Raw genomic sequence first — 61,570 nt, forward strand, 5'->3', positions numbered from 1 at the left:
TATAGCATCTTTCCATGTTTCTTAGGTTGGTCTTGAAATGATGAACTCACATGACCCTTCTGGGATCAAACTGTATGCCCCCACACACGACTTTATGAATATATTTAGAAGGTTTTGCTAATAGATTAAATGTGAGGTATAAGACATAAAGGGATGAAATTCAAGCCCACATTCTACTGTTCAACATTGGACTGTGTATTCACATGCTCTTTGCCTAATTTCCATGCTTTCATATGTTCTTCACCACAAAGTCTGTTTCCACGAGTGTCTCAGTTCAATTGTATCCATTATGGTTATGATGTTTGTTACATCATTGCAAAATAATTTATGCAAGTTCTTTATCCTGTTAGCATGACCTGCAAGAAGAGTATGCCTTCCGTCTTGTTGGCCATATATTTTATTTGGGGGCTATTTTTTATACCTGTGTGTTGTGAAATAATCCTTTTGCTCACTGTGAATATATGTTGCTCTCCTTGTTTAATAAAGAGCTAGATGGCCAGTAGCTAGGCAGGAAGAGGTTAAGTGGAGCTTACAGACAGGGAGAGAATGTGGGGATGAAGAAGGGTAGAGTTACCAGGTGATGCAGGGTGAAGTTAGAACAACATTGTGTGTTGAAAAAAGGTACCAAGCCATATGGTAGAAAATAGATAAGAAATATGGATTAATTTCAGTTGTAAGAGCTAGTTAGTAACAAGTTTAAGCTATCAGTCAAGCAGTTATAATTAATAATAAGTCTCTGTGTAGTTATTTGGGAACTGGTTGGCAGTACAGAACATTATGTCTATACCTTTGTAGTTTTCTGTGTTTGGTTTTAAGGTCTTTTGTTTACCACTCTTGTTAAATTAATATCGCTATTTAAAAACATTTTATTACACTTATCTATTGTGTATGCCACAGTTGGTGTTAATGTAGAGGTCAGAGAACAATTTCCAGGTTTCTGTTTTCTACTGTATGAGTTCTAGGCATCAAACTCAGGTCATCAGGCTTGACAGCAAGCATCTTTACCTGTCTCACTCATCTGAGCTTCAGCAGAACTCCTCCTGGCTGGTGATCAGGATGGAAAGGCCTCCAGAAAAGACCAAGACAAAGATGGTTTCCCACTGTATGTGAGTAGCTAGCAGTTCCCTGAGGACTGCTTTTACTCACATCTAAGATTCTAGGACAAACAGCTTGGACTTAGACTTGGAGGCATGTCTGCCACTTGCATCTTAACTCAGAGGCTCTTGACCTGGCAGAATTGCATCGAAATAGGGGAAAAGTGAAACTCTCCTCACTTGCAATGACCCCCTTATCAATTATCAAGGCTACAGCTGCTCTTGCTGGTGTCCCCCACAAACCCACCAATATCTGACTGAAAAGAAAGAACATTTAAGAACAACTGTTGAAAGATGCCTGTATTCTTTAGCCCCCTAAGACCTTGGATACCCTAACATACCTGCACTTCTTAACACCACAAGACCTTGGATGCCCTAACATTCTGGTGTTGGTGACTCCAGCTCACTGTAGCCCTATAAAATGCACTGTTTGCAATTTTTTTTTTAAAATTCTGTTTGTAATTCTGTTTGACCAAATTGGAGGTTTGATTAGCTTTCCAACCAACCAGATTTCTGCATTAAATCTTAACTGTGTTTAAGTGTTACTCTGGCTTCAAAGATGATTCAGAAGTAGTGGGCTTTGAATGAGTTGACTTTTCCCTAAACTGTTTGGAGGGGCTGGCGAGATTGTTTCGTGGTTAAAAGTATTTGCTGCTCTTCCAGAGAAACTGAGTTCATTTCCCAGTATGCAGGAAGATAAGGCCGACCAGACGAAAAGGAGCCAACCCGGAGTCTGCCGGGCACTGTCAGAGGTCCTGACCATGCCTAGCCAATAAGGAGTGACCAACGGATATTTCCTGAGTGCTTAGCAACAGGCGCTGTCAGAGGTCCTGATGTTGCCTAACCAATGAGGGACGAGCATGAAATGTCAACTGTCAACGGATCAGAATGCTGGGGTCAGAACGCCTGGGTGCTGGAAAATTATAAAAGTCCCTCTACCCGCCCCCCAATGGCGAGTCTGCTATAAACCTTCTACCCTTTCATCCCCTCCCCCGAGGAAGATGTTTGGACCCAGCAAAACAAGTACCCATGCCAGGTGGCTCAAAACTGCTTATTACCCCAGTTCCAGGGGATCTGACACCTGGTGTGGGAGGTCCTTTTGTCCGTGTGTTGCTTTTATTGGTTAATGAACTGCTTTGAGCCTAAGGCAGAGCAGGGTGAGGCAGAGCAGAGCTAGGCGGGGAGGACTGGACTGAATGCTGGGAGAAAGAAGGGTGGGGTTAAGGAGAAGCCACGGAGCCCTGCCGGTGCCGGAAGGTTACCGGGTAAACCACTACAATGAGGCAATACACAATTAATGTTAAATTAATATGTAAGAGTTAGCCAATAAAAAGCTAACGCTAATGGACCAAACAGTGTTTTAATTAATATGGTTTCTGTGTAATTATTTGGGGTCTAAGTAGCCAGAAACAAACAAGTGCCCCCATGCAACAGACACCCTCTCTGCCTTCTTGAGAACCTGCACACATGTGTGCATGCAAACACATGTATAAAAATAAAATAATATCTCAAAAAAGTCAGTTTGGGTGCTTGTCTTTCTCAGTCAACCTGGAATACATGTGTGTGTGCATGCGTGCTGCATGAATATACATGTTTATATGTGTGTGAGTATACACACACGTGTGTGCCCATGTCTCCATGGGAGACCAGACTTTGATATTAGGATGTCTTCCTCTATTGCTTTCTATCTTATTGAGACAGGATCTATCACTGAGCATGGAGCTTGCTGATTTGGCAAGACTAGCTGATCATCAAGCCTCAGGGGTCTTCCTATCTTTGCTTCCCCAGCAGTTGGCTTGAAGAGCAGCATTCTGGGCTTTTTAATGTGGGTGCTGGGGGCTTAGAACACAGGTCTATAGGTGATTATGAACTACACATCCTAAATATGTGCTAGAAAATGAACTCTGAGTCTTTCATAAGCATCAAGTGCTCTTTATCTCTAGCCACCATTCCGGCACTTTCAAGTATATTTTATTTTACTTTTAAATATTAATTTATTTTTTAATGTATAAAGATATTTTGCCTGCCTATGTGCCTTCCTGTGTATCATGTGCATGCCTGGAAATCAAGGACATCAGACGAGGGCATTAGAGCCCCTAAAACTGAAGTTACAGACCATGTGAGCCGCTAAATGAGCTCTGGGAATTGAACCTGGGTCCTCTGGAAAGGTAGTCAGTGATCGTAACCACTGTGACATTTCTCCAGCCTTGAATATATTTTAGAACATCTCACTAGAAACTCCAGATTAACATTCAAAAAGAGAGTTTATTCAATTTACTGGAAGAAGGAAGTAATTAGTTCTTTGTTAATTGCTTGTTAATAAGCCACATCAAGGAGATAATGGTGTAGAGAGATGGTAAACGAAATACTTTTATGAATATAGTAAAAAAAAAATATCCTGCTGGAAACAGAAACATAATGTGTTTGTGGTGGGTAAATCTTAGATCAGTCTTCAAAATCAGCTTCAAGATCAGTTCCAAAAGAAATTACAGAAGTGTATAAGACCAGGATCCTTTGAAGTCACAGTGAACAATTCTACTAAAAATAAGGCTTGTATACAGTACTTATATCTAATGAACTTTGAATCATTGAAATCAACTTAGTAAGTGCCCAGTTATTTTCTTGTAGCTTCATTTGATGGCTTCTCTGTACCCTGAGTTCTAGATCTGCCTAGAGAATGACATCTTACTGGAAAGGAGATGAGGTAGCAGAGATAGATGCTGAGGGGCGTTTTTCTCAGGTTGGATCTCCCTGCTGAGCCTTAACTCAACTGCTTGTCCCTGCTAGAGGTCACAGTGCCTGATGTATGCTACTCTCCTGCAATCACAGCTGCTCCTTCCGGGTTCCAGTAGCAACCCCTGCAGGCAGAGTTTTCATTGGGACTGCTGGCAAATTCCCAAATAACCACACAGAGACTTATTATCAATTAAAAATGCTTGGCCAATAGCTTAGACTTGTTATTCACTAGCTCTTATAACTTAACTTAACCCATTTCTAATCCTTTACTTACTGCCACAGGGCTCATGGCTTGTTACCTCATTTTGTATACATCCTGCTTCCTTTCCATCTGGCTGGCGGCTCCCTGACTCCACCCTTCTTCCAAGTATTTTCTCTATCCTGAAAATCCTGACTAGATACTGGCCATTTAGGTTTTTGTTCTTAAAGCAATCACTGTGACATATGTTCATGCAGTGTAAAGGAATATCCCACAAATCCTTCTGTCCTTGTATTAGTTAGGGTTCCCTAGAGTCACAGAACTTTTGGGATGAATCTCTCTCTCTCTCTCTCCCTCTCTCTCTCTCTCTCTCTCTCTGTGTGTGTAAGTGTAATTTACTGTAATGACTTAATTCAACAATGGTTGGTTTTGAATGGAAAGTTCAAGAATTGAGGGTGTGGGGGTACACACCCCTAATCTCAGGCAGAAGTATATGGGTTTTTATGATTCTGAGGCTAGCCTGGTCTACAAAGAGAGTTCCAGGACAGCCAAGGCTGTTATACAGAGAAACCTTATTTCAAAAAAGCCACACAAAAAAGAAAGTCCAAGAATCTAGTAGTTATTCAGTTCCATGAGGCTGGGTGTATCAACTGGTCTCATGTTTATGCTAGAATCCCAAAGAAGTAGTGAAGGAATGAATGTTCTGGCAAGGTGAAGGCAAGCAGGCTTCTTCCATTGTCCTTAGATAGGCTTCCACCAAGTGTGTGGCCCAGATTTAAGGTGTGTCTTCTTGCCTCATGATCTGGGTTAAAGGCATGTGTCATCCCACCTCAAGATCTGGATCAATGCCAGGTGTGGTAGTACACATCTTTAGTCCCAGCACTTGAGAGATAAAGTCAGGCAGATTTCTGAGTTCAAGGTCAGTTTGGTCTACAGAGAGAGTTCCAAGACAGCCAGGACTACATAGAGAGAAACTGTCTTGAAAACCAAAAGGGGGAGAAGAAAAAAGATCTGAATCAAAAGCCTGTGTCTTCCAATCTCAAGATTTGGATCACAAGTGTACCCTCCATTTCTGGATTGTAATTCATTCAGAATTAGTGAAGTTGACAACGAAAAATAGCCATCATAGTCCTCTTGCCCCTTTAGGCTATGGTTGGTTTGCAAGCCTTGGATATATGTCTCATTCATTGTTCTGTGGCTCTTCATACCAGCCCTCACTCTGTAAATAGACCTTTTCTCCACTCTCCTCAGGCATCGAACTTCAGCACGCTAGGATCTGAACTAATAGAGGAGGGGCAGGAATGCAACTTCGTTGGTAAAGTGCTTGCCTTGAAGACAGTAAGACCTAAGTTTGATGCTAAGAGCATCAAGGAAAGGCATTTGCTGCCAGGCCTGAATACTCAAGTTTTATCCCTAGATCCACAGGGCAGAAGAATAGAACTACAAAAAGTTGTCCTCTGACCACCACAGGAGCACATTCATATTAATAAATAAATGAATGTAATTAAAAAAAAATAAAATGCCAGATGTGGTGACACAACTTGTAATATTCTGACTCCATTTCTGTGTGTTTGCCACAGTGTGAATGTGGGGGGCCAGAGGCCAATTTTTATGTGTAGTTTCTGGGGCTAGAACTCAGGTCCACAGGATTGGTGACTGTACCTTTATTCACTGAGCCATCTTGTCAGGCATATTTTAACATATGGTCTATTAAATATACTTTTTTATTGTTTTGTTTTTCAAGACAGGGTTTCTATGTGTAGTCCTGGCTGTCCTGGAACTCACTCTGTAGACCAGGCAGGCCTTGATCCACTCACCTCTGTTTCCCAAGTGCTAGAATTAAAGGCATGCACCACCAGGCCTCTTTTTAGGCTTTTAATTTTAATTAGTTATATATCATATAGTAGCATTTTGACAAATGACATACTATATATACAGTGGTAATCCCATATGCTTTTCTGTGACATGCAAGCTTCTGTAAGCACACTATGTTATTACAATGCTGAAATAATCTAGCAACCTTAGGTTATGTTCCTAGAGCATATCTCTTATTAAATGATATATAACTGTACAGAGATGCTAATGTAGTTTTCTTTTGATTACTTTCTGATAAAATTTACCATAATTGTTTTAAGCTTCTCATGCTGCAGTTTTCTTGGGCCAACACTTATTTTTTTATAATACTAAGTACCTTCCTGTGCTTATGAATAAAATTAACCCATTTATATTTATTGTAAAGATAAATGGACTTATTCTAGACATTTTATTTTGTACCATACTTTCTTCTTCTTTCTTTTGTTTTTCTTGTTCCTATTTCCGTCTTCTGTTGAAGTGGGCAGGTTTCTTCATTCCATTTTCCATCTCTTTATGGTCTGCATATTATAAATTCAACTCAACTTAATTCTTCAGCACTATTCAAGCTTTAACTTTCTAATGTCATATATTCAGACCAAATATATTTCAAAATGAACATGATACTAATTTGTGTTATATATTCATTCCTATTCAATGCAGTTTTAAACTTTGTCGGATGTCCCATTTTCACATTTGTAAAACAGGCAATTTTCATCCATTTTATGTTAAGGTTTAAATGTGATGCTGGGTCAAGCACCAGGATTCATAAAGAAGTCTTCAACTATTTATTCCCTTTCTTCATTCAACCAATAATTTTCTGGTACAAACCACATAATCTTTTCTCTCCTTTGTCCTTCAAAGTCACCTTCTCTTCCATTATCACTTTTATCATCAACTCCATCCACTTTTTCAGTTTCTTTGTTGTCTCAGAACAACTTTTATCCACTTTGCATTAAAAAAAATCCATCCCACATAGTATTTAATAGATTGTTTGCCTCCAGATTCAATGAGCATCATTTTCCAGGAACTCCATGCCTTTCTTCACTTAGTCTTCAAAATGGCGGCCCTAGGCATGCACGACCGGCACCACGTGCGCCTGCGCCTCCAGCGGCCATTTCACCCAGCAGCCCAAGCTCCAGAGCCCGCCCCTGCCGGCGCCTGCGCACGAGCCTCTGGAGCCTAGTGGCTCCTCCCCCTAGCTGCGTACGCCTGAAACCGCACGTCCCAGTACCATCCCTCCCCCCCCCCCCGCGGGCTGTGGACCGCCCCCGCCCCTTTCCCGTGAGATTCTTCCGCCTCTGCGAAGGTCCATCTTCGCTCGACAGCCTACGCTTCAAGTGCAGTCCAATCGGCGCTCCCTGTCCAGGGTCTCCCCGTTCAGTCTTATCTGTGAGCCTATGCGATTTCCTGCCTGGCTTCAAAGTCGATAACCGATTCGGCGGGACTTTTTTGCGTAGCGCGAGGCAACAAATGGAAGAATGGAGCAGCGGCGGAGGGATCTGCCGACTGCGTCCTGCGCCCTCTAATGGGGGTCGGCTTCGAGTCGGGGTGGGGGGGGAAGGGAGGAGGCAGCCAAGGAATTGTTTTTTTTTCCTCGCCCCGCCCTCTTCAGGATAGCCAATAGAAACAGACAATTTCTTCAGCTGCCCCGCCCAGCCCCCGAAGCTCAGCCAATGAACTGTGGCAGCGGCTCTGAGGGGGCGGGCCCGGCAGGCTGTGCGTGTCTTGTGAGAGAGAGCTCTTGAACCAAGTCAGAGCTGGAGTCGGCTGGGCGGCAGGGCTCTCTTGCCGCCGTCGCGGGTGACTCAGGGAGGCGGGAGGCGGGGTAAGCGCGCCGCGGGCCTCGGCTGCGGGAGACCGAGAGAGAAAGGTGAAGAGTCCGTGCGGGCGGTCGCCGCGTCTCCTCGGTTCACGGCGCAGGCCGGGCGGGGGTGCGCCCGAGTCGGCGGCCCGGAAGCGGGGGGCGGGGGCGCGGCAAGTGTCGAGTCGCGAGCTTAGTCCACGGCGGCTCCGCGGCCGCTCGGGGCGGGGACCGGCCGCTGGGACGGGCCCTCTGCACTCGGGGAGCCTTTTCTTTGCCGGGGCAAGGGGACGAACACTTAGGAAAAAGCACCGGCGCTGTGGCTCCGTCGTCCCTCCTCTCGCTCGGCGTCCTGCTTTGAAAGGTTTGGAAAAAGCGAAAGTTGGTCGGGCGAGAGGGTCACGCGGCACTCGGGCCGGTGCTTGCGGCCGGGGAGGGCTGGAAGGGGGTGGGGAGGCGCGGGTGGCAACTTGGAGTACGGGGTCCACCTGCGGGGGTGTCACTCCACCGGTCCCCGTCGGCGCTTCTTCTCTTTGGGCCGCCTCCGACCTCGGCCGCCCCCATCGAATTTTGTTTTTGTGCCTTTTGCAGGGAGGAGCCCTTCCTGCTGGCGTAGAAACCATGGTGCTCACGCTCGGAGAAAGTTGGCCAGTATTGGTGGGGAAGCGATTCCTTAGTTTGTCCGCAGCCGAAGGCAGCGAAGGCGGCCACGACAGCTGGGACTTGGAGCGAGTCGCAGAGTGGCCCTGGCAGTCGGGGACCATTCGAGCTGTTTCCCACACTGACGTTACGAAGAAAGATCTGAAGGTAAAAAACAAAAACAAAACAAAACACAAAACCCCCAAACAAACAAAAAACCCATCTCCTGGGGCTGGGCAGTCGGACGGTTTTCAGTTACCTTGGTAACGCGGCAGTCAAGCTCCCCTCCCTCCCTTTTTTGAAATGGGCCACTAGAAAGTTGGCATGTGATCTAAAGGTGCAGAAATCTAGACATTGAAAGTCTTTGAAATGGTTTGTAGCGTCAAGGTGTGTTTGGCCTAGAGCTCCAGCTGCCTGAGATTAATAATGGGCTTAGGATTGTTCAGACATGCTTCATTAATGCAGGCGCTGGGTCCCACTAGGACTCTCTGATTATGCCCCCAACGGGAGGAGTGTTGTTTATTAGCAGTAGGTTAGAGAAGTGGATGACATTTATTGAGGGCTAGCTTGGAAGTGCTTTCAAAATAGACGATTGGAGCTGGGAGTGTTGCTCTTTATTTCTTCACTCAACTTTTTGAACTTTACAACTTGGAAATGAAGTATGAATGTAGAGGGCGGAGCTTAGTTCCGTTCAGCTTGTTGAGGTGGGTATTTGCTGGTGTGTGGTTAATGAGGCCGGAGTGAGTTCCTGTTGTCAGAGAGGCTGGGTTGGTTTGGGTATGACCATATATGGATGCCTTGGGTGGAGCTGTCCCATACAGGGTGTTTGGGAAGAATGCCTTCAGAAATACTACATGTGGGTGTTTGGGAGGAAGGAGAGAAAGGGAACTGGTGTGGCCAGTGAACATATTTTTGATGTTAATGAAAACTGGAAGCCTTCAGTTCGTTCTTTTGCAAGGATAAATTCTGCTCTCTGATACAAGTATTGGAAAGATAGTCTGGAAACAAGCAGTAAGGAAGTCATTGTGTCATCAAAGACTCCCTTGTGCAAAAAACATCCGAGAAAAAATTCCTAACAAAGACTCCTAAGTGGTGATAACTTGGAGCTTGTCAGGACAGAAGACAGTTCTACCCTGAGTAATGTACATGCGTTGGGATCTTTGCTTCTGGAAAGCTACTCAAAGGATGCAAGTTGTAGCTGTTGTCAGTTGAATGTTGATTTCTGAAACACTTAATTTGAACACAGACTTGACAGTGCATGCCTATACTGTTGTGAGTCTTAAGAGGATTGTTGGAAAAGAATATTTGGTTATGTATTTACAGAGTTTTTACCATGTACCTTGTATTCATGTTGCAAGGGAAGAGTGACCACTGGACATTCAACCACACTCCAAGCATCATTGTGATCACTAACAGCTACACTTCTTTTTTTTTTTTTTTTTTTTTTTTAATTCCTGTACTTTGGGCTACAAAGGACTGTTGTTCCTATTTTACAGATAAAGATCTTATGCCTAAAGAAAACTAAGTTTATTAGCCTGTGGGCCTCTTAGTTAGGAATGAATATAGCCTGTATTCTAACTCGGGACCTTTTCCTGCAGAGGCTTCCGGCATAACCATCATACTGCCCATCAGAGACTGGAGCCACAGTGCTGCTGCTGCTTTTCTCTAATCCCCCTCATTCCACCAAGTCTGGTTTTAGAGATAGTAAATTGTGTGGGAATGACCAGTCTGTTTGCTCTAGGGTAGTAACCACTGCATAAAGTGGGCGGTGTACCAAACTTCAATCATGGTTGTTGTGGTTTATTCACCTGACAAGTTAAAAAAAAGCTAAAAAAACCTTTAATACCTGGTTGGTTGTTTTTTTTTTTTTTTTTTTTTTTTTTGATCTGATTTAAATGGGAGCAATATTTAAGCTTTGTAGTCCTTAGTTCTTGGGAAGGTGACAGGAGGCTAGGTATTTCCTTCTATGATTAATGACCTGTTGGATTACACATGCAATGTAAAATTTGTAAAATGTCCTTAACATGTTTTCATCTCCATATCCGCTCTTCCCCCAAGCCTTTGAGGAGGTGATAGTTTCACTTTCAGAGAACTCTTTGGTCCAGGCTGACCTAACTAGCCACTATATGATGGTGGGAACATTTGAATCCATGTTTCCCAGTGTGTATTTTTGGATTTCAGCTCAAGAAAATTTTGTTATGAAGGATTTTGCCTTACTGCAAATTTTTGTAACTCAGTTCTTGTGTAGGTGCAAATCTGCTTTATTTTCCAAACATTTATTACTCTGTTCCCTAGTTGAGTAGTAACAGTAATTAAGTTTAGGGGGGCATATTGTATTTATCAGAAATGTGTCTTAAAACTCTAGAATCAAGTTATGCTTTGTGAGACTAAAGCAAGAAATAAGACCATGTTTACATCTGGGCTTAGGGGCATTGAGGGTGGTGGAGTAACTAGGCTAAATTCAAGGGAATTTCAAGTTACATGCAGCTGCAACTGTCCATTTATTGTTAGTCCACACATGAGCCTTCCTGGACTTGCAGTTGGATGAATGACAACAAGATGAATGCTGCTTAACATTGTTTCACCTAGAAAAAGACTTTGTAACAGTGATTTAAAGATTAGAAAAGCGATATATATATATATAGCAGTGGATTCTGAAGAAGTTAAAGTGAATCATTTATTGTCAGATGGTTATTATGTGGCAAGTGCCATTTTGAACCCTTATAAATATTCTGTTTAGTAAGATACTTTTTTTTTTAATACAGGAAATTGAGATTTAAAGAAGTTAAATAACTTTGTCACTCTTCTGCAGACCTCAGGCAGTGGCTTTAATATTCAGATAGAATGGGGTTAGTGTTCTTTATTTATATGTGTCTTTGTGTCTTAACACCCGGAGCTTTGCTTAGCAGTTAGTGTGTTCAAATACTTGAATGAATAAACAAAGGATTACAAAACCATTTCCTTTACTATGGGGAAATATAGAAATCATTTACTGATGAGGCCGTGGCCATTTCCTAGTTTCAGGACTTGTTTTATCTTGCCCAACTGTTTCTACTAGAGGGTGAAGGGTACATGTGCGTGTTTGGAATGCCCTCTATCCCCACCTTGCCTGTGTAGGTCTTTAGCTTCCTTTCAGTCTGCTATTTCTTGAGTTTTCTACCCCCTCCTTGGGTTGTCTTTAGCAAATACATAGTTTTTATTTCCTGTGTAGGTCATTTCCTACAACTGTCAGCAGTTCGATTCTTTGATTGGTGCCTAGTCTCTGTCCTTCCCTATCACTTGAACTGGAAAATTGTGGATCCGCTGCCATTGAAGCTGTGTAAAATTAGAAACTCATACCACAGTGCGGTAAACACTGTTTACCTCTTAAAATTGGATGTTAGGTTGTAGGATCTTCAAGTAGCATTGCACACACATATGCACACACATTGAATTGTTTTTTAATTTGTGGGTTAGTGAAAGTACTAGTGCTCTGAATTGTAGAGCAGGCATGAATCGTTGTGTAACCAAACACTTCTGCTCTAGCCATGCCATCCTGCTGTGAACTTGGACACATTTTCCCTGGCATTTCCAATGGTTTTATGATTAGATACTCAGGTGAGATGAATTTAAAGCCAAAATTGTAGGTTTGGAGAATAGCTTGTATGATGTAGCATAAAGACTACTGCTGGGGGAAAAGTTACTTGAAATAATTTGAACTATCCAACATATGATCAAGATTTGATAGACTAATAGGTACCGCTTATAAATACTCTATTAAAAGAAAAGCAAACTTGGAAAGTATAGGTAGTAAACCATAGTTAATTAAGCATAAGTAGTATCTCTTTGTATGCCCACGGAAAAACAGTGGGAACCAGGCAGATTGATCAGCACATAGAGTTGTCTTTGGTACTCTGTCATGCAGTTGTTACTAGAGTTGTCTTTGAATATGAGTATCTTCTGACAGAAATATTGGCAGGTGATTATCTTGAGAGGAGTGCTCTTAATTTTGATAATTTGAGACAGATCCCATGTGTCTGAGGAAGACCTGACCTCGTGATCCCCCTGCTTTGCCTCACTCTGCCTTACCTAACTCAGGACCTCAGGTGTGCTAGACAAGTGTCCACACTGAGCAACAGCCCTGGCTTCTAAAAGACATGTGATTTTAATAGGAAACTGAAAGATGGTGGGGAGATTACAGTATGTATTATGTATGAGTCATCTGTTTTTAAGCCAAAGCTAATAAGAATTTTAGCCAAACACAATCTGATACTTGAAAGTCACGTAGATGTGTCCAACCTTTGGCATGTGCCCCAGGATAGCTATAAATGCAGCCCCCCAAAAAATTGTATACTTAAAATATTAGAGTTTTTTTGTTCTTTTTAAAAACATGATTGTACAGCTTTTGGAATTACACTTTGTAGATGGTAGTATCGTCTACAAAGTTGATGAAAGTTGGACAGTTTGCAATAGCTAAGCTTTTTTTTTCTCTCGAATTTGAGAGTTCTCGTCCAATTTTTAAATTAGTTATCTTAAGCTTCAAATAGTGAATGGATAATAATTGTGATTGTTACTTAAGTTTTGGGAATCTACTTAGTATCTTAAAGAAAATCCTTCACCTATTGTGAATATAGCCAGATACTACGTAATCATGTTGTCGACTCTGCCAGTCCTAATATGTGATCTAGCAGTGAGCGTTATCATGAAGTCTTAAGATGGGCAGAGTGGCACATAACTTAATCCCATCACTTGGGAGGCAGAGGCAGGCAGATCTCTTGAGTTATAGGCTATTCTGGTCTGTACAGTCAAATAATAGACAAGCTAGGGCGACATAAGACCCTATCTCGAGAAAATAAAAGGAATGCTTCATAATTATTTTTAAATCTAAATCCAGTGAAAGGTAGATGTTACTATTTTTATTTTGAAACTAGTAAAATAAGAGTCAAAGGATTAAATTTAGGGTTTAGACTTTTTAACCAGTGTATTTCTTTCTTTTGAGTGTGTGTGTTGTGTGCAGGTCTGTATGCATGTGTGGTAGAGACCAGAGGTTGATGCTGAGTGTCTCATTACTTTCCACCTTACTCTTCGAGATAGGGTCTCACTGAGCCTGGAACTTGCTGACTGTGCAAGACTGATCAGACCCCCAGCTCTCCATCTCCTGTTCACAGCACTGGAATGACAGGCAGATGCTGCCATGCTGAGCTTTTTGTGCATACGACGAATATGAAATGGGGTCCTCATGCTGTACATCAGACTTCTCTCTATTATCACATCATACAAAGTGATGGGTTCTTAGCTGGGGTTCAGGTTAGTTGCTTCCTTAGCTTTCTTAGGTTGATTTTGTTCGTGTAAAATCATTTTAATAAAGCTTTGGAGCTGGGGTTCAAGCCCATATCTCTAATTCTGTACTTTTGTTTATGGTTATTCCTTTTATTCCAAATTTCTAGTACATAGTAAAACTGTCCCTGAAAACTGGGCTAGGCTTAAGACTGATGATGCATACAGATTCTCTGCCTAGGAAACAGGAACATGGCGATCTTTGAACATGAAACTGGTGTTAAAAGTTGTGTGCCACTGTTTGGGTGCTGGGAACCAAACCCAAGTCCCCTGTAAGAACAAGAAGCCCTCTTAGCTGCTGAGCCATCAGTGGTTTTAAAGAAGTATTGTGTAGACCAGGAAGGTTTAGGATTGGCATTACCAAAATTGAGCTGGAAGCCTGTCACCTTTTAAGTAGATAACAGAAACAAGAGCCAGTTTAGAGAGAAATTGTTGATTTATTCATTTTTGATAATTTAGTTAATGATTAGAAATTGTGCGCCAAGGATATATGGTGCTACACAGAAGCAGACACAGACTTTGACCAGTTAGACTTCATGTGTCAGCCTTCCACAAATAGCACCTGTGCATGTGTTAGGAAGGAAAAGTAGATGTTTTCATTCCATCCGTAGGAGATGTTGACTCTGATAAGGGAAAATGTCTTCAAGGAAAGGATTCTCTAGTTTCTAGCAGATGAAGGAAGCAGATGAGCTAGTAATCTTCACTGCTGAGGAGGAGTAGGAGTCATGAGCAGACTCCATAGATAAAAGAGTGATTAATCCTTGAAACTCAAAATGAGGGGCTGGTTTGTAGGAGGAATTTTAAATAAAAATAATTGATTCTTTTGCATTGGATATTAAGTAATTTTTTTGGAAATCTGCTAAAGAAGATTAAATATGTAGAATAAATGACTTAAATATGGGTGTTTTTTGTTGTTTGGTTTTTTTGGTATGTTGTTGTTGTTTTTTGAGGCAGGGTTTCTCCGTATAGTTTTGGAGCCTGTCTTGGGGTTTCCTCTGTAGACCTTGAGCTCACAGAAACAGTCTCTGCCTTGTGAGTGCTGAGATTAAAGGTGTATGCCACCACCGCCTGGCGCCTGGCTCAATATGGGATTTTTTTTTTTTTTTTAGCAGATTTATATAATTTAAGATTTTGTGATCAATTCCTGACTCAGGGAATTATAGAGACCTGCTTTGGGATTGTGGTGGGTTTTTTATTTTTTTTGGTACATGTGTGTTTTTTTGTTGTTGCTTTTTGGTTTTTGTTTTTTTTTTTTTTGTTTTTTATTTGCTTGTAGGTTTTGTTTTGTCATAATTTTCATTTAAGTAACTGTATTGGCTGTGGCTGTAGCTTAGTAATGGAGCACTTGCCTGGGTTCTTCCTCAGCACTGGAAATCAGATAACAGCAGGCCTTTAGAGCTGCGTCTATGTTTCTTTATGGAGTAAAGAAATTAGTTTTAGACTTCTAACTCTGAGGTGGATTTTCCAGGTTAGTTGGAAGGGATATTGAAGAGAAGCCATATATATTAGGCTTTGTGCTAAGTTCTTGTGATACTGGGGAACTCTAAAGGTGGCTTGTGGTAGTGGAAGAGTCATTTTAAGACATGCTCTTAATACTAACAGGGCGTTACAGTGCAGCAGAATAAATACAGGGGTTTCAGATTCCTTCTAGCTCCCCAAAGGTCACACTCTGACTAGCATGTTTAAAGCCCTTCTAGTTCAGAGTTCTTTGAGTTGTGGGTTTTCCAGAGGTCATCTTGAGGGTATTGCCCCTAAGTGCTCTCTGTACTTGTGTATCCTGGGAGCTAGAGCTTGGTCCATGTGTGAGTGCCTACGATTATCTTTCATATTGTATAGTCTGTGAAGTGGGGATAGCATATGCCCAGTAGAAACATCATGCTTACAAGTAGGATAATGAGAGCATAAAACTTCAGCCTTTATAATTGAGTTTGCTTTATTGTGTTTAGGTGTGTGTGGAATTTGATGGAGAGTCTTGGAGGAAGAGAAGATGGGTAGACGTCTACAACCTTCTGAGGAGAGCATTTTTAGTAGAACATAACTTGGTTCTGGCGGAACGAAAATCACCTGAAATTCCTGAACGAGTTATTCAATGGCCTGCAATAGTGAGTGAAACTTGTGTTTTGTTGAGTTGACAAGTAGAGAACATTTAATCCATTTTGGGTGAAACAAGGGAAATAAAATGCCCCTTTGACCTTCAGGGAGACAAGTGTCGTGTGTGACAGGGTGGAAGAGTTAAAAGAGCACTCAGGGTTTTCTGCCTACCCTGACAGGAGCTTTGTGGCTCTAGGCATGTCCCATGACTTTTTAGGGCCTTACTTTCTTCACTTAGAAGTAGAGGTAGAGGTAATGTCAAGGTCACAAGTTAGAAAGTAACAGACATGCATTCACACAGATCCCCTGGTTTGGCCAGATGGTCAGCACTTGAAGAAATCTGGAGTTTGCTGCTGGCTTTAGAGAAGTATGGCAGGTGCGTTCTAACAGGCAGTGTTGACTGGACACTGTGGGCATTGATACAGAGGTCTGAGCTGGGAGGGGTGGGTAGAAGGACTCAGAATATGGTGAGACTCCTTAAGTATTCTGTAAAATCAGCTTTTGCTCTATCCACATCATAAGTATGGAGCAAAAGTGGTCTACCTGGTTGTGATGGTGCATGCCTTTAATCCCTGAACTTGGGAGGCAGAGGCAGGCGGATCTCTGAGTTTGAGGTCTGCCTGGTCTACACAATGAGTTCCAGGACAACCAGGAATATTAGACAGAGAACTCTCTCAAAAAAAAAAACAAAAAAAACAAAAAAAAAAAAAAAAAAAAACAACAAAAAAGTGATAGGTGGATATGGAGAGGACTGGCCAGATTGTGTGTGATGACAACAAGCTGGAGCTTGAAGCAGGAGTCAGATATGGAGAAGCCGGGAAGCAGATGGAGAACTGCCAGATTGTGCAGGCTGCTAGCAAAAGTTTATATTTTGTTTCTAATTGAAAAGCCACTGTAGATGGTTGAGCAATATGGGGTTGGGGTTGTATTCCGCCCTATGTATTTTTTTTTTCCAGCTGTTAAGAATTTTCTAAAAATATACCCAGTCTCACAGGAAAATCAAGCCAAAAACATGTACACATTTTTTTCCACATAAGTTTTTGGGAACTCATGGATCTGTAGACTTGATTGTGTGTTAATAACTCCCAAATGTATATCTGGTTTACATTAAATTACTGGGTTTAAATAAATGTTGTAATCTGGTGGCAACACAAACGTTAGGAAATCCTTGCAGTAAATAAAAACTTAATGGCTTTGTCACGTTCTTCATGTGTGGAAATTTGCCAGTTCCTATTTCCAGAATGGCATTGATAGCAGTTACAATGTCATAACAGTGTTTTGTTTTGCTTTTAGATGTACAAATCTCTAATAGACAAAGCTGGCTTGGGATCCATAACTTCCATTCGGTTCCTTGGAGATCAACAAAGTGTATTTGTTTCCAAAGACCTTTTGAAGCCTGTACAGGTAATCTTAGGAATGGTATTTAACATACAAATACAAGTTTTTTTAATGTGAGAAGTAAGACACTTATTCATTGCTCCTCATTCCGATGCCTAATAGGGAAAAACTGACCAAAGTTAGTTGTTGTTTGACATCTCTTAGTGTTAGCCTGTGGGTTTGTGCTGTCCTTTTAGAACTAAAAGGACAACAGTATCACATTGATGTGTAATGTGATATGGAAAGAGGTAGGTGTGATATTTTAAAGTTACTTTTTATATAAGGTATACACATACGCAATCTTCATTCCTGGCTTGTGAGTTTGCCTATTTGCTCAAATACATTTATAATCCCCAATTGCTGCTTGTGCTGCATGACTCTGGAGTCCTGCACAGAGCAACGTTTTCAGTTTTCCGGGACAAGCTCCAGCTGAAGTAGCACAGGGAGGTTGTCTTCTACCATTTTCAGCTTTGATAGTGGGAAGAAATTTCATTGTGCGTCTTAGTGATGATTTTTTTCCCCTGTTCCATTTTCTCCTGTTCCCTTCTTTGTTCTCTTTCTCTTTTTTCTTCCTTCCTTCTTTCCTTTCTTCCTTTCTTTTTAAAAAAAATTTATTATTTTAAGTGCCCATAAAAATGTTACAGTGCTGTCTAGTGCAAGAAAGTGGTAAAGAAGGAATTGTTGCATTAGATACCAAGTTTTTCTCAGCCATGAGGTTCAGGGTTAATGGAACAGTAACATATATTGAGACATTATCTTTGAACAGATGTGCACATAATATAAGATTGTTGCATATTGATCAGCTGATGAAAATGTGAACTAGAGGTGCACAAATGCCCGTGTTTCTCCTTGGAGCAGTTGTTCCATGTTCCCTAGTTCTGTGTTCTTAGAGACTGTAGTCAGTTCTCATTATCAACTGTATCACTGTGTGTGCAGTCAGGTTGCAGAACTCACACATCTTCTCTACAACAATTAAGTTCTTGGATCTTGCTCATAGGTGATTGTTAAGTTTGTTAGAAGGGAGGGATCACTACCTTAAGAATAGTGTTGGCTTCATAATAACATTCATCTTTTAGATAACATTTTATTAAGTTTTACCAACGCCCCTTTTCACTTCAGTTTGTGATTTGGAGTCTCTTTATTTCTGTATCATGCAGAGTTAACTAAACCTCTCCATTTGCTAACAGACATTTTGGAATCCATGTGGTCAACAGGATTGTTGAGCCTGTATTGGGAAGCCTGGAACACTGGCTTTCTCTCTACTCATATCTCACTTCCTTGTCCTGGAAAACAAGTCTGATAATGCATGTACTGTATAGTGTTTTAAGTGCTGACATGGGAACATGCTTACTCCTGAGTTAGTTTCAGATGCAACTTATATGTGTGTTAGGGAAGTTCAAGGAATTTTCCTACTTTAAATGGAAGAAGGACTTGTCTATAAAAAGGATCAGGGAATTATTAGTGAAATAGATGTTTTACTTTCTGAGAGTAGTTTTTACTTCTGGGCACTGGGTTTTCAGAGTTTACATTTTTCATGTGTCCTAGCTTTTCAGTGAAAGTAGAATTCTTAGTTCTGTTCCTTAAGACTGAAAATTCTAGATTGAATTTTTTCCTCAGGAAAAACGCATGGTGGGTTGTCAGTGTGAATTTACTTATATAATATTACTAGCAACATATAGTTAATTGAAGGGGATATAATATATGTATGCTATTTTTTTGCTAAAGAATAGTCAAAGTTTTATTCTTCAGGGCACCATCTTCGTAGATAAGCATTTCTCTGTAACATCCCGTGTTGGAGGCTGTTATTACCCTGTGGTATGCTTGCTCTAAAGTAATATAGACTGCACCTGAAAACCCCTTTGACATATGCAGAAATTGGAATTGAAACTGTCTTGACATTGAATATGATAATCTGTGAGTAAGCAAAGGGTATCCGAACTCACTGACAGATTTCTTGGGCCCTAAAACTCCTAGACGACTAGAGTTGGTCTGTTTCATTAGTGAACCCTGTGTAGCCATCTTTGTTAACACATTATTTCATTTTGTAGTAGGAATTGGCGAATCATCTTAAAATATTTTTTTCTGAAATTATAATAGCAATAAGTGCATGAAATAAAAACACCTGCATCTGAGTGTTTGGTTGTTGACTTAGAGTATTTATGGAGCTTCTAGGTTTATCTGATGTTCCCTGACTAAATGAATGCAGTTTTCTAGTGTGGCCTCTTACTCTGAGACTACTTGTTTCCAGCAGGAGACATGAGCGAGCCTCATCCAAGGCAGTACAGGATAAGCCTCAAGGTTGCTGCTGGAGGGCTTTTTGCCTAATACCTTTTTTCTTTGCTCTATTAGAAGTTGGGTTTGTCAAGTGATTCCTATTGACAGTTTCTGTATAAATTTATCATAACTGGTTATGCACACAAAACCAGGGAGCTGTGGAATAGTGCCAAGAATGGAGCTACTGCCAAGAACAGAGTGTCTCAGAACAAGCTTGTTCCTGAAGTCTTAGGCTGTTCATTCAGATTTTTCTGTTTGTCCCTTCTTCACCTTTTATAACAAGAAATGCATTTGGAATACTATTAGATTAAATGAGTTTATGTGAAATAAATTGTTTGATAAAAACAGTAATTTCAATGAATTGACATTATGCATCTGTCTTGTGTGTTTTCCCACTTTTCCTGATCCTTAATAGGGTTTGGGATATAGAATATTTTTATTTGGTCAGTTTGATTTGTGTTTTATTCCTATAACCAAAATTATGTCATGTTGACTCCTAGTTTGCCTTTTGAAAATAAATTATTTTTATGTGTCTGAGTGTATGCCATATGTATGGGTGCCCTTGAAGACCAGAAGAGAGCATTGGGTGACCTGGAGCTAGAGCTAACAGTCATCTGATGTGGGTGCTGGGAACCAAAATGGGTGCTCTGGAAGAGCAGACTAAGACTTCAGAACTCTTCCTGAGCCATCTCTCCAGTCCAGCCCATAGTTCATTTCATGCTCCTGACTTGGGTGGTTTAATTTCAGTCTGCTGAATACTTTGATTGGTGGTTTTTGACCTGTTTAATTCACTGGAGTTGTAGTAGTTTACAGTCAAATGAATCCTACTGAACCAATTGAAAGATCCAACTCTTAATATTCATAAATAACTCTTGTGGTCTTTAATTTTACAGGATGTAAATGGTCTTCGGCTTTCTCTTGCTGATAATCAGACAGTCAGTAAAGAATTTCAAGCTTTGATTGTAAAACATTTGGATGAAAGCCATCTTTTACAAGGTGTGTAAATAATCTGTTGTTGATGGGTCATGAATTAGCCAATGATGGACCGATAAGAAGCTAGTATTTAGATTTTTCACTTACTGTTTTTTTTTTTTTTTTTTTTTTTTTGGTTTATCCAGACAGGGTTTCTCTGTGGCTTTGGATCCTGTCCTGGAACTAGCTCCGTAGACCAGGCTGGTCTCGAACTCACAGAGATCCGCCTGCCTCTGCCTCCCAAGTGCTGGGATTAAAGGCGTGCACCACCATCGCCCGGCTTACTCTTTATTGGAATAAACTTTTTTTTTGATGTTAGAAATTGGAAATTTCTTTTTAATTTGAAAAATTAAAAAAAAAGCAAGTTTGTTGCTTTCAATATGTAGGAGATGACCAATGGATTTATTATGCCAAATAAATTTTGAGAGGTGACACAAAACCAGCTATATTTTGACATAGATTTGCTCTTTTTGGAATTTTTGTTATATGAAGTTGATAAGATATTATTTGATAATCTTTACCTTTCTGTTTACTGTTGTGGATTTCTCAGTCAGCTTCATAGCCATAAAATTTTGCTTTAGTTTTTTTTGTTTGTTTTTTGAGCCTTAACAGTTACAGGGAACAGCTCACTTGTGGTGACTAGTTTGGTACTTCTTCAGTCTCACAGAGTACGGCAGTATAAATATATTGATATTCTTAAGAGAGAGAATGCAGTTGTTTTTTCTTTTTTCTTCTTTTTAAGGTGATAAGAACCTTGTTGGTTCAGAAGTAAAAATTTATAGCTTGGATCCATCTACTCAGTGGTTTTCAGCAACTGTTGTAAATGGAAACCCAACATCAAAAACTCTTCAAGTCAACTGTGAGGAGGTAAAAGCAGTGATAATTGATGTCATCCTCTAGGGCAGGATACAGTACAGAGTGACTGTCATTTTGGTTCTAAGCCCCTTCTTCAATCAAATGTTAAAGTTAGAAATGAAAAGCATTGCAGTCATTGTGAAAAGAAGTTGTTTGTATGGTGTCCCTATTAGTTGCATTCATTTCCAAGTATTGTTCTCAACGTTTTAAAAATTTCCAGTGTATTTGTTTTATTTTTAAGATTCCAGCACTGAAAATTGTCGACCCTGCACTGATTCATGTTGAAGTTGTGCATGATAACTTTGTGACATGTGGTAAGACACATTGATTAAAACTGTTCTTCCTCCTTTCTTTATCCTCAAGTAAGAGAAAGCCCTGCTTACCCACTGTTCTGTGTTGTAGGTAATTCTTCAAGAGTTGGGGCTGTAAAACGCAAGTCTTCTGAGAAGAATGGAAGTTTGGTTTCTAAACAAGCAAAATCTTGCTCTGAGGTAACTGATTTGTTTTTGTCATTGTGAAACTGTTTAACTCTGATATTGCATGGCTAGTCTTTAATAGTGATGCAGCAGTTTGTTCTGCTCTTCTGTTCTGTCTTGTCTGCTGCTGCTTTAAGTTCCAGATCTTGGCCATAATTTCTGTACTCAAGCAGATGGAGATAATATAAATATCTGGTTCACTATTTTTGGGGGCCAAAAGTTTTATTTTTTTTAATATTTATTTGATGAACACTCTCATTGTGTGACAGTTTATCATTGGAGATGTTTCTGAAGGTAACTGAGTTGTATGGTTAAGTTGGAAGGAAACACGCCTGGCATGAGAGAACGGGAAGAACCTTGGGATTATCAGAAACTTGTCTATTGAAATAGGACCCTCAGCTTCATGATAATGATACCTCACATTGATCATTTGTGATTAAGTATATAGATATGTTACCTTTTTAGAATAAATAGTTGATTAATCTTGGCTCAGAAAAACAGGATTTTATGGATGCCATGAGAGTTTAGTTGCTTTGTTTAATTCTCTTCTGAAATACTGTTTAGGGCTATTTGTCCTTTTGTCTTTAGGACCTGTTACAGGACTAATAAATTTTACCATTTAGGGATCCAAATGAACATGTTAATAATTTCCCACATTATGATTCTCCAGGTTCAAGTTTAGAGTTCTAAAATTGACTAGAATGATACTGAGCTTACAGCATTAAGAGGGGCACTTGAATATTAAGGGAATAAGGCAAAGGAAAACAGAATGAATTGTGAATCAGTGAATGAATCTAGCTAGGGTTCTGGATCAAGTGCAGGAGGGTAGATAATAGGATCATGTAGAACCAAAGCAAGCACTGTGTGACAGAAACCCAGATTAGTTTGAGGTCTAATGGCCTTGCCTGCACCTTTGTCTATATTAATAAGAGCTTTGGTAGTTTGCCCAAGGGTTCCTGAATCAAGGTGATAAAAGCTTTTTGTCTTCTTGCAAATGTCTGGTCTTGAACATTTTTGGCATAGGCTCACATCGTTCAGGAAAGAATAAAGAGGTCATTGTAGAAATTAGTATTATTTCTTTTAATTTAATTTCAAATATACTAATCCAGGAAACTAAAAAGATGGTGTGTTTACTATGTGCTAGATGTCTAGTCTTGGAGACTAAATGTATTTGGACTTCCCTTCTCAAAGAGCCAACTCTTTAGAGAAAAAGACTCTCAGAGGTGCTTCCAAACTCGAAGGGCTTGTCCTGAGCAAGAGCTGTTCAGGCACCTCACAAGCAGCTCTCAGAGAAAGAACTTGTCATGTTTGCTTAAGGGGAAGTATTTCATTATGGCTGGAGGACAAGAGGCAGGAGAAGAGAAAAGAAGCACCTTTAGAGGCGAAAGGGATGCCTCAGTTTGATCTCGAATGTATATTGTGATTTGGGAGGAAGTGACAGTGGAAACATGGGCACTGGTAATGTTAGTAGCTACTGTAAGTACGCGTCAAATGAGGCGGTAACCTAAGAGAATAACGTTAATTTGACTTGGTGGAAGACTAGGTGTTAGGGCTGAGAATGTAGGAGAATACCTGGTACAATGTAATGAACAAACAAGTTGAAAACTCAAGTGATGTGGTCAGCTGATCACATATAGTACTGTGTAGTTTCTTAATATAGGAAGGGTCTGCACTGAATAGAGATCCTTACTCTAGAAGGAAGTGGGTAGTAAGGGTTTTAGGAAAAGTGTTAAAGGATTATAAAGAGAAAATGATTGCAGTGCATCTTAGGGTGTGAAGCTCAGAGAGGATCTTTCCAAGTCAGGGTTGTGAGAAGCTAAGTAAGAGTGGGAACAATTCTAACCTGCCAGCTTTTGGCTTGGGAGCATTGTTAACCATCTATGATGAAGTAAGGGAAGGCCAGTTGGCTGTTACCTGTCATGGAGAGTGCATCGGCTTGGATAGTCAGAAGTGTAAGAGTGTGAGTGGCGTGTGGGGAAGGGTAAAGGAATGAGGATGGTGTACCTAGTTTGGATATTGGAAAATCGTCCTGAGATGCTGACAGAATTGGGGTCTATAGAAACCTCTTGGGGTGTGTCAGTTCCTCTGAGTGTGGGAAGGGCAGTGAAGTCAGGTCAACTTTTGTTTAAGGAGGTGCTTGTAACATGCTTATACTTAGTGATCCTCTGCCTGCCTTCCACTGGGAGGGAAGGAAGACTTCATTTAACTTGGAGCATGTCTGTACTATCTCTTCATGCTTGGTAAGTTTGTATGCTCTTGAACTGATTGTTAGAGACTATTTAAAAAGTAAGTCTGAACTTTGGCCTGGAGATAGTTCATTAACTTACACACAGGAAATGTACAACCATATTCTGTATTTTAAAGACGTCACTTTTTTTTTTTTTTGGTTTTTTTTCGAGACGGGGTTTCTCTGTAGCTTTGGTGCCCGTCCTGGAACTAGTTCTTGTAGACCAGGCTGGCCTAGAACTCCCAGAGATCTGCCTGCCTCTGCCTCCTGAGTGCTGGGATTAAAGGCGTGCGCCACCACCGCCCAGCAAGATGTCACTTTTTATCAGACACAGTGGTGTAGTTTTGCTGTTCCAGTTATTAGAAATCTGAAGCAGGAGGATCACTTAAGTCTGGGTTATAATGGGCTATGCTCATTGGATCTCCACCTTAAGTCTGGGTTATAATGGGCTATGCTCATTGGATCTCCACCTTAAGTCTGGGTTATAATGGGCTATGCTCATTGGATCTCCACCTTAAGTCTGGGTTATAATGGGCTATGCTCATTGGATCTCCACCTTAAGTTTTTCATCATTATGGGTGACTTCTGGGAGCAGAAGATGAATGAAAAAACTTCAACTTGAATTCTATGCTATTCTAAAGGAATTTGTGAGTAGTAGGTTTTTACCTGAGTGCTGGAGGCTTGTGGAATCCGGCACTATTACTTCAAAATTTGTGGTTGGTCTAGAAAAGTACAGAAAAGCAAAGAAATGGTAGCTTTCCTCTGGTCTCCTTCCTCTTGCCCTTCTTTTTATGTATCACACATGCCCGGTGTTAATGTCTCTTTTGAAACTAAAAGATTGCTCTCTTGTATCCTCCTTGATTCCTTGTGAATATTTTCCCAAATCAGTGTTCTTTAATATTCTGAGTGATTTTATAATTAAAAGTTTGGAAACACTGGCCTGACCTAGCTTTCATGAGAATTGGAAAGGTAAAGAAAGAGGAAGCAGGCAGTTACTGTAAATATAAGTGGCAGGTGAGTACAGCCATACACTTGGCATCATTTCCCAAATACACTGCACTGGCACAGGTTTACTTTTAGGGTAGCCTTTGGAAGACAGGAGTTTGGGATTAGGTAGGTGAGACATTTGGCTGTGGTATGGTAAAGATAAACATGTTTGCCAGTGACATCTGGCTCCTTGAAGGTCTTCTCTGCCTAGCAGACTATTCCTCAGAGTTATGATGCTGTTTGGTTAATTGGGAGAGTCTGCTGAGGAGTGCGAGCCAGCAGTGACCTTTTTAGAATACTGTCGTACACTCAATTATATTATCTCCGTCTGCTGGCAGGGAGGAACTATTGCCATGACTGGTATAGAAGACCTTCAGGGAAAACTCTTCAGGTAAGAAGAAACTTTGACCTTTGTCAAGTCAGAGGCTAGTGCAGCAGTGTGTGCGTGAAGATGGGTTTGGGGATCAGGAATCCTGTCCCTGGTGAGCTGAGTCTTAGACAGGGTACGGACAGGTGTTCTTCAGATTCTTAAAATGCAGTCTCAGTTAATGCTGATTCTGTCACACAGTGACATAACCAAGAACATTTGGACAAGATTTTCTTGCTTTACGAGCTTATCTCTAAAACTGATTTTCCTGTGTGTTAAGCACTGTAGTAAATGGGAACAGTGGATAAGAAGTGTCAGAAACTGAAAATTTCAAATTTCAAACCAGGGTCTGACACCAGAATCCAGTGCTTTTACCCACTGTGCTACTGTTTTATTTCTCCCCAATGCCTTTCCTTCGTTTGGGGAATCACCATTGTAAAAACAGCAGACTGTATCTCCCCTTCCAGTGAATATTTTCTGAGTACTCTGTGGGAGATAGATCTGCTGTGGTGAGCACTACTACTGCCTGTCTTTTCAGGTAACTTCTAACACTTTCCTCCAGCTACTTAAGAGTATGAAGTGCTGCTGTGTTGGTCATCCATCTCTTCATGCACATATCATCCCACCAGTGTTACTGGCCATCTGCCTTATGTCTGGCTTGATGAGTTCAGACAGGATAAAGGAGTGGGCCTATGCTCCTAAGTGTACATTGTGCAGCGACTAAGGAAAAGATACTTCCTAGTGTAACAGGTGCTTTGGAAAAGGAAATAGATATGTGATAAAGCTAAGGAGTGGCTGCTAGAACACTCTTGGCAGTGAGTGACCTGAGACTCTGAGGAGTAGCACTTTAACTAAGGGTAAGAAGATGGAAGCAGCCAGCCACTGAAAACTAGGCAGCAGGAATAGCAAGTACAAAGCCCAGACTAGAAGGGACTTAGGATGAATGATGGACGAAAAACCAGTTTAGTTAGTAATGCAGACAACTGATAGTTCAGTGAGAGGGAGTGATGGTTGGCAGCAGGCTGAACTATATAGGATTCTTGTAGGTAGTGGGCAATAGTCCTACTTGATGAATGTTTTATAAACGTTAGTCTACAATGAGATAGACCTGGGTAGAAGAAACATGAGGATTAGGATTAGCAAAAATGGAGGGAAGTCAGACTAGTCTGGGAGAAACAGTCGTGGTGTCATAAAAATGGAAAGATTCAGTAGAGACTTTGAGAATGGAGACATGATTTATTGATTGGTTGTGGGAAGTGGGGAAGATGGAAAGTTTCTTGACTTAAACAGATTGATGGATATTGTACAGAGTAAAACTATGTCCTACAGTTTACAATCTATGTTCCTAAGTATGTTGTTTTTGGAGTGTAATTTAAGGAGAAGTATTTGCATCACCTCTAGATGTATCCAAAGAAAGGGAGGTGGCAGATGGAAGAGATGATTGGTAAAAGTGAACCTTGAATAAGCATTTATAATAATGTGGTGATTTGGCTTTTGGAGACAGTGATTTCATAAGTGGTTATCAAAACAATTCTAATTCCAGAACATTGATAATTTTTATTTCTTTTTTTTTCTTTTTTCTTTTTTTTTTTTTTTTTTATAAAATTCTGTATTAGTCTTTTCAAGGCTGCCAGAGTAAATGAGGAAATGATTCATGAGTAGATAGCGTTTAACATATTGGCAATTGTTAGGTTTTAAGAATTTGAGGAAATTCGTGTGTCGTAGTTTAGAGGTTATTGGATATAGAACTGAAGACCAAGTTTGGATTTGGTAAATACAGATCATGGTATATGACATGCTGAGAAGGGCCTGATGGACAGATGGAGTCCAGTAAAAACTGGTAGACTGTACACTCTACCGTACAAAAGTTGTCTAGAGTTTATATGTTGTTTTTTTCTCGTGGTAGGAAATTCTATTTCTGTAGCTAATATAAATAGCAGATATGAATCTCTAATATTTTTATTCTTACAAAGGTAAAATTACATGGAAAGGGAAGGGGGAAAGATATCCAAGCTTTTTCCCATAGGCCAGTCATGACTTAATATTTTTTACAGCTTGGGGTGACCTTTGTGACTTGATGAGCCATATAAGAACAAGAATCGTGTCCTCAAATCTTTATTGCATTGCCAAGGCTTATCGTGGTACCCAGTAGGTTCCATTGCCTACAAGAGTCCTATGTGGTCTGGTCTCCTGCCAATCTACGCAGTAAGTGCGTGGTGGGCACTCAAGTCATGTCCAGATGATTGCATGTGAAGCAGCTACCGTTGAAGCTGTCACTTAAAAGTCCACCTCTATACATTGCCACATTTCCTTATAGTGGCAGAGATCAGATAAGCATTCTTGGTGTTTGATTTATCACTTATTTGTTATGCTGGTCTTTATTTGGCAATGATTTTGTGCTTGCTTAGTATTAAACAAAGGAAACTATCTTTAGTTTCATTAACATTATTTTCCACTAGGGATTTTGTATTTAATGTCTATTGGTTTGGTATCTTTTTAGGCCTCTCCCAGTGTGTGCCCTGTAGAGTCTGTTCCCACAACAGTTTTTAAGGAGATCCTGCTTGGCTGTACTGCAGCAACTCCTTCTAGCAAGGACCCAAGACAGCAAAATACTCCCCAGGCAGCCAACTCTCCACCTAACATTGGAGCGAAACTTCCTCAAGGGTGAGTGAATAGTGCTTTAAGGGTTTTTGGAACAGCAGTGAAGTTGCTCTTGCAGAAGACCAGGGGCTTATTCCCAGCACTATGTTCAGAGCCATCCATTACTCCAGTTCCAGTGGATCCAGTGCCCTCTTTCTGGCTTCCAGAGGCACCAGGCAGGTACACAGGTGGTACACACATTCAGACAAAACATACGTAAAATGAATAAATCTAATAAAAATAATACATTGTATAAATGTATGGAAATGTCAAAGAATAAATAAAAATATTTTTAAAAAAGAAGTAGAAGAAATAGTGAATAAATTTTATGTACAAGCAAGTAATCAGATTGTCCTGCTGCTTTGGGTTCTGACCACTCATGGTGGCTTGCTATTCATAGCGAGACAAGAGTTTCATCCTGCTGGTGCTATGTAGTGTTAGATTTGTATTTTGTATAGGAAGGGATTTCTGATATTTCTAATATATGTAACATACTTCAAAGCTTTTATCTTGATACATCTGCAAGCCATGAGATTGAGTTTTCAAGTTTTGGTATGCAAGAATACTAGTTTTCTCTTTGAAATTTAAATTTAATTTTTTTTTTATTATATAAGAGACATCAGCACAAGTTTTTCTGAAACAGAAAAAGAAGAGAGTTGTTAATTGGCCTTGTGTAGACTTTTAATTTGACACATTAAAAACTACTGGGTTTCTTAACTCCTGTATGTGTTTTCTGATTACATATGACAGTGTTTGTTTTGAGGGAAAGCTAAGGTTCATCAAGCTCTAAGAAGCAGAAGTGACTGGAGCAGTTACAGTGTTAGAGAGCATGTATGGAGCATTTAGGTTTACATTTTTCCAGAGCCGTGGATGGATTGTTCTCTACTCTACCTCACAAAAACATAGCCAAAATTTTCTACCATAACAGTTTTCTTTTTTCTTTTCTTTTTTTTTTTTTTTGGTTTTTCGAGACAGGGTTTCTCTGTAGCTTTGGTGCCTGTCCCAGAACTAGCTCTTGTAGACCAGGCTGGCCTCAAACTCACAGAGATCCTCCTGCCTCTGCCTCCCAAGTGCTGGGATTAAAGGCGTGCGCCACCACCGCCCCAGTTTTCTTTTTTCTTTCTTGCTGGTTGTCATAGCAAATTGAATTATTTTAGGATGATAAGAGATAAGAAAGACCAGGATGCTACTACTTTCCCCTATTATGTTTTTCAGATGTCATAAGCAGAGTTTACCAGAAGAACTTTCTTCTTGTCTAAACACAAAACCTGAAGTACTGAGAACAAAACCAGATGTCTGCAAAGCGGGATTGCTTTCTTCAAAATCTTCTCAGGTTGGGGCTGGAGACTTGAGAATTCTGAGTGAGCCCAAAGGTAGCTGTATCCAGCCTAAAACAAGCACTGATGAGGAGAGCAGACTGGAGTCTGCCCCACAGCCAGTTACTGGCCTTCCAGAGGAGTGCTTTCCTGCAAAGATTTCTTCTAAGGCAGAACTGGACATTGCCACTACTCCTGAACTGCAGAAGCACCTAGAACATGCAACTTCTACATCCGATGGTCTTTCAGATAAGCCTGAAGTGAAAGCAGGTGTCGGTAGCCTTAATAGTTGTGCAGAAAAGAAGGTTGAACATTCAGATTTAGGGTGCCAATCTCAAAATTTAAAGGAAACGTCAGTAAAAGTAGATAATGAAAGCTGTTGTACAAGAAGCAGTAATAAAACCCAGACTTGTAAGTGTTTTGAAAATCTTTATTGGTGAATGATGTGTTTCTTCCCTTGTGATTAAAAAAAAAAATAAGAGAATGACTGTAGGAACAAGTTCAGATAAGCCATGTTATAGAAATGAGTTTATTTTACCCTGTGGATTAGTTTCTATTCGCAAGGACTCTATTACATGCATTTACCCTATGACCTAAAATGGGTCAGATGATTCCTAATTTTTGATGGTAAGAAAAATCTTATTTGAAGCAAAATCTAGAGTGATCTGGTGATTACTTTGTCTTCAGACTTTTGCTGTTTTTGTGGCATCCATCTGGGGCTGGAGAAGTGGGGCTTTGTGCTCACACAGGTAGTTCATATATGTGTGTGTGTGCTTTCTCCCTCTTCCCTCTCCTTCATCTCAGGCATGGGTGGAAACACCAAGCATGGTTGTTAAGGATAGGTCTTGGCATACTCAGTTTTCAGACTGAGTTCTCTTAGTGCAGTATGGTTCATACTTACAAGTTGCACATTCCTAAGCCAGTTCATAAATGTTTTAGAATTAGAAACTGTTTGAGCACTAGCAAGACACCACAAGTGGAAAATTCCATTCTTGACCTCATGTGATGGAATTGTAGTTACAGTATGGGCACACATAAATGAATTGTATATGCAATAGTCCTTATGTAAATTGACCTTAAGGCCTTAAGTGTTTTGGGTAAGCATTCCTTAGCTTGTGTGCCAGTCCATTCTAATGAGGACAGTAATCAGAACTGCTGTTAACAGTGATTAGACGATTGGAAGGACCTCAGTGTGTCAAGGTTCAAAGCTATTACAAGAAGGTAACCTGAATTAACAGTATATGAAAAATGAGTGTGGGTTTTATAAAGTTGTTGAAAACCCCAGTATCAAAACCCTGTTCAGAAGAAAACAAAACCATAGTGTCACTGGGATGGTAAAGATGTCTACTGCCAAGCCTGGTGCCCTGAGTTTAGAAGCCACATGGTGGAAGGAGAGAGTAATTCCCTCAGGTTGTCCCATGAACTCTGTATACACTGTGTTCTGAGTTCACAGACAGTCAGACCCACACTAGTGTGATAGCCGGCCTCTGACAGCAGAAGACAGGGTAGTTAGCTTGACTTGTGTTCTTTTTCGTATAGCTCTGGAAAAATAGAGAAATAAAGGCCTAGGAATTCTCTCAACCCAGCTTTGTCATTCTTGAGGCTCAAGTTGATAAAGTAGTTAGTTTGCTTAAAATTACATAAATATCATACTGTTTTTGGCATTATGTAACCCCCAGGAGAAAGTGAATATTCATAACCATGTATCTGTTCTATTTATTCTTTTGAGTCATCAGCCCTCACAGCTAGTTCGTGAAGCAAGTCATTTTAGTTTCTGTGAAGAGGGAGTGAAAATCCTAGTTGAGTAAACACGTGACAGGTACCTGAGTGAGCTCTGGAGTCCAGCTTTATCTCACTGTGCAGTGCCTCTGTCCCTTATCTGGACCTGCACATGCTGCTGTCGGGTGTGGGGCAGCAGCCCATCAGTCTCTGGGTTGTGCCCACTTCAGTTGCTTGAGGATATAGATGGACTCTGAAGAAGGATTCTGCTTCCTTGCTCCATATAGGGGCTACAGAGCAAAAAAACACCTGGAATCAAGTAGCTCATTTTCTGTTCAGTTTGGTGCCTCAGAAGTGGGCTTTGGCACTTTTGCCTCTGGCCTGAGAGATTCCATTTTAAGCTACATTTAGACAGTTTAATTTACTAATCTATAGGTACTTCTTTCAAACCAGATTAAAAAAAACCAAAGTTTGGACTATACCTACTTATCATATGTGGAAGCCTGGAGCAGCTCTCAAAGGGTGGTGCCTTTCACTATCTGAGCAACTAAAATCACTGTGCTGTTATTTTTAAAGCCCTCCTTACTTTACTTACCCACGGAAGACATTTAGAAAATAGCTCTAATTTTGTAGAACAATGAGAAAATGATTTTGTTTTTATTTAGAATAGTTTTTTGTTTAGAGTACTTCAAGAAAATGCCTTAACCTAGTTTCTTTTTGAGCATGAAAATCAAGGTACTATCTGCAGAGGCAGGCCTGGGTAGGTTCCCCCCACTCTGTGATGACTGCACCGAGCGTGATTTAGAGGAGGTCTTCCTAGCAGGTTGCTCTCATCTAACATTGGGAAGACAAAGATACACTGACTTTCATTTGTGAGTCTGGCTCTTGAATTTGGTGGTTTAGGTTGCCAAATGGGGATTTTTTTAATTATTATTATTTTAATTTTTATTATTTTTTTAAACAAAACTTTGCTAGTTGTTGCTTTGTCTTCTTTTGAGCTATTTTGTAGAAATTTTAGCTGAACCAAAAGTAGAGAAGAATGCCCTTTCTTTAGGAATGTTGACTTTTTAATTAGAATTCAGTCAAATGTTGACATTCTATTCAGAAACTCGAGGTTTCATTTTCTTTCTCTTATGTTCCTAGCCCCAGCCCGGAAATCGGTTTTGACAGACCCAGATAAACTCAAAAAGTTGCAGCAGAGCGGAGAGGCCTTTGTTCAGGATGACTCCTGTGTTAACATCGTGGCTCAGCTGCCCAAATGTCGGGAGTGTCGTTTAGACAGCCTGCGCAAGGATAAGGACCAGCAGAAGGACTCGCCTGTGTTCTGTCGCTTTTTTCACTTCCGGAGGTGAGGTATTTGAGGAAAGATGTGGGCTCTGTTTACATACTTTTTCTTCTGTGCAGGAACCCTGGAATGTTAAGAATTGTATTTTTACTATGTGTTTGACCGCCTAGAGCTTAACTGTGTATTATTCTTTTACAACCTTTTTTCATACATAGATTCGAGGCTGGCCTCAAATTCCCTGTATAGCCAAGGAGGACCTTGAACTCCCTTAATTCTTCTCCCTCCATTTCCAGAGTGCTGGGATTTATAGGCCTGCAGAAACCATGCTCGGTTTATGTGGTGCTGGGGATGGAACCCAGAGCATGCTAAACACTTTACCAATTAAGCTAAATCCCCATCCCTCAATTTTTATTTATTTATATATATATATATATCTCAAAAACAAAGCAACAACAACAACAAAAAACCCACATTAAAAGTACTTTTCAGATAATTGTCATAGAAAAATGCGGAGTTTCTGGGAAATCACTACAGCTAACTTTTCTTTACAGTGCATTTCTAGTGTTTGGTCAGAAAGTTTGTTTGGTACACCTAACCTAGCTAGTGTATTATATAAACTGTTTTGAATCTTTACCAAACATAAGAAGGAATATTTTGATCATATTTATCGTTGTCTGCAAATACTTGGAGATTATGTGTTGTATGCATTAGAACTTATAGCTGTTTGGTCTCAAGTAATCATCCCCTTGCCCACATCTCTCTTTACTTTGAAGGCATGTCTAGCAGTAGCATTGCTGGGTTAGCTGAGTTTTAAGGCTGTTCTGCTAGACTCCTCTGTAGGAAGGGCAGATCGGTGTCCAGGCACATTAGCAGATCAAGCATGTCTGTCTGTACTACTTTTCCAGCATGGAGAGCATGTGAATAATTTCTTATTTCATTTTTTTCTTTCATTTAAATTTGTGCACATTATGTAGTTTGTTGACTTTTCTCTTTGGGTGTTTCCTCCCTTCTATTCCACTCCTTTTTACTCAATTTGTTTGTTTGTTTATGTTTTGGTTTGTTGTATGAGCTGCGGGCTGTGTTCCTGCCGCCTGGCTCCCGGCCGCCTGGCTAGCTTATGCCCCGAAATAACAACACACAAACTGTATTCATATAAACACTGCTTGGTCCATTTCTATTAATGTGTGCAGCACCACGAGGTGGTGACTTACCAGGAAGATTCTAGTCTACGTCCATCCTGGGTCAGAGCTTCATTGCGTCTGCCTCAGAGAGCAGAGGCATGGCGTCTGTCTGAGGCGTCTTACCTCACTGCCTTCTTCCTCCCAGCATTCTGTTCTGTTTACTCCACCTACCTATGTTCTAACCTATCAGGCCAAGCAGTTTCTTTATTAATTAACCAATGAAATCAACAGATTGATATGATACTCCCACATCATTTCCCCTTTTTCTGTTTAAACAAACAAAAAAAGGGCTTTAACTTTAACATAGCAAAATTACATATAACAAAACAGTTATCAAGCAAGAATTACAGTTACAATATTTATATCTATTTTATCTTTTACCATAACAAAGGAAAGCTATAATTATAACTAACCATTCTTCAACTCTTTCAAAGACTCCAGAAGGATATAATATTACCTAAGTAAACAAGAAGTAAGAAACTTCCAAACTCTAGAAATGACAGAGACATTTTGCTGCCTAGACAGTCACCCAAAGTTCCTCTGTACCGTTGGGGCATCCATCTTTGGCCTACAGGCCCATAGTATCCAGAGACATTTCCATGAAGCAGGAAACTTCAAAGGCAGTTCAGTCACTATCTGATGTGTCCTGTAGAATGTCTCTCAGACTCCTTCATGAATCAGGAACCCTGAAAGATCATCTCACCTTTAGGCAAGTTCAGCAGTCCTCTCTCTGTGGGTTCTTTGTGTCCAGTGCAACAGTTCAGGCAAGAGCAGTTTCTTGCCCAAATGGCTATCAAACTCCATAAAGAGCCTCTTTGAGGCCCATCTTCCTCTTGAAGTAGATTAGTGCTGCCAGGAGCAGACATGTCTCATTGTCATGAAAAACCCTAAGTTATTAAAACATTAAATGGCATATTCTGTAGTCTTTGAAAGATGTGAAGAATGCCTATTCAACTAAAATATATATACATATATCTAGAAAATCTAACTAACATGACTACAGACTTGACTATTATTAATGATTATCCATTAACAACCTATATATATTACATTTTTACATGAACTACACAATCAATACCTTAGTCAAGGTCAGAAATACATATACATATAATAAAATTGACCTTAAATTAATATCAGTAAACCAAGATTCATATCAATGCAAATTACTCACATCTGTATCATCTCTCCCTTTAAATGCGAAAAAACATTTATAAACAATATTTGGGAATATGGGCGCAGTTATTTCTCTCCAAACTGCTTCCTGCTGAATGGGGGTGCTGTTATTGAGGTCTTTCATGGTATAACCTGTGTGCTAGTTTCATCTCAGTCGACAGTTGCGCAAAGTAATTTTTTGAGGGTGTTCACAGCAACCTTTCGGGAGGGCGTGGTCTATCATACCATATTGGGAGAGAAGCAATCCATAGGGTCTCATCCTCTGTGAAAACAAAAGAAGAAACTCCTTTCCAAAGCATCATATCCTTAGATCCAAATTTTAAAGTCAAGGTATTTTCAAAATATCTATGTTGGATTAGTTCAGCAGCATTTATAAACAAATATCTTTTAGCAGCTGTTGCTCTTTCCTTAGCATTCAAACAATTCAAGAGACCATAATAGCATACAGTATCAATATTCCTTGTATATTTTCCATCTTTATGTGGCTTTACTTTAACCTCTATTTCGTTTATTTTTACTTTTTGAGACAGGTTCTCTGTACATCTTTGTTCTGGAATAACTCTGTAGACCAGGCTGTCCTTGAACTCTCAGAGATCCTTCTGTCTCTGCCTCCCAGGCATTGGGATTAAAGGTGTGTCCTGCCACACTTCGAGGTCACAGAGGTCAATCTACCTCAGCCTCCCAAGTGTTGGGATTAAAGGCGTGTACTACCATACCCAACTACCCTCTTTCTTCCTTTTTTTACTTTTAAGAACTTTAACTTTTAGCCTGCATATATTTTTAACACACTGTAAACCATTTAGAAGTTTTCTTTGTCTTTGAATCTTTCTTTACTGTATATTTCTCTTTTTCTGACCACAAGTCTTTAATTTACCAAGCAATATCAGTAGGATTAAAGCCGTGGCTTTGACGGCTGGATCCAGCCCATTTCTTAGCTTTCCAGCCTCATGGCAGAGATACCGACTGTAGCCATTTTTATTGCCACAACTCTGTGGTGTTTCAAGGTCCCTGCCAGCAAGCAAGCTGCAGCACTTCACTCAGAAACCACACTCAAACACTCTGTAGTCGAATTGTCTGCCTGAAAGAGTCAGAGTTTGCCCTGGCAGGATGGCCCAGAAAGCCGGCATTTTAAAGTACAGCTTTTTTTCTGGTACAGCTGAAAACTGAAAATCATTCCTTCAGCTTTTCATCAACACTGTTTAAGTGTTTCGTGGCTTGACCTCTTAAAAGAGCTGCAAGGTTTGCAGCTAAAGCTGAGTCAGGAAGCCTCTTAGATGAGAGTGCTTGTTTGCCTCTAGCAAGCAGAGCAGACCACAGAAATTGCTGCTACCAAGAAAACACATGCTTTACTCTATTTTTTTTCCAAGCTTTCTCAGGCTTTCTGTGGATGCAGTTATCCACGTGGACGCCATTCTGTTGTATGTGCTGCGGGCTGCGTTCCTGCCGCCTGACTCCCGGCCGCCTGGCTAGCTTATGCCCCGAAATAACAACACACAAACTGTATTCATATAAACACTACTTGGCCCATTTCTATTAATGTGTGCAGCACCACGAGGTGGTGACTTACCAGGAAGATTCTAGCCTACATCCATCCTGGGTCAGAGCTTCATTGCGTCTGCTTCAGAGAGCAGAGGCATGGCATCTGTCTGAGGTGTCTTACCTCACTGCCTTCTTCCTCCCAGCATTCTGTTCTGTTTACTCCACCCACCTATGTTCTAACCTATCAGGCCAAGCAGTTTCTTTATTAATTAACCAATGAAATCAACAGATTGATATATGACACTCCCACATCATTGTTTTTTCGAGACATTGTTTTCTGGAGCTTTGGAGTCTCTGTTCTGGAACTTGCTCTTGTAGACCAGGGCTGGCCTCAAACTCAGAGATCTGCCTGCCTTTGCCTCCTGAGTGCTGGGATTAAAGGCCTGGCTTCCACTATTTAAATCAGACTAACTATTAATCATTTGCAGGTAGTACTTTAGTAAAAATAGAGTAAACCCTTGTGTGACCAGAAGAAATTAGTCATTAATAAGCTAATGTTTTAAAGGTAGACAAAAGAAATAAAATTGCTGTTTCTTTTCCTAAGCCAGTATGTTAATGATGCTCCCCTCCTCTCGATTGTTCACAATTAAAAAGTTTAGTTTACAGAATTTTACTAGAATGACATAGACAACATCAGTGTTTAACTGCTTGGCAGCTATTTATAATTTATTATTAAAGACCTCGTAGACTTTAAAAATTCTTAGTCCTCACTTTTGATTGACATCTCTTACTTGACTGGTGCTATTAGCTTACTTTTCCCATTAGCATATAGTCACTGTAAAAGAGCATGAGGTGAGTTTATGGTAACCTTTTCATATGTAATATAGTCTGTGTCTCTCCAGATTACTCCCTCACATCCTCTTTGATCCCTCCAACGTCACAAGTAAATCCCCCTTCTTCTGCTTTGTCCCCCCTTTTTTTGTTCTGCATATAAGAGAAAAACGTGTATGTGTGAGTATGTTTTTTAATGTTTATAATTTTATAGAAAAGCTTACTGTACTGTTTAGAAAATTAGATTCATTTTATTCAGGTCCCTTTGCCCAGAGTGAAACAACTTTGTTTTCTGTTTTGTTGAGACATGAATGAATGATGTTCTGGATATAAATAAAGGTTAGATAGTTCAGTTTCTCAGTTGTGATATTTTCATGTTCAGCTAGTTATAAACAAGTGGTGCTTTTGTCTCTTCCTGTTGTCTTCATCGTTTCATCTAATTTAAAATATAATTTTAAATAAAAGTTGAAAAATGATTGCTGAGCTGGGTTAGATACACAGGTGATTTAAACCACTTTAGAGATCTTACTATGGTCTGAAAATGATAGTCGAGTATTATTGCACATAGTTTATTTAGTAAAGTGGGAGCATTGTAGACAATAGCTTACCCCATTTGCTCCTGAGTAGTTGCACAAATGTGGTAAGGTAACGTGTAGCATTTAGAGCTGCTATCATGTGCACATGATGCATTTTCTGAGTGACACCTGACCTGGAGTAGCTTCTTAATAAAGTTGGTTATAGTCTACTTCCTCTTAGGAAAATTGTTGGTTATGCAAATAAATGTGTTAAGATTGACACACATTTGTACTTGGATGTATTGTAGAGAAACTAGAGAAAGTTTTGTTCATTTGTTCTCCTTCTGTTTTTTAGTACTTGTGATTAAAGTACCCAACCAGTAAGCTACATCCCTAACGTACTCTTTATCTTTACTCCTTCATAAAAAATTTTAAGCTGTGCTCACTAAGTTGTGCAGACTGGCCTTGTACTTTGCTCTAGCTAGGTCAGGCCCTGAGCTTGTGATTTTCCTGCCTCGGCTTAAATGCTGGTGTTAAGAGGTGTACACTCAAAAAAAAAAAAAAAAAAGAGGTGTACACTCACATCCAGTGTGATACTCAACCTTCTGTGTTATGGCTATTTCCAGTTTGGACTCTGGAAATTTATATCTCCTTTGGATAAATGAAGTCATTTTGAATTTGCTATACAGCTTGTACTCTTGAAGAGGTTTGTGTATGTGTGAAAATAATGGCTTCATTATGGTATTTTCATACACCGCCATTGGTGTTCCTTGACCAGTGGTTCTTCTGAAAGTTGTGTATCTCATAGACTTAGAGAATTCGGATAGTCCGTGCCCAGCAAAGATACTGGAGTCCTCCAGCAAAATGTTGAAGGCAGTCAATATTTGGCCCTTCAAGCGCTTGATTTTTATATACACAAATGAAACTTTAGTTAATTCCTTGTTAGCATTCTCATATTGTACCTGTCTTTTTCTTGTTTCTGTAGGAGTTTTACTGAACTTAGCTTCTTTCCTAATGTCTCCTTTTCTTACAAGGCAAACTTAGTTACCGTCTTACCATCTCTTCCCGAAGGTAGCTTTTTGTGTTAGCCCTACCAAACTCAGATTGGCACTTTGTCCTCTGACCATTCTTGATGTTTATCATATTCTACTTCACCAAATGGCTTATGTCAACTTCTTATGATTCCAACTGCAAGTAAAATGTTAAGTTTTAAAAATATTCAAAACTAATCCACAGCTTCTCAAATCATCCAGATATTAAAGTATTAAAAGTGCATTCTGAGAATGTTCTGCCTGCCAGTGTACTCCTTAGGTTCTGCATTCCGTCTTCAGGTTTCCTCTGAAAGGTTTCAGGAGTTCACATTGTAATGCACCTCTCGGGTGCACGTGGACCAAGGTACCGCTCAAGTCCATACGGCCATAGCTTCCGTGACTGCACTCCCCTTGCTGAGCATTATTCTTGAAGCAGTGCTTCTGCTCTTAGGTTGTGTTGGTTGTTGGTCCCTTCTTTGATTTGTTACTGTCTTTACTGTTAAATCCAAGTCTAGTAGGTAGATAGTGTCTCTGAGGGCTCTCTGATAATTTGGCTTGAGTTCAAAATAGACACCTCTCTCACATGTCCTATCTAGCTTCTCTTTTAGGAGAAAAACAGTAATTATTTTTTTTTAAAAAAAAAATCTTAAGTCAATAAGATTTAAAACCAATAAATTGGCTGCCATTAGCCAAGGAAAGTACAGAAAACCAGAAGAGGCTGTGTTGGTTGAAATAGTATTTATGTAGTAAGTACTAGTAGCAAATCAATTTTGTGTGTTTTTCTACTTCCAGGTTACAGTTCAACAAACATGGTGTGTTGCGGGTAGAAGGCTTCTTAACACCAAACAAGTACGACAGTGAAGCCATTGGCTTGTGGCTGCCTTTGACCAAGAATGTTGTGGGGACTGATTTGGACACAGCAAAGTACATCCTGGCCAATATTGGAGACCACTTCTGTCAAATGGTCATTTCTGAGAAGGAAGCTATGTCAACTATTGAGCCACACAGTAAGAGCATCTCCTAGGAGATAGGATGTTTGACTCCAGCTTCATTTTTGTTTCTTCGTGACACCTAAGTTCTTGTTGCTCTGACCTCATTTCCACCAGCAGTCTAGGTGAATGGTATTGTGAGTTCAGTTGCAGTTTTCCTTTTGCAACAGGTTTCTTCTGTTCAGTCTCTGGATTTGTTGTGCAACAATTGTCAAAGGAAGAATATTCCTTTTTTTTGTTGTTTGGAAAGGTCAGTGTGAGATATTAAAATGGCATTTGCACAGCCACACCAGATATGTAAACTCACTGCAAGGGAATCAGACTTCAGATTGGTTACAGACAAAAGATTCTTAATCCATAGTACATTTTAAAAACAGTAAGAGTGGATAGGCATTTCCTTAGCCTCCTGAGTTCCACTGTGCAGGGCTAGGTCTCATGGATACCTAGGTGTGAGAGTGTAGCCAGGTCAGATGGAGACGGTTCTTCCCATATCAAGTTCTGAGGGGACAGCAGCAGCTGCTAGCTCCCCTGTGACTGTGCCCTCTATTCTTCAAGAGCACTCCTTTACTAGTGTTCAGTCTAGTGTGCTGCAGGGGTCAGTGCTGGCATCATATGTATACTCTCAAGGTAGGGTGCCTGGAAGAATAACACTTTTCTTCCTCTGCACGGTCTGGGGAAATGACATATTAACCCAAAAGCACCATGGGACTCATGGCTTACAAGTCTCATAATTTTAATACATAAATTTGATAGATACAGTAGTGTCTATCATTTTGGATTTTGAATAACCATGTTTGAATGACAGTGTCTATCCATTCAGAATTTTGCTTATACTTGCCATAAACAAACTGAAGCACGAAATACAGTTGATACATGTGGGTCCTTTTATCTCTTTTTTAGGGCTTTAAAAAAGATTTTATAGATTTTTATTTTATGTGTATGAGTGGTTTTGCTTCCACTTAAGTGAATGAACTGCATCTATTTCAGCTCATGGGGGCTGAAAGAGTACCTGATCTGCTGAACTGTAGTTAGAGATGGTTGTAAGCCGCCAGGTAGGTGCTGGGAATTGAACTAAGGTCCTCTACAAGAGCAGAAAGTGCTCTTAACTGATGAGCCATCTCTCCAGGCCTATCTATTTCTTAGATTTAAGCAATAGAACCCAGAAGTGTGCCTGGGGATCAAGAGCTCCTGGGGCTGCTGGAGTTATTCTGAGGGGAGGGTCAACTTTAGAATTACTCTTCTGTCTGCATGTTCACAAGTCAGAGGCCTTATTAAACTCTCTTCTCTGTGCTCTGGATAGGATAAGTTTCTTATGTGCACAATGGGCTCCTTATATAGGTGCAGGTAAAAGTACTGCAAGTACAGAACCTTCTTGCATGTTCTTGTGACAGCCTGCATCTGATTGCAGTTCATAGACACATGAATGAAACAGAAATGTTGCTTCCCTCCTGATTCTTCAGACCCCATTGGGTTTTTTGTTTATGTATATTTTTTATTTATATATTATCTGTATTTTATGTGCATTGGTATTTTGTCTGCACATATGTCTGTATGAGGGTGTCAGATCTTGGAGTTATAGACAGTTGTGAGCTGCCACTTTAGGTTTTAAGTAAGTAATGATTTTTTTTTCTGTCCATATTGAAAAAAAGCACAGGGAATTGTCTTTTAAGAGTACAATTAAAGAATTTTCTTTTTGAATCTCTTTCTTTCTTGCTTTCGTGATCATTCTGTTCCTCTTTTTTATGTAACAAGCTGGTTGCATTAGAGAAGGAAATGAAATACCATGAATGATATGTATGGAAAGATAGCACCCTACCAAGAATGCTTCCCCTCAAGCCTGACAGTAAGAGCAAGTGTCCACCATTAGACTGAACAGGCATGCTGGGGGATTCAGGAGAGCTCTATGGGCTGTAGTGCTGTGATGAAGTTAACAGTTCAAATGGGAACTCTGGGCACAGAGTGGACTTAATACTCGCACCTGTTTAATTTCAGAAGCCTTCTTACCTCGAGACTAAATGACTTAATTGATTTTTTGCAGGACAGGTTGCTTGGAAGCGAGCTGTCAAAGGTGTTAGAGAAATGTGTGATGTGTGTGACACAACTATTTTCAACTTGCACTGGGTGTGCCCTCGGTGTGGGTTTGGAGTGTGCGTGGACTGCTACCGAATGAAGAGGATGAATTGCCAACAGGGTGAGTGACAGACTTGAGTCTCCTCCAGCCCCTGATACACTGGACTTAAGCCCTTTGTTGGTTTGCGGTTGATGGGTTTCTGAAGCACTGGGGCTCTGCGGTTTATGATAAACAGCACAAGTCTGTTTGCAGGTGCTGCCTACAAGACTTTCTCCTGGATAAGGTGTGTGAAGAGCCAGATACATGAGCCTGAAAACCTGATGCCCACACAGATCATCCCTGGCAAAGGTATTTCCTGTGAGGCAGGGATACCCCCACACACGTACACACACGTCTTGAGTATCTTATAAGGGCTTTAGTTTGGTTTTACTAGGTGTAGTATGATTGCCTGCTAACTTTTAGTATTGTCCTGAAAATTCTCAGGAAATATGTTAAATAATGTCCCTGTACTTTTTAAGGTCTCAGGGACAGCTTTGTAGAAGGAAACAAAGTTTGCATTTGAGAAAGGCAGGATGGATGGACCTTCATGCTGCTGAGAAAAGCATTCTTATGGAAAGTTATTTTCTACTCTGTTGAGGGTGAACGTGCACAGTGCCCGTTTTAAGCTACTCGCCTCTGTCCTCTGTTTTAGCTCTCTACGATGTTGGAGACATTGTGCATTCTATTAGAGCAAGATGGGGTATAAAGGCCAATTGTCCCTGCTCCAACAGGCAGTTCAAGCTCTTCTCAAAGCCAGCCTTGAAAGAAGACCTGAAACAGGTATTGCTTAGTACACTGTCCTTGTGGTTTTGTCTGTTTCTCAGCTGACCTAAGGATTCTGCCACTGTGTTTGAAAGGAACATAAAGACAGCGGTTAGTTTGGAGAGAGGTTTCATTCCTCCCTGTGACGGTTCAGCATCCTACCTGTGTACTTTTATCAGTGACTTCTTAGTCTGTTTTACATTTTTGTTCCTTGAAAAGCAAAAATATAAGATTTAACTTTTTAATTTCTGTATTTTACCTATACAGTATCAGAAGAATTAAAGGAATTCTTGAAAATGAGCCCTGCTATGCCCAGTCCTTGATCTCACGCGCCTCTTCCTGGTGGTGTTACCATCACACCTATTCCCAAGCTGCTTCCAGCCCTTACCTAGTAGCTGCCACGCACCCTGTGCTCGGGAATCACCATACTGCCTTCAATAAACAGTTTTACAGAATGCTTAGAAATGGCTGAGAAAGCTGAGGTGCTTGGTGACAGAACTAAACTTGCGTTCTTTTTGTTTTAAGACAAGTTTTCTCTAGTCCTGTCTGGCCTAGAAATGGGTATATAGACTGGGCTGGCCACAGACTGATAGAGATCACCTGCTCCTGCCTCCCTAGTGCTGAATTTAAAGACTTGGTGAACTTGAATTCTTTACTGCCGTTTGTCACTTTGGCATGTGCTTCAGCTTGCTTACCAGGTCTTAGCAGTAAGAACACAGTGGTAGAAAGCCCTGGTGACCAGATAGCACTGAAGCACATAACAGAGAGGAAGGGCCAGGACCACCACGGAAATCTGAATAGTCCCCGTTTTCCTTTTTGATTATTTGTGTAAACTCACTGCACCCAAGTAACAGAGTGAGTGTGCATTCTTCCTAGTTGTTGGTGTTGTGGTTTTCTGAAGAGCAGTTCATCTCATTTAAAGCTTGCGTCAGCAGAGAATCCCCTCTCTGTGCAGACTTCTGAGCCCCTTGCTTTCACCACCCACCTCATTTGTTGACTGTAGGTGTTTTTAGTGCCTGCTCTGGGCTCTTGCCGAGTTCCCCGGGGGAACAGGCACAGATCAGTCATTGTAAAGCCACTTGGTTTATGGGGCCCTGGGAATATGTGCAAGACTTCTGGAGAGTGAGTGAGGCAATACCATAGCACGCTTGTTACCATAGCTTGTGTTTTCATTAGTAATACTTAAATGCTAAAAATGAAAATCTCTGCCTTATCCTTACTGTTCTGTGTTATTACCAGAAGATTGCTGCAGTCATGGTAGCTGGGGCTAAACAAAGGTGACTTTGTGTTAGCTGTGTGTCTCTTACTGGCAGGCTGCTAGGGACAAAGGTGTAAGAAAAGGAAGATGTCAATCTTTATTTTACACCTAATTCTCCTTTTACACTTACAGACATCCTTACCTGGAGAAAAACCATCTCTTGGAGCCATGCTCCAGCAAAGTTCCCCTGCGTTGGAGCCAACGACTGTGGGTGGGGAAACAGCCTCCAAGCCAGCCAGCAGTGTGAAGCCTGCCTGCACCGCAAACACATCTCCTTTAAACTGGCTGGCTGACCTCACCAGTGGGAACGTCAACAAGGAAAACAAGGGTGAGCATTTCCTACCTTTTGGAGTACTTGAGTGCCTTCAGAGAGACTGAGCAGCTAAAATCGCTGTGAGAGCCGCACTAGGAGTGTTGCAGCATGGAAAGTGTTCCCTGCTGTCGTCCAGGTACATGGCATCATCCCGGGAAGGGAGCTTTACTCAGGGAACTTAAGTTGAATCATTTTGGCAAGAGTGGAGTGGTGCTGAGACTTCGTCATCACTACTGACATAGCTCTCACTTGTGCAGTGCATTCTGGTTAGTTTCCCCTTGTTCTTCTATCTCCCCTACCCAACAGTCCTGCCTCTTTCCTACAAATTTCTTTCAATGACTTTTTGTTTTGCGTCTGTTTACAGAGTTTAACTAGAGCTATTTTTCTAAATCATGGGCTTGAACCTGGCTAGCTGTCTAGTGTGTGCTTAGCTGGGCACCGTGTCTCCCTCTATACTAGAATCTTTTAGTTTGCAGGGAGTGGCAGGGTCCTATTCACCGCCCCATCTCAATCATAGCTGATTGTTGGGTGGCCTGATCTGTGTGGCCAGTGCCAGTAGTAGATGTAGGCTGTGGTTCACGGTGTGGCTGTGTGTTTTTAGATGGCATTTCCTAGGCATTCTTCCTGTTTTCTGGTTCTTATATTCTTTATGCTTTTTATTCCTTCTGTATTTCCTGAGCCTTGAGTGACTGACTGTTCACTTGTGTCTGTCTTGTCTTAGTCTCAGTGTGCTGTCTCAGAATGGCTCGACATAAATACAAAGACGTGGACTTTGGAATCAGATAAAATTAGACAAGAATTTACGTAATTTTGCTTTCTGGTCAGGGAAAAATTGCAAGTGAGTTCTTTCATGCAGACATATTAAAATTTTTCTGAATCAGATTTGATACCATAAACAAAGGATTTGCATGAATGACCGTACTCAGATATGTACCGATAATTGAATATCTAAAAGTAGATCGTCGTGTGATGAGATGTAAGAAAAAAAAACAAGTTTAACACCTGTAATTTTTATGAAACTGAAATTAAGACTAGAAGAGACCATCATTAAGGGTTTCCCCAGCAAAAATGCTCACACCAAGTGTTATAAATGATTTTGGGGGGTGGGGTGGGGAAATGTCTCACTATGCTATCCAGTTTGGTCTTCCATTTCTGAGCTTAGTTGATCCTTCTGCATCAGCCTCCTCAGTAAGTAGGACACTACAGCTGTCTTGACTTGTTTTGAAGTTGTTTTAAGAGATTCTTTGTACTTGGGAATAAGATGCAGGTTCTTACTGTTTTAAGCACTGTATTAGGAGTCCTGAGCAGTGTGATAACACCATACACAATAATATTTTTAAAATACCATTTGTGATATTGGAGAGATAGCTTGGGAGTTCAGAGTGCTTGCTGCTCTTCCAGATAACCTGGGTTCAATTCCTAGCATCCACATATACTCAAAACTGTGTAATTTCCGTCCCAGCATATCCAGCACCCTTTTCTAGCCTTCACGGGGATCAGAGCAGTCAAAAGACCCACCTCCATAAAATAAAAGTTAAAACACATACAATTTTTTGGTTTCCCCTGGGTTTTTGATACTGTTTTTAATTCTTAACTAACTCACAGTTTTATCCTTGTAGATTTTTTTTTTTTTTTTTTGGTTTTAGGAGAGGAAGTTATATCCTGAAGTCATTCTGCTGATATTAGAGACTAACAGGGAGCTTGCCTTGAATGCACACCTGAATGTTTTGTTTTTATTTTAGAAAAACAGCCAACTATGCCAATTTTAAAGAATGAAATCAAATGCCTTCCACCCTTGCCCCCTCTGAACAAGTCCAGCACTGTCCTCCACACTTTTAACAGCACAATTTTGACACCAGTGAGCAACAATAATTCTGGTTTCCTTCGAAATCTATTGAATTCCTCCACAGGAAAGGTATGTGCTTGTTTTATTGTTTGTACTGGTATGAAGTTGAGTAGAAGAGATGGAGAGGCATTTGTCACTGCCGGGCTTCACAACTCCAGGGGTGGGTGGGTGCTTGAGTCCAGCTACTCTTTTTTGTTTGTTTGTTTGTTTTCATTTTCTTAAACCCAATTGTGTGAGTTGAGGGCTTGCCTCTTTGTTCTGATTTGGTTCTGATTTGGTCTCTCGTGGATATGTGATATGTGCTCATTGTACCATTATTGAGATGGGTTTTCAACAGTAGAGAATGGCATATTTAAGATTTGTGTTCTATATCAAATTCAGACAGAAAATGGACTAAAAAACACACCCAAAATCCTTGATGACATCTTTGCCTCTTTGGTGCAAAACAAGACTTCTTCTGACTTATCCAAGAGGCCTCAAGGACTGACAATCAAGCCCAGCATTCTTGGCTTTGACACTCCTCACTACTGGCTCTGTGATAACCGCCTACTGTGCTTGCAAGATCCCAACAATAAGAGCAATTGGAATGTGTTTAGGGAGTGCTGGAAACAAGGGCAGGTAATACTGGCCCTCTCCCTCTTCTGTTCTTTAGCAGAGTTCTGCTAATCCCATCCCTATCCTCACTTCCCTCCTGGGTGGTTTTTATTTTCTCTCCTGTCCTTGTATTTATTTGGGGTAGATGTAATTAGGGCTGGGTGTGGCTGTTTCTTACTTTGTATAAACTGACTCGACTACACTCTACCCACTCAGAATTTGGTTGCTTTCAGCCAGCCATTTCTTGGGTTTGATGAGAGAGACAGGCCTGAGTGACCTTATGTTGTCAACCTCAGCAGTGCACGTGCAGGTGACTGAGATGCTGTTGGGACTGGAGGGATTTGACAAAATGCAGTTTGAAAAGAAAATCCCATCCCATTTTCATGGACTAAAACTGTGCTGGAGCTGGGAGATGTTAGTGGTTAAGAGCTGCTGGGCTTGCAGAGGGCCCAAGTTGCTTCCCAGAACCCATGTTTTACTTGCAACTGCCTGTGTCATCATCTTCTAGCCTCCAAGTGCACCTAAACACAGATGGCAAGACATGCACAGAAGCACACAGGTATCCATGTAAATAAAAAGGCAGTTCTGCGTGGACCACAGCCATGTAATGTTATCTTGGAATTGGTGTGTCATTTTCTGATGGGGCCTGCTGTCAAGGACAGCACTGTTGGCTGATCCAGTTACTATGATCCAACACTAAAAAGTGATCCTTTCCCTTAACAGCAAAATAGTCCAGCATTATTACGCACCCTGAGAGCAAAGCAGGAGGGTAGTGAGGCTCCAGCCACTGTGGAAGCTAGAGAACTTAGCTGTCATTGCAGCAGCTAGAGTGAGGACGAGCTGCTCAAAGGGCAGACTGACATCTTCTCCTCTTTCCTTTAGCCAGTGATGGTGTCAGGAGTGCACCATAAATTAAACACTGAACTCTGGAAACCTGAGTCCTTCAGGAAAGAGTTTGGTGAGCAAGAAGTGGACCTAGTCAATTGTAGGACCAATGAAATCATCACGGGAGCCACAGTAGGAGACTTCTGGGATGGATTTGAAGATGTTCCAAGTATGTATTAAAGGTCTTTGAAGGAGGTTGAGGATGTGTAAAGAGGGGATGCAGGATAGCAGGAGTGAAGGATTAAGGACTTCACAGTTAGCTGTATCTCTGTTCTCTTTGTTTTTACAAAGTTTCTGCATTTGAACTGATGTGTTGGCCTGACACTGGTGGTGCCACTAGTGTGTAAGAGCAGTTCCGACTGCCCCTGCTCTGTATAGTCCAGAAGATGGGGCAGAGAGGACACTAATGGCCTTCTTGTCCCTGGACTAGTGTGTAAGAGCAGTTCCGACTACCCCTGCTCTGTATAGTCCAGAAGGTGGGGCAGAGAGGACACTAATGGCCTTCTTGTCCCTGGACCAAAAGGAGGTGGTCTCAACCTCTTTCTGAGTAAAACAAGCTGTTTCTATTTGATGCTGACTTTAGGAGATTGGTTTTGAGTCCCATCCTACCCTCTCCAGTCCCTCCAGGGTTCTGATGGTGTGGGATGGTGGTGGGCGGTACTCACCACAACACTGCAGAAGCAAAACCAGGGTTCCAGGAACAAGTTTTGTGGGTTCAAAAATAGGAACCCAGTAGATCTTAATTAGCAACCTTGATTTTGCTATATCCACAGTACCGCCTTTTGGAGGGGGGGGCATTGAGACAGGGTCTCTCTCTCTCTGTAGCTTTTGACTGTCTTGGAACTTGCTCTGTAGACCAGGCTGGTCTTGAACTCACGGAGGTCTGCCTACCTCTGTCTCCCGAGTACTGGGATTAAAGGTGTGTGCCACTACCACCTGGCCAGCTTTATTTCTTGATGCCATAAAAATACTTAGCAATTTGTGGGAAGGAGAGAGCAGAGTTGTACAGATAAAATACTTTATTTGCAATATTAAGGTATAAACTAACTTGTTTTGTTTCTGAATTATGAATAACAATTCTTCTGATTAATCTAAAGATCGTTTGAAAAATGAAAAAGAAAAAGAACCGATGGTATTGAAACTTAAGGACTGGCCACCAGGAGAAGATTTCAGAGATATGATGCCTTCCAGGTATGGCTTCAGGTGTGGCTGAGCTAACTCTGTCCTTCACTTGGTAATACACACTCTCTGATAGTGGGAAGGTAGTTTTTAAGAGGTGGAAGACAGCCTGCCTCCTGGTTTTATTGGTTCTGATGTTTTTACATTGTGTCCATAACCCTTTTATGTATGCTTATTTTAAAATGAAATGGAAAGGGTAATGACTTTAGTTCTGGCTAATGGGTGGTCTGCATATTTAATAAGGAAGTGCCCTGCCCTGAAGGCCTTACAAGCTGGCTTTCAGGCTTCCTGGGATTACACACCAGAGCTCGCTCACTAACCACTAAGACATGTGAATTGGTAGATCAAAAGGAACCTCATGACTAAGGAATAAAGTGTCACCTGAGTGCTAGCTCCCTCAGCAAATATATATCATCTCTCGTGCCTGCAACATTCCAGATCATTTGGACACATCAGTGTGCCACGGGAAAGATGACATCTGTCCGTGACCACTGTAGTTCTAAACACCAGGGCTAGCCATGTCTCCTAGATGTGCCCTTTTTTGTAAAGAGGGGACAAAAGAAGTCCTAGAGTACTAGAGTAGAAAAGGAACCTTGCTTTGAAAAATTCTTGGGTTTCTTGTTCTAGATTTGATGATCTAATGGCCAACATTCCACTGCCCGAGTACACCAGGCGAGATGGCAAACTGAACCTGGCCTCTAGACTGCCAAACTACTTTGTACGGCCAGACCTGGGCCCCAAGATGTACAATGCTTATGGTAAGAAGGAAATAGTAATTGAGCATAATGGTAATAAAACAAGGTGTTTGTAAAAATGCTTAGAGAACAGCCGGACATATTCTCTCTCTCTCTCTCTCTCTCTCTCTCTCTCTCTCTCTTAGAGAACAGCCGGACATATTCTCTCTCTCTCTCTCTCTCTCTCTCTCTCTCTCTCTCTCTCTCTCTCTCTCACACACACACACACACACACACACACACACACACACACACGTATATGAATTTGCTTTTCACAGCTGCAGTTCTAAGGCAGATTGCAATTTTATGTTTTTCTGTCTTCAACATCTAACTTTAATTGCAGAATTGCATTTTGTGTGGTCATTTCAATCTTGGTGGAGATCTAGGTCAGTTTGCTAGCCTTTTTAACTCTTAGTATTTTTAACATTTGCTACTTAAGTGCAGAGTACTTAAAGTACTCTGTTCCGTGTGTGTCTGCTTTGCAGACGCCATGAGACTGTAGAAGTGTGTGAGAAGGTTTCAAGATCAGGTTGGTTGAAGTATTTTAGTAGCAGATAGATGTGTTCCTCCCAGACACCAATAGGTGGCAGTGTCTGTAAAAGCTTTCCATAGGGAAAAACTGAGACTCCTTATGATTTGGAGGGAGAGGTTGTTGTGTAATCCTGGTTCCATCTGAGCTGAGGCTGCCTCTGTGAGGAGTCGGGTTGTTGCAGTAATAGTAGCCCGTGACTGGAAAGGCTATGTCAAGAAGGAGTTAGTTTATTTTGTTGCAACCCTTACTTTTACCCAGTATTGCACAGCTCAAAATAGCTGGCAGTCCCCAGCTACCATTCTCTTTGGACGCTTTTCCTTCCGGCTCTACCTTAAGTCTCTTGTCCGTAGTCACTATCTTTGAGGTCTATGCTTATCATTCTCTCATATTTATAATTCTATAAAATAGATTTCTGGAGCTAGAGAATTGGCTCCGTGGTTAGGAGTGTTTGCTGCTGCCCTTCCAGAGAGATCAGTTCCCAGCACCCGTGTCACTAGCTCACACTGCCTATAACTTCAGCTCCAGAGAATCTTTTGACCTCTGACCTCTGTGGGTACATACACACAGCATAAACCCATAGACACAGAAAAAATGTTTTAAAGATAGTGGATCTATTTTGGCATACCCTGCTTTTAAGCTTTATGTTAAGTAGAATCTGACTTTTAAAATACTCTTTTCATGTGGTCATATATAACTTTCATCTTATTTTTAGCTTGAAAGAGCATTTTAAACCTATGTTTTGTGCTTTTTTTTTTTTTTTTTTTTTAACCATAGAACTACCTTTAAAGTCATTGAAAACTCCTGTGTTTAGTGCATGCTGCAGTGTAAACCCAGATCGGCTGTTTATGATCGTCTCATTGTGTCTTCCCTTTCTATTCCCTTTCTATTGATCCTCAGCATTTTAAAGCCCGTCTCAGATAGCCAGGGCTTTCCTGTTCTCAGGGCTGGTGTTTCTGCACGGTGCACAAAACAAAGTGTAGCTGGGTTCTAGGGTACCAGGTTTGTGTGAACCACTGTCCCTCAGCTGGAGCCTCCCTCAAATGACAGCCACCAAGAAGCCAGAAATGAAACCTTTCTGATGCTGCAGGCCTCTGCCTGCCATACTTAGAGGAGAATCCTGGTGTCAGAAGTGCCTAGTGGCCACTGAGCAGGGGAGCTTTCTCGTGTGGCCACACTGTGAGTGCTGCAGGGAACTCCGTGTGCTGGGCAGTGTTCCCTCTGACCTAGTGGAGCTTCCTGACCTTGCACTGTATGTGGACTCCGAGTGAGCTTAATGATGGCTTTTGTCTTTGAGCCAGAGCTTGCCCTTAGCTGCTTCTGGAAACATCCTTTGAGCAGATCTTACCTGCAGGAGTCACTTCACTACTCGGACTCCTCGCTCGTGTTCTTGGTTCCAAGTATCCTGATGCACTCAGGCTGCACTCAGGCATTTTATCTTTACAGGATTGATCACCCCAGAAGATCGAAAATATGGGACCACAAATCTTCATTTAGATGTATCTGATGCAGCTAATGTTATGGTTTATGTGGGAATTCCCAAAGGACAGTGTGAGCAGGAAGAAGGTAAGATCTGAAACATGGAAGCTGGACCTCTACTGTCTTACTGTCTGTTCTAGGACCTGCAGTTCACACCTGCTTTCTCTTGTTCTAGAAGTCCTTAGAACCATCCAAGATGGAGATTCTGATGAACTCACAATCAAACGATTTATTGAAGGAAAAGAGAAACCGGGAGCACTCTGGCACATATATGCTGCTAAGGACACGGAGAAGATAAGAGAATTCCTTAAAAAGGTGTGCTTCTTCTTATCCTGTGGCACGCCAAGAGAGTATAAGAATAGGAATAGTATAAATTACCACATGATGCGAATCCATATCAACTGGATGGGCTGTCAGTGGTTGCTAAGAGACCGGGATTCTAAAAAGGGAGGCCTTGTCTTCTGTATTTGTTTCCTATTGTAATGCACTTGAGTTTTGTTCTGTCTTCAGTTGGAAGTTATCAGATTATCACCTTGCATTTTTTTTTCTTTTAATATTGCTCTGAAAATAGGGGCATTTCATTAGTTCATCTTTCAGCCATGGGCCCCAAACTCTCCTGTTCTCAGTGATTTACTAAAGTCTCTGTTGGTTTTGTTCTCAGTTGGTGAGCGACCCTGCTTTAGAGGGCAGCAGGAGTTGGGAGGACTCAGTGTCGCTGTGGTTGCGGGATGTGATGTGCAGGTTTCTGGACAGATAGAACTTTCTCTCCAACTCATGCAGTGTTGAGGCCACTTGTTGCAAACCAGGGCTGATCTTCTCTAGTCATACTTGAGTCAGAGGAATAACATTCCTAGCCCATTTCTGTGGTCCTGACACCAAGTAGGTTCTTTAATGGCCAGTTGCTAGAAATCGAGTATTTCTGTTAAAGACGGACTCTTTGACCTACTGGTCACGTGTTCCCTTGATAATGTATGCTTTTCCAGACACTGGATGTGGAATAAAGAAGTTTAGTCTGTATCTTTGAGACTGTTTCATAATTCAGACTGCTTTAAGTGCATATGGACCTTAAATAAGTATAAGACAAGTCGGTTCATAAGGAATCTATTTACATTTAAAAATTGGATCTAAAATATTGTCGAAAAGTGTATCTAGACCGTAGGAAACAATAGCAGGCAGGCTAGGTTTCCTTTGTGATTCTCTTGATTTCTGTTGTTCACGTGTTCGAGTGTGGTTTCTGCCGATGGGAACATATCACTTGTCTGCAGCCTGATGTGTTTATTGACTGCTTGTGTTTTGGGAAGGGATAACACCCTCTTTGGTTCTTGGCATCTGCTAAGTCGCATGCTATTTTTAACGTGTTGTAGGTATCCGAAGAGCAGGGTCAAGAAAATCCTGCAGACCATGACCCTATTCATGATCAGAGCTGGTATTTAGACCGATCACTAAGAAAGCGCCTTTATCAAGAGTATGGAGTTCAAGGTTGGGCTATTGTACAATTTCTTGGAGATGTGGTATTTATCCCAGCAGGAGCTCCACATCAGGTCAGAACCAGTTATTAATTCCTATTTATTGTGTTTCTACTATGAACTTGTGGGTTTGTTACAGCTGTGGCTTGGTGTTTTTCAGGTTCATAACTTATACAGCTGTATCAAAGTGGCCGAAGACTTTGTGTCTCCAGAGCATGTTAAACACTGCTTCTGGCTCACTCAGGAATTCCGTTATTTGTCGCAGACTCATACCAACCATGAAGACAAACTGCAGGTAAAAATAGCTCCGACTCCTGGCATTTGCTGCCTATGGCTTCATGACCTGGTAGTCTGTTCTTGGCCATATCACAGAACAGTGAAGTAGCTTGCTCTCTAGTGAGTGAGAGCCACAAGCTCAGAAGGAAGCCTAACCCTTATCATATTGCTTAGGCACTGAGAGTTTTTAGTGCTGAAGATGAAGGCTTTTGCTCCCTGACTTAGCCACTAGCAGGGGTCTGGAACACAATGCGTGGCGTTTAGTGCTGTGGTGTTCTGTCACATGCAGTAGAGCAGGACTGAACAGACATTGGGGTCGGGGTTTTCAGAGACCTGGTTTGAGAGTGGCTCACACACACTATTTTGGCTCATACCTGCAGTCAGTCCTAGCTACTCAAATCTAGAGGCTGGGGGAAGACTGGCAGGTTTGAAGCCACCCTGAACTACACAGCAAGATCACACTTCAAACCAAATTAACAGTGAATTAATGCATATTGCTTCATATTTGAAAACTATAGTAATTATTAATTTGTCTTATTGAGCAAAACCAGTTAAGAGCTTTGTAAGTTCTCCAGAGAAGGCTTGCATTGTGTGTGGCTACTGGTCTCCAGGAGGCAGGTCCTTGGCATTACATGTTGTGTATGGCATTGTAATTCTTAGTGAGGGAGTTTCAGTTTAATGAAGCAGTCATTTTTTTCTTTCATTTCTTTAGGTGAAGAATGTTATCTACCATGCAGTGAAGGATGCAGTTGCTATGCTGAAAGCCAGTGAAGCCAGTTTGGGCAAACCTTAGCTCCTGACATTGGAGATGATTATTGGCAGCTGATCAAACTCTTCAGGCATGCTTCCTGTGGACTTTGAGACTTCATGTTACCTCATCTTTTTTAAAGTACACCCGACTTGCAAGGGTACTGTCTCTAATGTATATTTCTAGTGTTTACAGACACTAAGTGTGTATATGTAGTAACTATTTACAGACCATGCATCCTTATACTGTGACTTCACCTAGTGCAGATCTTCTACCTAGCTGAAGACCTGTTGGCTCTGAAACAATACTTGCAGTTATTTCCCAGCTGTTTGGACAGCTCATTCAAATGGAATTTTTAACTATTAGGGATTACTGCTATGTTTAATGGGATTTTATTTTATTTTGTGCCCTTTGGAAACCCTCCCCCACCCACTAGGGTCCAGAAGAACAATGGAGGAAGTGACAGCTAATGGTGCAGTTCTCAGTGTACTGGGTAGGACTGGCATTATATAGCAGAATAACTACTGTATCATTTTTAGGGTTAACCATCTTTAGTTAATGGAATTTTAATTTAAATGAAGCTTTGCTAATTTTAAGTGGTAAGCATTTTGCATTAAAATATTCATATAATACTTTGGCATGGTTCGCTGGCCTTTTTCTGTGTTTGGACACCTTCTAGAAAATGTAGGCTTAAAATGTTGGTGCAGGAGCCTTTCTTAAAAGCAAAGATCCTAGGGAGTCATCATTTCTTAGTGACTAATAACACAATGCTGATCTGTCCTGCTTCTGTGAAGAGCCACCACATTTGGAAGTGGGAACTAACCACAACCCAAATAGTGACTGGGAGCTAGCTGGTCCTGTGTGTACAGAGGAGGAGCAATGCTGGGCAGGTCAGGACAGTTGCACCTGAAATCCCCATCTCCATGAAGGGGGAACATTGATGAAGAAGATTCTTTCCTGTGGTTAATCTGTTCATCAGTGACAGTAGACAAGCCTAGAGTGCAGGCGTTAAACCTGTGAGCTGAGTAGGAGGTCAGTAAGGAACTTCTAAGTCTGTAGGAAAGGTTTTCTGAGAATTTCTTCCAAGCTATTATAGATTGGGATTTAGAATGTGCATTGTTCCTTAGAAACCAGCCATGCCAAAACAATAGTGAGGAAGCCACATTCAAGCCTTCTGTAACAGCATCCTATACAGAATTACAGTTACTCAGAGCTGAAATTCTAACAGCTACAAAAGACAAACGCCAACAAGAACTGTCACATCCTCCTATACCCCTGAAAAGTTAGAGATTCTGGAATGAGCTAGTCTGAAATCTTGAGTATAGGAAAGTGTCTAAGTAATGTCAGAATGACCAGGTTTGGAAAAAATCTGCATTTAACTTAGAATGCAACAGGATGCATTTAGAAAGTCAGTGTGAGAGGTGGCGAGATGGCTCAGCAGTTACGTGAAGGTGTTTCTCAGAACGCATTAGAGTAGGAAGGAAACCAACTCCAGTTGTCCCATGACAATTAAAACAGTAATAAAAAACAAAGCGGTCTGCCAACTAGATCATTGAGGAAAAAAACAATGTGAACATCAGAAAACATAAAAGATGCTAATTAATATGAAGGACACAGAAAAACGTTTAGTGACAGAATTGGTTGTTCAGAGGTACCAGTTTCCCAGTATTTGACATGTCATCAAATTGAGAAACCCAAGTAAAATGTGAATATACATTTTTAAAATGAAGCAATAAGTTAATACTAGGAGACTGGGGAAAGAGCTGTGTCTGTGAGTTCAGATCCCAACATACACAAAAACCTGGACATGGCAGTCTGACTGCAGCCTAACCAGCTGCTAAGCCTCAAGTTCAGTGAGATACTCGTGACAGAAAGTAATTCAGAACACACTGGATGTATGATGACATTGAAAGAAGAGATGGGGGCCAGAAAGCACATGTTTTTGCAGAGGGCCCAAACGGTTGCCTACAGCTAGCTGTCCATAACTTGAGATCCAGGGACTCTGATGCCATCTTTCCAATCTCCACAGGCATCTGGCATGCACATTGCAGACAGAACACACATGCACATGAAATAATTTACTTTTTAATCAGACACTTTTAAATTTAAAAATGAAGTGATAGAGAACAATTAAGGAAAACACCCAACATTGACTTTGCATCCACACATGCATGAGCGTGTACTTAACACTATATAAAATAACTGTAACCTAAAAATGGTTCCCTAATGATGCCCCACTGTACTTTTCAATTTTATCATTTTCATAAGTGATCGCCATTCAGTAGAAACCGTGCTTCAAATGTTAGTAAATGGGAGTAACATAACTAAAGTCATTGAAATCAGAATGGAAGATAAGTATTTGGAACTGAAATATGAATCATGATAAACAATGATTCAGTTAAAACAGTACCAAGAATTTCTAACATGAATTACCCGGACTGCTCCATAGAAACAGAACTAACAATATATAGGTTAAGGGGGGATTTATTAGCCTGGCTTACAGACTGTAGTCCTGCAGTTCAGCAGTGGCTGTCTCGTGACTAGAAGGAATCTAGTTGTTCATCCATGAGGCTGGATACCTCTGCAGTCACAGTATGAGGCTGAGTCCTAGAGAATTCCTGGAGAGCTGCTGGGCCCCAGTGCTCGTTGGAATGCTGAAGAAACTGGATATAACACTGGCCTCAGCAATGGGACATGGACTTGCCAGTGAGACTGAGCCCGCATGGAAGAAGCAAAACCATGTTCTATATCTTTTTTATTTGGGCTGCCCATCAGAAGGTGTGATAGAGATTTTGGGTGGGCCTTCCTGCTTCAGATAATCTAAGGAAATCCCTCAGGCCAGCCCAGCAACCTGGGTTTTAGCTGCAGTCAAACAGACAATCAAGATTTGCCTTCACATTCATATGAGAAGACTTCACCAAACTTGGCAAAATAGTTATCAATGATATAATAATGAATATTTAAAAGTAAGAAATGTGTTGTTTGCAAAGATTAAAAATTAAATCTCACCCGGGTGGTGGTGGCACACGCCTTTAATCACAGCACTCAGGAGGCATAGGCAGGAGGATCTCTATGAGTTCGAGGCCAGCCTGGTCTATAAGAGCTAGTTTCCAAGACAGGCTCAGAGCTACAGAGAAACCCTGTCTCATAAATAAATAGACAAATAATCTCTAAAGACAGGCTTTTTAAAAAGTGACAATCTTCTGCTTCTATGAATAAAAGTTAAGAGATGCTGGAGACAGCCTGGTAGGTGTGCTTGTCTGGCACAAGGCCCTTCAGTACAGCTACTCTCTATGGTGGTCTCTCTTGACCCAGTCACACCAATGACTCAAAAGAACAGGGACCTGCTGGAGGAGCAGGTGTGAAGATGGAGCTACTACTGACCCAATAATCGCAAGACTCAGAATTACAAAAATGGCAGGTTAAGTTGATGCTCTGAACTGAGGGAGAGTGCTTGTAGAAAATACATACAAGCCTAAACCCATTTACTTTTGTAAAGAGATGATATTTTGTAAAAATATTCTTTTTTAAAGAATAAAGAACTAACCCAGAAAAATACAGTGATCAGGAGAAAAATTACCAAAACAGAACTGACTCAAAGCTGACTAAATGTGTCCTCTACTTCTCAAAGATAGCCTTGACTGGCCTTTAGCTCACATCCACCCACCTCTGCCTGCCAAGTGCTGAGATTAGGGGTGAGCCGTCATATTGGTTACTGTGTTTTGTAGCTGGGCACTTTATAAAGAACAGGGTTATTTAGATAGTTTTGGAGCCATGGCCTCTGATTAAGGTCTCCTGGGAGGTGGCAGTCATGACAGTACAGTGCATGAAGAGGGAGAGAATGTGAGCCAATGCCAGGGAGAAAGACAACGCAGATGAGCTTCTCGAAAGCCCTGTGGATTTGATGCCAATCTCACATGCAAAGAATAAGAAGAAAATTAAGTCAACACTACTCTTAAGAATACAAACAAAAACTCATAGGTGAGAAATATTGAGAAGTTCAAATGCAACAAAAATGGAATGGCAGATATGCACGATCAGCCTGATACTAGACTATCCACATAAATTAGTTTACTTTTCTATTTTTTCTTTTTCTTTTTTTTCTTTTTTTGAGACAGGGTTTCTCTGTGTGACTCTGACCATCCTGCTGGAACTTGCTCTGTACAGATCAGATTGGCCTCAGATTCGCCTGTCTCCTCCCAAGCCCATCACTATCTGGGTTTACATATTCATTTTGAGATATTAACAAAGTACAGTTCAGGCTGAACAGACTACTGTCAAAAAGTAAACGCACTCCAGGAGCTGGTGAGATGGGTTAGGTAAAGACACTTGCCACCAAACCTCACAAGCTGAATTCAATTCCTGGAACCCATTTGGTGAGTGGAGAGGACCAAACAAGTTGTCCTTTGACCTTCACACATGTCTACACAATACACAAAATAACTGTTAAACTCCAAATCAAACATATGACAATATTTGTTGCTTTGAACAAAAGTGTACAATGAAGCGGGAACACTAGTCCTTTTTCATCACTCCATACAGCAGCTCTGTGCCCAGCAATGCCTTGCCCCTTTTGAGACATGTCTCTATAGCTCTGTCATAGTACTTCTAAGTAGACCACAGTGGCCTTGAACTCAGATCCACCAGCCTCTGGAGTGCTGGAGTTAAAGGTGTGTGCCACTGGCCTGTGCTAGTCCCTTTTCACCTCCGCCCCATACAGCCTCTGGTTGGTAGACTCGCCCCTTCTCTCCTGTTCACCTACCTATCTCTATATTGTATAGCTTTAGGTTACTATCTAGTCATTTTAGCCTTGCACAGGGGACATGCAGAAGAACTTATACCTTTAGCTTTTGCTCCCCAGGAAATGTTTAGTTTGACTTTATTCTGAAGAGACTGTTTTGCTGGATAGATTGCTTTTTTTTAACATTCTAAAAATGTTATCCTGTTGTCTCCTGGCCACAGCGGTCTGTGATCAGTAAGCATACATAGATCTTACTGAAAACCCCTTTACCTACTCTTTGGTGGCTTTAAAGATATTTTTCTTCTGCAGCCTCTACTGTTACATGTCCCAAGAGTCCCTTAAAGAATTTAGCATCTTTCTGGAATGAGCACTCCGACACCAGTGAGAGTGGATGTGATGTCATCAGTGGGCAGATGCCAGGACAGCGCCTGAAAGGTCTCGGGGCTGTGTCCAGTTTGAAATCTCATTTTATGCTCTAAAACCGCAAGATGGTATGTCAGGTTGTTAAGGGCAGTGATCCATTGGTTCAGCCGTTTCTCCAGGTCATTCTGTTCTAGGCAGCAGTGAAGTCACGCTTGGCAAGCGGCGGTACAACTGTGCTTCACGTCAATCACTGTAAATACCCATGTATCAGTATCTAGTTATTGACTGATCTTTTCTACCTCGTTCTTCCAGTGCTGTGACTTTGTGCTTCTTGAAGAAGTTTTTACAGACTCGGGAGAGCTTCAGGCATTCTTTCTTCAAATACTGTCTTTGTCCTGAGACTGCCGTCTGTAATGTTAACCTCAATGGGTACACTCTAGACTCTTTTCTTCATTGACTTTTAAGCAAAATACTTGAGGACAGAAAACAGGATTTTTTTTTCATCTGCCCCTGTAACATAGGAGGCAGCTTGGCTGTGAGATGGAGGGGCTATGGCAGGGGTGCAGGGAAGGCCACAACTGTCTGCCTAGGGTGATGTTTCAGAGTAAACTGTTAGAATGAGTGGGCTGGGAGTGCAGTGATAATTTAGGTACCCTTGATGGCACCAAGTGGGTCCTGATGGGATGGCAGAAAAGCCAGTATTTCTGTTACTGCATTAGTTTAATACCTGGGATAGAGGGACAGTTTGCAGATCTGAATTGTTTCCCGTGATGCCATCAAAGCATATGAGGGGGAAAAGGAAAACATGGCAGACAAGCAAAAACGCTCTGCTTAGCAAGAAAACATGAATGTGACAACCTGCTCACTGAGTGCTTAGAAGAGAAGCTGTCACTGTCATCTACTTGGCTAAAGTTTGATTATCAATATACAAACTCAAGTGCCCAGGGATATGGGCAGCTAACACCAGTGTCACCTTGTAAAGAAGCTCACTGGCTCAATGAAAGCACTGTGGCATCATTACAACATGTCAGTTCTTACCAATGGAATCCACAGGTTCAGTGTAATCCCAGGAAAAACTAGCAAATTTTTTTTGAATCTCAGTAAATTAATTCTAAAGTTTACATTAAGAGGCAAGAGACCCACAACTACCACCACAACTTTTAAAGAAAAGAATACCAGGTGTGGTGGTGCATGCCTTTAATCCCAGCACTCCAGAGGCAGAGGCAGGTGGACCTCTATCAATTTGGGCCAGCCTGGTCTACACGGCAAGTTCCAGGCCAGCCAGTGATACATAGTGAGCCACTGTCTCAAACAAGTCAAAGGGTGACTCAGAATTATGGCCTGACTGAGAGGTACTATAAGGCTGTTTTGGTCATCAACATTATATAAAACTATATTCTATATAAAATTTATTTAATTATAAATATGTAATCAGACTGGCACAAAGACAGCCTTTTCAATGAATGATCTTGAATAATGGAATATCCACATGCAGAAAAAAAAGCCACCAAACCTACACACAGACTTTAACATCCTTCATAAAGATGAACTGAAAACTGGGTTATAGACCGCAGTATAAAACACAACACAAGGGCCATAAGCTGGTTCAGTGAAAACACATGCTTACCTCCAAGTCCGAGCACCCATATCTGATCCCTGGAACACGTGGGAAGAGGAGCAATTCCTACGAGTTGTCTTCTGACCTTCAAATGTACACTATGGCCCACACATCCCTCCGAAATAAACATATGTAACTAAAACAAGACAACTGCTAGGTAGCACAAACATTACATGATCATGTGTGTGTTGGCACTTGAGAATTGAACCCAGGACCTTGTGCATGCCAGGCCAGTACTCTAACTACTGAGCTACATCTCCTGTAGTGATACTCTTTTTTTTTTTTTAAACACCAAAGGCATGATATACAAAATAAGTAAGAAGCAGGGTTTTATTAAAAGTAAAAAAAAAAAACTTCAGCTTTGGGCAAATGTCAACAATGAGAGAACAGACCAGAGAATAAGATAAAATCTGATAGACGATTGGTCCCCAAAATATATTAAGAGGACCTTAAAATTGAATAATCAGAAAACAATCCAGTTTATAAAATGAACAAATACCAACAGTGAAAAAATACAGGTGGCAAGCTGGGCATGGTGTAGAGCAGAGAGGTCATGAGTTCAAGGCCACTATTTCAACATTTCCAAACAAAATACAGAGAAGGCAAGTATAAAAACAGGTGCCCAGCGTACTTCACCAGGGATTACAGATCAAGACAAGGTACCAACAAAACAGAAATCCTTCATGACAAATACTGCCAAGGACACAGAATGGCGTACTCTTCCTCTTAGGCAAGGCTGGTTTGGCCTCTTATGGCTATGGCTGAGCACATAGGTGAGCTCCCTGGTATCCACAGGAACTGAAAACACACGCACAGGGAAACTGCTGCACACATTGCTTCAGGACAAACTGTGGTACATCCAGGAAGCAGAGTGCTGCCCAACGAGCAGAGCGAAGTGATCAAGTCATGACCCACAGAGCAAACTCAAATGCCTATAACCACACGAGGGAAGACAGTCTGAAAGGCTGGAGAAGGAAAACCCAAGGAGGCCGTAAACAGGCCGGGGGATCAGAAAGGAGGGATGCAGAGTGCATACGATTGCTTGTGGGTAGCAAGGCCATTCTGTGCCACAATACTGGTGGAGACACGCCACTGTACATTAGAGTTTGTGACTTCAGCGAATAGCTGTTCCCATCTGTGAGGTGTGAATGAGACCATGTATGCCAAAGAGCTTTTCCAACTGTCTCAGACACACAGTACAACAGCCAAGTTACTTCTCAATGTATCTAAAGCATGTCCTGTTTT

At 41.0% G+C, this 61,570-nt stretch overlaps 1 protein-coding gene across 4 annotated transcripts; it reads left to right on the forward strand.

The window, feature by feature from the left end:
• Positions 1-7,645: 7,645 nt before the first annotated feature.
• On the forward strand, positions 7,646-54,229 carry Kdm3a (lysine demethylase 3A). Of its 4 annotated transcripts, none has more exons than XM_057771026.1 (26): positions 7,646-7,708; positions 8,276-8,491; positions 15,586-15,741; positions 17,024-17,134; positions 20,275-20,377; positions 21,096-21,220; positions 21,450-21,522; positions 21,611-21,699; positions 27,766-27,929; positions 29,121-29,632; positions 32,084-32,288; positions 39,228-39,442; positions 41,463-41,615; positions 41,748-41,843; positions 42,187-42,314; positions 43,687-43,882; positions 45,610-45,782; positions 46,095-46,331; positions 47,190-47,361; positions 48,290-48,383; positions 48,999-49,129; positions 51,081-51,200; positions 51,289-51,428; positions 52,478-52,654; positions 52,740-52,874; positions 53,568-54,229. In XM_057771026.1, the coding sequence occupies exons 2-26, from the start codon at positions 8,306-8,308 to the stop codon at positions 53,646-53,648; spliced, it is 3,972 nt and encodes a 1,323-aa protein (XP_057627009.1). In that variant the 5' UTR covers positions 7,646-7,708; positions 8,276-8,305; the 3' UTR covers positions 53,649-54,229. The 4 variants fall into 4 exon arrangements, with proteins under 4 accessions (XP_057627009.1, XP_057627000.1, XP_057627027.1 ...); XM_057771017.1 differs by having other exon boundaries at positions 7,665-8,048; XM_057771044.1 differs by having other exon boundaries at positions 7,665-8,048; positions 29,121-29,491.
• The last annotated feature ends 7,341 nt before the right edge of the window (positions 54,230-61,570 follow it).

This window comes from Chionomys nivalis, chromosome 1 (assembly GCF_950005125.1).
Source record: "Chionomys nivalis chromosome 1, mChiNiv1.1, whole genome shotgun sequence".
In the NCBI taxonomy this organism is placed as follows: domain Eukaryota; kingdom Metazoa; phylum Chordata; class Mammalia; order Rodentia; family Cricetidae; genus Chionomys; species Chionomys nivalis.

Excerpts from the sequence above, each read along its gene's own strand:
- Kdm3a (XM_057771026.1), top strand. The coding sequence starts at position 8,306 with ATGGTGCTCACGCTCGGAGAAAGTTGGCCAGTATTGGTGGGGAAGCGA. Across the intron at positions 27,930-29,120 it reads GGAGCGAAACTTCCTCAAGG|ATGTCATAAGCAGAGTTTAC; the intron begins GTGAGTGAATAG and ends TATGTTTTTCAG. Across the intron at positions 51,429-52,477 it reads TAAGAGAATTCCTTAAAAAG|GTATCCGAAGAGCAGGGTCA; the intron begins GTGTGCTTCTTC and ends AACGTGTTGTAG.